Raw genomic sequence first — 72,089 nt, forward strand, 5'->3', positions numbered from 1 at the left:
GGCCATTCGGCCCATCGTGCCTGTGCTGGCTCTTTGAAAGAGCCTATCCAATTAGTCCTACTCCCCTCTGCCCTTTCCCCATAACCCTGCAATCTTCTTCCCTTCAAGTATTTATCCAATTCCCTTTTTGAAAGTTATTATTGAATCTGCTTCCACCGCCCTTTCAGGCAGCGCGTTCCAGATCGTCACAGCTCGACTACTCCCACTGAAAATCCACTCATTTTACTTTCTAGAAATCCTTGATGATGCACACATTACCCTGAATTCTGGATCATTCTTCCTTTCTAACTGTTAAAGGTAATTTCCCAAATGGGCTGTTGAGCAGCCCGTGAAGCAGGGTGGCATTAGCTGCCTAAGTGTTCCAGTCTCGGGGGAACACTAAACTTCCCTTAGGATACTGCCTATCATTGAAACACATACGCAGGCATGTCACATACAGAAAAGATAAGGATTCTTTCCTGTTGAACAGGGGCATTCCAAGCTTTTAAATCTGGGCTCAAGGACGGGAACACCCAATCTCACAGTCCAAAAACATGTTCCCTTTAATTCTCATAGATCTCAAGTTGCTAATGCTAATAGGACCAATCCTAAATGATTTATATGCCAATAAGGCAAAAACACTAAGAACAGCCTCTCTCCCCGGTAAACGACCTGTTCCCGGGCCCCTCTCCCCCGGTAAACGGCCTGTTCCCGGGCTCCTCTCCCCTGGTAAACGGCCTGTTCCCGGGCCCCTCCCCCCTGGTAAACGGCCTGTTCCCGGGCCCCTCTCCCCTGGTAAATGGTCTGTTCCCGGGCCCCTCTCCCCTCGTAAACGGCCTGTTCCCGGGCCCCTCTCCCCTGGTAAACGACCTGTTCCCGGGCCCCTCTCCCCTGGTAAACGGCCTGTTCCCGGGCCCCTCCCCCCTGGTAAACGGCCTGTTCCCGGGCCCCTCTCCCCTGGTAAATGGTCTGTTCCCGGGCCCCTCTCCCCTCGTAAACGGCCTGTTCCCGGGCCCCTCTCCCCTGGTAAACGACCTGTTCCCGGGCCCCTCTCCCCTGGTAAACGACCTGTTCCCGGGCCCCTCTCCCCTGGTAAACGGCCTGTTCCCGGGCCCCTCTCCCCTGGTAAACGGCCTGTTCCCGGGCCCCTCTCCCCTGGTAAACGGCCTGTTCCCGGGCCCCTCTCCCCTGGTAAACGGCCTGTTCCCGGGCCCCTCTCCCCTCGTAAATGACCTGTTCCCGGGCCCGTCTCCCCTCGTAAATGACCTGTTCCCGGGCCCCTCTCCCCTGGTAAACAACCTGTTCCCGGGCCCCTCTCCCCTGGTAAACGGCCTGTTCCCGGGCCCCTCTCCCCTGGTAAACGACCTGTTCCCGGGCCCCTCTCCCCTGGTAAACGGCCTGTTCCCGGGCCCCTCTCCCCTGGTAAACGGCCTGTTCCCGGGCCCCTCTCCCCTGGTAAACGACCTGTTCCCGGGCCCCTCCCCCCTGGTAAACGGCCTGTTCCCGGGCCCCTCTCCCCTGGTAAACGGCCTGTTCCCGGGCCCGTCTCCCCTCATAAATGACCTGTTCCCGGGCCCGTCTCCCCTCGTAAATGACCTGTTCCCGGGCCCCTCTCCCCTGGTAAACGGCCTGTTCCCGGGCCCCTCTCCCCTGGTAAACAACCTGTTCCCGGGCCCCTCTCCCCTGGTAAACGACCTGTTCCCGGGCCCCTCTCCCCTGGTAAACAACCTGTTCCCGGGCCCCTCTCCCCTGGTAAACAACCTGTTCCCGGGCCCCTCTCCCCTGGTAAACGGCCTGTTCCCGGGCCCCTCTCCCCTGGTAATCGACCTGTTCCCGGGCCCCTCTCCCCTGGTAAACGGCCTGTTCCCGGGCCCCTCTCCCCTGGTAAACGACCTGTTCCCGGGCCCCTCTCCCCTGGTAAACGGCCTGTTCCCGGGCCCCTCTCCCCTGGTAATCGACCTGTTCCCGGGCCCCTCTCCCCTGGTAATCGACCCGTTCCCGGGCCCCTCTCCCCTGGTAAACGGCCTGTTCCCGGGCCCCTCTCCCCTGGTAAACGGCCTGTTCCCGGGCCCCTCTCCCCTGGTAAACGGCCTGTTCCCGGGCCCCTCTCCCCTGGTAAACGGCCTGTTCCCGGGCCCCTCTCCCCTGGTAAATGGCCTGTTCCCGGGCCCCTCTCCCCTGGTAAACGACCTGTTCCCGGGCCCCTCTCCCCTGGTAAACGACCTGTTCCCGGGCCCCTCTCCCCTGGTAAACGGCCTGTTCCCGGGCCCCTCTCCCCTGGTAAACAACCTGTTCCCGGGCCCCTCTCCCCTGGTAAACAACCTGTTCCCGGGCCCCTCTCCCCTGGTAAACAACCTGTTCCCGGGCCCCTCTCCCCTGGTAAACGGCCTGTTCCCGGGCCCCTCTCCCCTGGTAATCGACCTGTTCCCGGGCCCCTCTCCCCTGGTAAACGACCTGTTCCCGGGCCCCTCTCCCCTGGTAAACGACCTGTTCCCGGGCCCCTCTCCCCTGGTAAACGACCTGTTCCCGGGCCCCTCTCCCCTGGTAAACGACCTGTTCCCGGGCCCCTCTCCCCTGGTAAACGGCCTGTTCCCGGGCCCCTCTCCCCTGGTAAACGGCCTGTTCCCGGGCCCCTCTCCCCTGGTAAACAACCTGTTCCCGGGCCCCTCTCCCCTGGTAAACGACCTGTTCCCGGGCCCCTCTCCCCTGGTAAACAACCTGTTCCCGGGCCCCTCTCCCCTGGTAAACAACCTGTTCCCGGGCCCCTCTCCCCTGGTAAACGGCCTGTTCCCGGGCCCCTCTCCCCTGGTAATCGACCTGTTCCCGGGCCCCTCTCCCCTGGTAAACGGCCTGTTCCCGGGCCCCTCTCCCCTGGTAAACGACCTGTTCCCGGGCCCCTCTCCCCTGGTAAACGGCCTGTTCCCGGGCCCCTCTCCCCTGGTAATCGACCTGTTCCCGGGCCCCTCTCCCCTGGTAATCGACCCGTTCCCGGGCCCCTCTCCCCTGGTAAACGGCCTGTTCCCGGGCCCCTCTCCCCTGGTAAACGGCCTGTTCCCGGGCCCCTCTCCCCTGGTAAACGGCCTGTTCCCGGGCCCCTCTCCCCTGGTAAACGGCCTGTTCCCGGGCCCCTCTCCCCTGGTAAATGGCCTGTTCCCGGGCCCCTCTCCCCTGGTAAACGACCTGTTCCCGGGCCCCTCTCCCCTGGTAAACGACCTGTTCCCGGGCCCCTCTCCCCTGGTAAACAGCCTGTTCCCGGGCCCCTCTCCCCTGGTAAACAACCTGTTCCCGGGCCCCTCTCCCCTGGTAAACAACCTGTTCCCGGGCCCCTCTCCCCTGGTAAACAACCTGTTCCCGGGCCCCTCTCCCCTGGTAAACGGCCTGTTCCCGGGCCCCTCTCCCCTGGTAATCGACCTGTTCCCGGGCCCCTCTCCCCTGGTAAACGACCTGTTCCCGGGCCCCTCTCCCCTGGTAAACGACCTGTTCCCGGGCCCCTCTCCCCTGGTAAACGACCTGTTCCCGGGCCCCTCTCCCCTGGTAAACGACCTGTTCCCGGGCCCCTCTCCCCTGGTAAACGACCTGTTCCCGGGCCCCTCTCCCCTGGTAAACGGCCTGTTCCCGGGCCCCTCTCCCCTGGTAAACGGCCTGTTCCCGGGCCCCTCTCCCCTGGTAAACGACCTGTTCCCGGGCCCCTCTCCCCTGGTAAACGGCCTGTTCCCGGGCCCCTCTCCCCTGGTAAACGGCCTGTTCCCGGGCCCCTCTCCCCTGGTAAATGGCCTGTTCCCGGGCCCCTCTCCCCTGGTAAACGACCTGTTCTCGGGCCCCTCTCCCCTGGTAAACGACCTGTTCCCGGGCCCCTCTCCCCTGGTAAACGGCCTGTTCCCGGGCCCCTCTCCCCTGGTAAACAACCTGTTCCCGGGCCCCTCTCCCCTGGTAAACAACCTGTTCCCGGGCCCCTCTCCCCTGGTAAACAACCTGTTCCCGGGCCCCTCTCCCCTGGTAAACGGCCTGTTCCCGGGCCCCTCTCCCCTGGTAATCGACCTGTTCCCGGGCCCCTCTCCCCTGGTAAACGACCTGTTCCCGGGCCCCTCTCCCCTGGTAAACGACCTGTTCCCGGGCCCCTCTGCCCTGGTAAACGACCTGTTCCCGGGCCCCTCTCCCCTGGTAAACGACCTGTTCCCGGGCCCCTCTCCCCTGGTAAACGACCTGTTCCCGGGCCCCTCTCCCCTGGTAAACGGCCTGTTCCTGGGCCCCTCCCCCCTGGTAAACGACCTGTTCCCGGGCCCCTCTCCCCTGGTAAACGGCCTGTTCCCGGGCCCCTCTCCCCTGGTAAACGACCTGTTCCCGGGCCCCTCTCCCCTGGTAAACGGCCTGTTCCTGGGCCCCTCTCCCCTGGTAAACGGCCTGTTCCCGGGGCCCCTCTCCCCTGGTAAACGGCCTGTTCCCGGGCCCCTCTCCCCTGGTAAACGACCTGTTCCCGGGCCCCTCTCCCCTGGTAAACGGCCTGTTCCCGGGCCCCTCTCCCCTGGTAAATGGCCTGTTCCCGGGCCCCTCTCCCCTGGTAAACGGCCTGTTCCCGGGCCCCTCTCCCCTGGTAAACGACCTGTTCCCGGGCCCCTCCCCCCTGGTAAACGACCTGTTCCCGGGCCCCTCTCCCCTGGTAAACGGCCTGTTCCCGGGCCCCTCTCCCCTGGTAAACGGCCTGTTCCCGGGCCCCTCTCCCCTGGTAAACGACCTGTTCCCGGGCCCCTCTCCCCTGGTAAACGACCTGTTCCCGGGCCCCTCTCCCCAAAGTGCTGCCCTTCACACTGATTTTTCTTCACCCATTGAGGGGTGTGGTCAGACTCCACTTGGTGTTTCCTCACACGCTGTGCTCGGGATTGGGGAACTCAAAGACTTGCATTTAAATAGCGCCCTTCACAACCTCAGGACGTCCCAAAGCGCATTACAGCCAATGAAGTACTTTTTGAAGTGTAGTCACTGTTGTAATGTAGGAAAACCGGCAGCCAATTTTCGCACAGCAAGATCCCACAAAAAACAACAAAATAATTAAAAGATAATCTGTTTTAGTGATGTTGATTATGGGATAAATATTGGCCAGGACACCGGGGAGAACTCCCCTACTCTTCTTCAAATAATGTCATGGGATCTTTTAAATCAGCCCGAGAGGGAAGATGGGGCCCCAGTTTGACGTCTCATCTGTAAGACAGCACCTCTGACAATGCAGTGCTCCCTCGGTACTGCACTGGGAGTGTCAGCCTGGATTATGTGCTCAAGTCTCTGGAGTGGGGTTTGAACCCATGACCTTCTAGAATGAGAGGCAAGAGTGTGCTATTCTCACCTCTCATTCAGAGAAGCCGATACTCTCTGGAGTTTGGAAGAATGAGAGGTGATCTCATTGAAACATGTAAGATTCTGCGAGGGCTTGACAGGGTAGATGCTGAGAGGCTGTTTGCCTTGACTGGAGAGTCTAGGACTAGGGGGCAGAGTCTCAGGATAAGGGGTCGGCCATTTAGGACTGAGATGAGGAGAAATTTCTTCACTCAGAGGATTGTGAATCTTTGGACTTCAGTGAATCTGTGGATGTTCAGTCGTTGGGTATATTCAAGGCTTAAATTTGATAGATTGTTGGACTCTAGGGGAATCAAGGGATATGAGGATCGGGCGGGAAAGTGGAGCTGAGGTTGAAGATCAGCCATGATCTTACTGGATGGTAGAGCAGGCTCGAGGGGCCGGATGGCCTACTCCTGCTCCTATTTCTTATGTTCTTATGTTCTACCCTCTGAGCCATGGCTGACACCTAAAACATGGGTAAGATGGGTATAGAGGGATATGGGCCAAGTGCAGGCAATTGGGACTAGCTTAGTGGTATAAACTGGGCGACATGGACATGTTGGGCCGAAGGGCCTGTTTCCATGTTGTAAACTTCTATGACTCTATGACTCTGCACCTTGGCTGTTTGAGACCGTCTCTGTCACGGCTTGTAGATGAATACTGGAGGGAAAGTGATGCCTGTAGAACTGCATCCCAGTACGGAGAGTCAAGGAGGAAAGGAGGGGAGAAAACTGTAGAGAGAAAATCACCAATCATAGCATTCTCAACAGGAATCAGTGCAAGAAAACTCCTACAAATAGTCACACTGCCAATCATTTAATATTGAGGAAGGAATGCTGGACAGGACACCAGGAGATCAGATGAGGTGTTAAACCCAGGCCCTATATTGTTGCTTCAGAGGGATGTTAAAGATCCCTTGACACTATTTGAAGAGGAGCAGGGGGATCGCCTGGTATCATGACCAACATTCCTTCCTCAATCATCACCGTCAAAGGAAATGTTCAAATGGTGCCTCATTTCAGTGCTGTATGTGGAATCTTGCTGTTCACAAAACGACTGCTGCGCTTGCCCACATAACAAACAGCGATGGCCCGTCAAAGTAATCCATTGTATGCAAGGCGGGAGACGGGCAGCAGAGTTTTGGATGAGCTCAGGTTTACGGAGGGTGGAAGATGGGAGGCCGGCCAGGAGTCGAGTCTGGGGGTAACGAAAAGGACGGACGAGGGTTTCAGCGACACAGTTCACAGCCCAAAAAGGTGCTTTCAAACCAAAGTGAACAGCTCAGCAAATGAAGAGTTAAATTTTGCACAGAGGGCCAACAGCAGGAACTATCTGCTTGTGTCGGTCCTTCCTGTGGATGCAGTTTACGTTCACTCTCACTCTCTTGGCCCCAATGGGCCTTTCAATCCGCAAGGCCACTTCCTCATGCATCAGATTTTCTATTGTTCTGTTAAGTGCCATCAGCTAAACGGTGTATCGCATCGCGATCTGGACGTCCAATGCGGTCACATGCTCATAAACGTAGCGGCTGTTGCTATGGGACATTACTCTAGAAACTGCTACTCTCATCAGTACCTCAGCACTATCTTACGGAGAATTAAAAATGTACAATTAGGTCAAACGATGAAGGAACGAGCAAGATAAAAAGAGTAGACTTTTATTTGGCGTTGATCGAGAGTAGTCTACACAGGAACGGGCGTGGGCCACGCAGCTCCTCGAGCCTGTTCCACCATGAAATTAGATCATAACTGAACTGCACCTCAACTCCATATACCTGCCTACGCTCCACCCTCAGCTAAGAAAAATCTAGCAATCTCAGTCTTGAAAATTTCAGTTGACTGACAGCATCCACAGTCCTTTGGGGGAAAAGAGAGTCCCAGATTTCCACTACCCTTTTGTGTGAAAAAGGTGCTTCCTGATTTCACTCCTAAATGGCCTGGCTCTAATTTTAAGATTGTGCCCCCTCGTTCTGGACTCCCCCATCAGAGGAAATAGTTTCTCTCTCTCTCTCTATCTAGCCTGGGCGGAGTTTGTGATTTTGCGTGACTGCATTTTGAGCTGGAGCGCGGGATGGGTATCGATGGGGTGGGTTGTTGGTGGAGTACGGTGGGGGCTGGGATCAGAGCACAGCACAGCGGAGGGCTAGAGAGAGGGGCACAGCAGTTTTAAAACTAAAATCACTGGACGTTGAAAGAAACAGGGGCTTACCTGTTTAATAGTGCCGGGGATGTGGGGAACTGTGACGCCGGCTGTTCGGAGAGAACCTTTTCCCCCTGACTCTGATTGGTCATTTGTCATCCAATCAGAAGGCTGTATCTAGGAGAAAAAAAATTTTGGTCGTCCAATCAGAAAATCTGGATACAACACAGCGGACACTACATTCACCCAATCAGAATGGACAAAAGTGACACTTGGCTATAATCTTATGTGCAATTCATATAGATGACGAATCATAAATTATTTTCTTACCATTTGGAGCCCCCTCAGTAGGAACATAGGAACAGGAGGAGGCCATTCAGCCCCTCGAGCCTGTTCCGCTACTCAATGAGATCATGGCTGATCTGTATCCTAACTCCATCCACCCGCCTTGGCTCCATATCCCTTAATACCCTCGGCTAGCAAAAATCTATCGATCTCAGATTTAAAATTATTAATCGAGCTGGCATCGACAGCTTTTTTGTGGGAGGGAGTTCCACACTTCTACCACCCTTTGCGTGAAGAAGTGTTTCTTAACTTCTCTCCTGATTTTAAGGTCGTAGACTGTCCCACCAGTGGAAAAAGTTCCTTTCAAAATCCTATAAGCCTCAATCCAATCATCCCTTAACCTACCAGTTTTTTAAAAAAAAGTTGAAAACCAAACAAGGACAGAAATAAGGCAAAGTTTGCCTCATACTTTGAGTTCATTACATCGCAACAATGACCACACTTCAAATCCTTGCATAACATGAAAACACAGCTGCCTTGGTGCAGGCAGATTTAGTATGCGACCGCAAGGTGTACACTCCATATTCCAGTGGATCAGCAACTTTATTTTTGCTAAAGTACAAGTTACAAAACCACATATTTCCGATCCAGTGTTTCCCATTCTCTTCAATACCTGGCCTGGAAAACTTTGTATCTCTGTTAGTTCTCCCCGGTGTCCTGGCCAATATTTATCCCTCAACCAACATCACTGGAAAACAGATTATCTGGTCATTATCTCAATGCTGCTCGTGGGATCTTGCTGTGCGCAAATTGTCCCCTGCATTTCTTACATTACAACAGTGACCACACTTCAAAGGTACTTCACTGGCTGTGATGCACTTTGGGGCGTTCTGAGGCCGTGAAGGGCGCTATATAAATGCAAGTTCTTTCTTCTCTCTTATGTCTGTTTGCATTGATGAAAATTGATCGAAAACCTTAATAGGTCAGGCCTCTGTACCAGAGAAAGAAAGTGGGGAGAAAATGACTTCTATTTTACAAATCCTACTTGAGGTGTTTGGTTTTCATTTCAGGATGGTCAAAAAACTGTCCAATCCTACACAGGTAGCAACCGTACTCCACACACTTTTTCTGACTGCGAAGTTAGGCTGCGGGCCTTCTCATAGGCCTCTAGAAATACCGGCCTGGAATTGGCCTCGAGAAAGTGATAAAACTAAGTGTTAGAATTGGGCGCAGATCTCTTCGGTTAGGGAAGGGATTAAAATCAGCCTGTTCCTGATCACTATATAGATGTGGATAAGGTCAGGCTCAGCTATAAAGTCCTCCCGAGTTGAATACCCTCGCGATATTCAGCATCAGGGCTCACACATTGTGAATGGCTGCTTGGGCAAGATGGTGGAGGTGCCTCAGTAAAAGGAGTTGATGCTTTCAGCAGAGAAGAGCAGGGGAAGAGAAACATTGAAAATTCCTCTCTCCTTTCCGACCTGGATTGACTCTTCGTCTGAAGAGATTGACTTCTTGGAGCACCCTCTGGTAGCTCACCCAAGTGACCAATCATCATGCAAACCTAGAGAGTGAGCGTTGGTGAGTTAATCAACTGCTGGGGGGAGTGGTCAAGGGAAATGATGTATGCCCAATTCGATCCTCACCTGACATCAATACATGTGTGCTGCCTAGCTGAGCAATGGGGGCGGGGAGGTGGGGTAGACATCAATGAAGTGTAATGCAAACCTACAAGATTCTGGAAACTGCCAGTTTCAAGACATGACGTACAGCATTGAGGAGAGGTTCCCGACTTCCAATGTCTTGGCCAATTCCATGTACCACAGCTGGAACCTTTGGTTTTCTACACTTTAATGGAGGGAATAGCAAGCCTAGCAAACAGCAGCCAGTCATAGTCAGCCCCCTCATGTAGCAGGTGTACTTTTTGTTACTGAATTGTGTCTAGGTCCTTGGCCAGTTCAATGATCCTCACTGTTCTTGCTCATCATGTTTGTGCCGTGTTTATGGAATCCAGGTTTAAGGATTGAAGAGATGAACAATGAAGAGTCACCTCCAAAACAAGAGACATGCACAAGGGACCCTACTGAGGTATGGAAGATACTTAACAGCATAGAAGAGTAAAACCCAGAACAGTAGTTTCAGATATACAAGGGCAGCAGGACGAGGGCACAGGTTCAGGGCTGTGAAGGACAAATTTAGGACTGACGTCAGGAAATATTTCTTTACACAGAGGATGATCAACAGCTGGAAAGAGCTGCCAGGAACAGCAGTTAAGACCAGGGCACCGGGCTCATTTCAGAAACAGCTGAATGTTGTAACGGGGAGATGGTAGGGTTGGTATTCTGCAAGGATGGGACTGAATGAGTCAGCAGGCCGTCTTCACCTAAGCCTCTTATGATCTTGTAATCACCTCTTCATTGCAAAACTGTCCCATTTATGCTACAGAGATACAAAAACCACACTTGCCTCCTCTTCAATCAAACTTCATCTATATAAGCATTTCTTGTACCAGCTCCCTCAATAGCTCATTTAGTAAACGCATTGCTCAATGTAGAATAGAGCCGCCAAACCAGGCAGGCCCAACGTTTAACCCCTGGTCTAGATCCTAGTCCAATTCAACTGTTCCGGATCTTGGATTCCATTTGCTGCCTAGTGGCCTGTGAATTTAAATCCATTACTCGAAGGGAAGTGCATTAATAAGCATGACTTCACCCAGGCTCCATCAGGAATGCCCTTCAGTTTTCTTGCACATCTGTTACGAGTTGGCTACTGGTAATTGCATTTTGCCTCCAGTCTTGATATCTCATTTTAGGTTAAACGTTTCAGGCAATTATGTTTTTTATCCCCCCCCATTACAGTAATTAAATAAATGTAGCATCCCCACCCCCAGTGAAAAGCCAGGGAGATATCTCACAAATAAACCGGAGCTTTGAATGACGACAAGAAGTTAAATCATACCACAGACTGGGAGGCCCGATTTGGTGTTTCACAGCAAAACCCGTCACAATGAAAATCAGTCAGTCCTGAAGACCTGCTTTGCCTTTTTGTCATTCAGCCAGGAAGTTAGCGCAGAAAGCAAAGAAACAGTGTCACTTTTAATAATCTCCACTGCGACATTGGTGGAAAACAGGAAGAGTGTGGGACCAAACACCCTTCTGAGGGACCTTTGTGTAAGGTCTCTAGTAGGGATGTGCTTTTAATGCTGACATATTACATAGAATTTACAGCACAGAAATAGGCCATTTGGCCCAACGGGTCCATTCTGGTGTTTATGCTCCACACGAGCCTCCTCCCACCCCTCTTCATCGCACCCTATCAGCATAGTCTTCTCCCTCACGTGTTTATGCACCTTCCATTTAATTGGATCATTATTAATAAAAGAAACAACACAGAGGCTATAAATTGTGGAAATGGGATATTTTATTTCATGCTTTCTGTGCCCACTGTACAACTTCTTATCTGTTTGAGCAAAGCAAGTTGATTACTAATGTAGCAGCTTGGCAGAGTGGAACAATCCCAGAACCTCCTCACAGCAACAATATACTTAACATTACATCCGGGGTAGCTGCTAAAAGTAACATACACATCCATTTACCATGGTCTCTCGTCCTTCAAGGGACTATCTAGTTGACCAACTCATCAGGTATGCCAAGAAAGGGCAGCTTCTTAATAAAATGGGAACGTCATATTCTACTGAAAGTTCTAGGAATGCCAGACCCTAACTTCCAGCATCATAAATCAATCGGCTTATTCTGAAACCAAATTAGTGTAGAAAAGTCTCAGCAACCCTGAAACCACCCCCGCACACAATGGTCCCAGTAACACAAACCCCTTTTGTGTCACTGAAATTGCAGTTTGAATTTTTCTTTTTATTATTTGTTCATGGGATGTGGGCGTCGCTGGCGAGGCCGGCATTTATTGCCCATCCCTAATTGCCCTCGAGAAGATGGTGGTGAGCCGCCTTCTTGAACCGCTGCAGTCCGTGTGGTGAAGGTTCTCCCACAGTGCTGTTAGGAAGGGAGTTCCAGGATTTTGACCCAGTGACGATGAAGGAATGGCGATATATTTCCAAGTCGGGATGGTGTGTGACTTGGAGGGGAACGTGCAGGTGGTGTTGTTCCCATGTGTCATGGTCTGCCACTAAACGACTTTTATATTCCAGAGCCACTTCAGGTAGAAATGACTCTGGGACTTGGTGCAGTGCCAAGTGTTGTGAACTCAACCCAAGTCCACATTGTGGGACGACGACGACCACAACTTGAATTTACATAGCGCCTTTAATGTAATAAAAACATCCCAAGGCGCTTCACAGGAGCGTTATCAGACAAAATTTGACACCGAGCCACATAAGGAGATATTAGGACAGATAATCAAAAGCTTGGTCAAAGAGGTAGGTTCTAAGGAGCGTCTCAAAGGAGGAGATGTAGTGAGGCGGAGAGGTTTAGGAAGGGAATTCCAGAACTTGGGGCCCAGGCAGCTGAAGGCACAGCTGCCAACGGTGGAGCAATCAGGGGAGGCAAAAATTGGAGGAACGCAGAGATCTCGGAAGGTTGTAGTGCAGAGATAGCGAGAGGGCGAGGCCATGGAGAAATTTGAACACGAGGATGAGGACATTAAATTCGTGGCAGATTGCAAAGCAACAACACACAGCTACACATCCGCAGCCTTTTGAAAGTCACAACTCCTTCCCTGACGACCAACCACGGGCAGAAAGAAATGGTAGTCGGTGCCGCATTGGTGTTTGCCAACAGTGGGCATGTCTGCCTTTGGAAGCTCCAGGGGAAGAAAATACCTCGTGGCGAGTCAATAAAACTCAGGTATCAACAGCACCACCTCAATAATATTACAGAGCAGGGTTGGGGCTAATGTGAATGGCAGTGTAGTAATGTACATTGGCAGAACACATCCATTCGATCTATACCAAAATTATACAGGATCAGTGGTCCTGCAATGAAAATAAGTAAAGAGAGAAGGAAATGGAGGACAGCACTTTAAATACAGCAGTGTCACTACAGTGCAGTAAAATGAGGAGGAAAATTATCATTGATTAAATTATTGTATTTTCATTACTTACTTAAAATTAGTACAAAATTTCTTGTGACTTAAATGTAAAATGAGATAAATTCGAGATACCCAGACAAAACTGAAATTAAATTATTTCAAAGGTTTCAACACTGGTCGGGTCTCCCACAGCTTTTGGAGCAGATAAATCAAACAGACAAAATAAAGTTTTAATCAAGCCCCTGTTTAGTTATTTATCAACATTCCTTCTGGCCCCATGAACTGTATGAGAAATTAAAGAACAACTGAGATATTTTTCCAAATGTAAAAAAAAAATCCGGAAAAGATGAGAATGAAAACATCGAAAGTAAAACTCAGCTTTTTAATTAATTTTTTCCCCCCCCCACCAAGATTAAGATATGACTACGTTTTGGAAACAAAGGACTGGACTAAAGTAAAATAAAGAAGGAATTGCATTTATATAGTGCCTTTCACCACCTCAGGACCTCCCAAAGAGCTTCATAGTCAATGAAGTACTTTTTTTGAAGTGTAGTCACTGTTTTAATGAAGGGATGCACGGCAGCCAATTTGCCCACAGCAAGGTCCCACAAACAGCAATGAAATAAATGACAAGATCATCTGTTTTAGTGATGTTGGTTGAGGGATAAATATTGACCAGGACACTGAAAGAACTCCCCTGCCTTTCTTCTAAAAAGTGCCACGGGATGCTTTATGTCCACCTGAGGGCAGACGGGGCCTCGGTTTAACGTCTCATCCGAAAGACGGCAACTCCGACAGCGCAGCGCGCCCTCAGTACTGCACTGGGAGCGTCAGCCTGGATTATGTGTTCAAGTCTCCGAGGTGGGACTTGTGCCCAAAACGTTCTGACTCAGAGCTGACAGTGCTACCACTGAGCCAAGGCTGATAATTAGGACTTAATGATAGGATTATAAATAAGGTTAAACCTCATAGAAACCCATATAGCACCTTTAAAGTAGAAAAACGTTCCAAGGTGCTGCAGAGAAGCGTAATCAGACAAACAATAAGAATGATCTTAAAGAGAGAGAGGGTGGTGGGAAGGTGTAGGGTATTCCAGAGTGTGGCTGGTGGGACAGCCACTAATAGTGGGGCAAAGGGAAGGGGGCTGTAGGGTTGGAGGAGGTTACAGAGATAGAGAGGGGTGAAACCATGAACTGGTTTAAACATGAAGAAGATGAGAATTTTAAATGTTGGGGCCAATGCAGATCAGCAAGAACTATTTGTGATATTAGCACCTGGTCAAATAATGTGATAAGTAACAACAACAACTTGCATTTATATAGCGCCTTTAATATAGTAAAACATCCTACGGCGCATCACAGGAGCAATTATCAAAGAAAATCTGACACCGAGCCACATAAGGAGATATTAGGACAGGTGACCAAAACTTTGGTCAAAGAGGACTGCCTTCCTCAGCCATGAAACATTGGCACTTATCAGAAAGCCATGAGATAATAATTCATCAGGTCGGCAATACCCTTCACACAAGCCAGAGGGGGGGATGGGACTCACTACATGGGATGGCAGTGCTGTTCGTCAGTATTGTTTTCAACTGGAAATAATTTTAATATTTGTTTTATCCTCATCTCTGATTGAGATTTTAATCAGAGGGTTTAAAGGAGTTTCTTAAAAGAGAGAGAGGTAGAGAGGCGGAGAGGTTTAGGGGGGGAATTCCAGAGCTTAGGGCCTCGACGGATGAAGGCACGGCCGCCAACGGTGGAGCGATTAAAATCAGGGATGTGCAAGAGTCTAGAATAGTAGGGGCGCAGAGATCTCAGAGGGTCGCAGGGCTGGAGGAGGTTGCAGAGATAGGGAGGGGGGCGAGGCCATGGAGGGATTTGAAAACAAGGAGGAGAATTTTAAAATCAAGGGGTTCCTGGACCGAGCACCAATGAGGTCAGCGAGAGCAGGGGTGATGGGTGAACGAGACTCGGTAAGTGTTAAGATAAGGGCAGCAGAATTAACGGACATTCTGGTTAACTCCTCTGTTAAAATCGTGGCCAGAGGAACATCGTAAGACACATCCATGAACATCACCAATAGTAACATCTAGGCTTAAAAGCTAAGGTCCAGAGATGAGGATAAAACAAATATTAAAATTATTTCTAGTTGTAAAACAACACTGACGAACAGCAGTGCCATCCCATGGAGTGAGTCCCATCCCCCGCTCTGGCATGTGTGAAGGGTATTGCCGACCTGATGAATTATTATCTCATGTATCATGGCTTTCTGATGAGTACCAATGTTTCATGGCTGAGGAAGGCAGTCTTCTTGAAAATACGGAAACCCTGCTTTGGCACATTTGGAGTTTAAGACCAGCCAGTGAAGGACTGCAATGGGACATTTGCGACCAGCTTGCATAATATTAAAGCAGTGGCTTAGAATCACCTAAAGAAAAAACTTGCATTTGTATAGCACCTTTCAAAAGATTCCTTGAAGAACTTTGCAGCCGATGATGTACTTTTGAAGTGTAGTCATTGCTGTTCTGTAGGAAAACAAGCAACCAATTTGTGCACAGGAATGTCCCACAAACATGAATGATTAGTCAATCGGTTTTTGATTGAGGGACAAATGTTGGCCAGGACACAGGGAGAACTCCCGTCCTCTTCTGATAGTGCCATGGTATTTGGATGAAACATTAAACTGAGGTCCCGTCTGCCTGAGAGAGCAGACGGGGCCTCGGTATATCATCTCATCCAAAAGTGCAGCATCTCCGACAGTGCAGCATTCCCTCAGTGCTGCACCCGAGCGTCAGCCTAGATTATGTGCTCAGGTCTCTGAGGCAGATCTTGAACCCACAATCTTCTGATCCAAAAGGCGAGAGTGAGCCAAGCTCGACACTTATGATTACACAGCCCAAGGACAGGTGGTGTTGGTGAACTGGTATATTGTGCACAAGAGTGGCACATTGTGGGTTAGTCCCAGAAACTCCCTGCACAACAAATTTCTGATCTCAGCCAGATTGTTTGCCCCAAGGTTTAACACAGAGTAAGTGGTCCCCTGGTGGATGAGAGGGTTGATCCAGTCAACAGCTGAGGTACAACAGACCAGGAACGTGCCAAGTTTGATACCCGGTCTAGGCAACGTTAGCTTACTTCCAAAAAACATCTGTGGTGTTCTCATTTTTCTTTGGATGTATGTGACGCTGTATCGAAGGCCGGATGTATTGGCCATCCCTAGTTGCCCTGGCGACTTAAGAGGCAACCAAGTAGTGTGTAGGTCATATGTGGGCCAGAGCAGTTAGGGGTGATAGGTTCACTTCCCTATGAGAACATTAATGAACCAGTTGGGTTTTTAATATCAATCAGCAGCTTTCATGTTGCTAATCTACAAACTACCAGATTTCTTAGAATCAGTTTCACAACTTGCTATTAGTCAGACTTAGAACTCACAACCCCTGGGTTGCTAGCTCAATACCATAACCATTACACTACTGACATAATTCAGCTTAGCACCCCTTACAAGGAGGGCTAGAGAGACTTAAAAATCAGCGAGGGGTCCTGTCATCCAGTGATCTCAGGGAGGGAGAGCGCGCGGGCGGGCGAGGGAGAGCGCGCGGGCGGGCGAGGGAGAGCGCGCGGGCGGGCGAGGGAGAGCGCGCGGGCGGGCGAGGGAGAGCGCGCGGGCGGGCGAGGGAGAGCGCGCGGGCGGGCGAGGGAGAGCGCGCGGGCGGGCGAGGGAGAGCGCGCGGGCGGGCGAGGGAGAGCGCGCGGGCGGGCGAGGGAGAGCGCGCGGGCGGGCGAGGGAGAGCGCGCGGGCGGGCGAGGGAGAGCGCGCGGGCGGGCGAGGGAGAGCGCGCGGGCGGGCGAGGGAGAGCGCGCGGGCGGGCGAGGGAGAGCGCGCGGGCGGGCGAGGGAGAGCGCGCGGGCGGGCGAGGGAGAGCGCGCGGGCGGGCGAGGGAGAGCGCGCGGGCGGGCGAGGGAGAGCGCGCGGGCGGGCGAGGGAGAGCGCGCGGGCGGGCGAGGGAGAGCGCGCGGGCGGGCGAGGGAGAGCGCGCGGGCGGGCGAGGGAGAGCGCGCGGGCGGGCGAGGGAGAGCGCGCGGGCGGGCGAGGGAGAGCGCGCGGGCGGGCGAGGGAGAGCGCGCGGGCGGGCGAGGGAGAGCGCGCGGGCGGGCGAGGGAGAGCGCGCGGGCGGGCGAGGGAGAGCGCGCGGGCGGGCGAGGGAGAGCGCGCGGGCGGGCGAGGGAGAGCGCGCGGGCGGGCGAGGGAGAGCGCGCGGGCGGGCGAGGGAGCGCGCGCGGGCGGGCGAGGGAGCGCGCGCGGGCGGGCGAGGGAGCGCGCGCGGGCGGGCGAGGGAGCGCGCGCGGGCGGGCGAGGGAGCGCGCGCGGGCGGGCGAGGGAGCGCGCGCGGGCGGGCGAGGGAGAGCGCGCGGGCGGGCGAGAGCGTGTGAGTGAGAGAGCAAGAGACCGAAAGTGACAACTAGTGTGAGAGCAAGAGCGAGTGAGAGTGAGTACGTGAATCTAGCGAGGACAGGATAAGGGTTGGGTTTGATGCCCTTCACTGTTGAATAGTTTGTGGGGACAATCCAGGCTCACACATGATGCGTGGCCACGGTGGTGAGGTCACAGACGGTGGCCCTGTGAAATCACACCCCAGTGGGAGTCCGTGCCGTCGGTAAGAGGGTAGAATGTTGAAACAAAGGAAGAAAACGCTCAAAAATATTTTCCCATGTTCCCGAGTGTCTGGACCCATCAGCACCATATTTAAGGCAGGTTGCACTTGTCCTGCTTTTAGCGTTGCCTCTTTGAAGATGGGTCAGTATCGCCTCATGGAGAGATTTTGCCCCCAAATTTATTGAAGACATCTTGTTCTCCTTTCCCTTCTGCAGGACGCTGCTCTTCCCCTTGTGCGCATTTCTCTGGCTGCAAGTTCTCTAGCAGCTCCTAGCTGTTAAACAGGTCAGGGACTGTAAAAGAGCAGCAGAACTGAGAGCCCAAAGCTCAGTGATGCGAAACAGGCACTGACCCCAAAAGGTCAGGCAGTGAATCAGACAGGAAGGGCTGACATTCCATGCCAGTGTTTCGGCTGCACACCTCTGAATGGCAAACTCAACTGCACCAGTGCAAATCAGCCAGCTGAATAGGAGAGGGAAGCTAAGAACACACCGGCTACCTCAAACCCTCGCTGGCTGACACTGTTGGGCAGTACTCCAGCTTAAAGGGACAGTCCCGGCTCCCCCGCTGCCTCAGCGCGTTTGATTTCCAGCGAGCAGCTGAGCCAGGGAAGACTCCCTGGTCTGTCCCCAGCTGAAGTTAGCCGATTGCAGCTGGGTGGCAGCGTGGGGCCCACAATTGGCCTCAGTGCCCCAGGTTTCGAGGGAACATCAGCCTGGAAACGGGCAGACCTGGCTGTGATACACTTGGTAGTCGAATAGCCAACACGCATCAACAAGGCTCATTGATTAAAAAAGTGGCCATTTTTAACAAGGTACCAGGGGATAGGTACCTTTGCAACTGAATCCCAGAAAGGAGTCAATGCTTTCAGCATGTCCCAAAGTGCTTTACAGCCAATTAAGTACTTTTGAAGTTTTGAAGATGACGACGAACAACTCGCTAAGCCCATCCCCACGCCTCCACTACTCGCCTTCAAACAGCCACCCAACCTCAAACAGACCATCGTTCGCAGCAAATTACCCAGCTTTCAGGAGAACAGCGTCCACAACACCACACAACCCTGCAACGGCAACCTCTGCAAGACATGCCAGATCATCGACACAGATACCACCATCACACGAGAGGACACCACCCACCAGGTACATGGTTCATACTCCTGTGACTCGGCCAACGTTGTCTACCTCATACGTTGCAGGAAAGGATGCCCCGGAGCATGGTACATTGGCGAGACCATGCAGACACTGCGACAACGGATGAACGGACACCGCGCAACAATCGCCAGACAGGAGGGTTCCCTCCCAGTCGGGGAACACTTCAGCAGTCAAGGACATTCAGCCACTGATCTTCGGGTAAGCGTTCTCCAAGGCGGCCTTCGAGACACACGACAACGCAAAATCGTTGAGCAGAAATTGATAGCCAAGTTCCGCACCCATGAGGACGGCCTCAACCGGGATCTTGGGTTCATGTCACGCTACACGTAACCCCACCAGCGAAAAAAAGTTATCTGTTTTTAATACAACGGGTCATTCTCTGTCTTTCTCTTCCTTTCGGATGTTTCTCTCTCTCTCTCTTTTGTTCTGGCCGTTTGTGTATTCGGTGGTCCTGTAGGTAACATCTCTCTGTCTGAACACTTTGATTGCCTTGACAACGGGCGGTTGGAAAGATTATCTGTAATCACCAGGTATTGTTCTCTGACTATAAATGCGGTAACCTTCCATGGAATCCCACACTCACCTGACGAAGGAGAAAGCCTCCGAAAGCTTGTGATTTTCAAATAAAACAGTTGGACTATAACCTGGTGTTGTAAGATTCCTTACATTTTGAAGTGTAGTCACTGTTGTAATGTAGGAAACATGGCAACCAATTGCACACAGCAAGGTCACACAAACAGCAATGTGATGATGACCAGATCATCTGTTTCTTTTTAGTGATGTTGGTTGAGGGATAAATATTGGCCCAGGACACCAGGGAGAACTCATGTGTTTATCTTCAAATGGTGCCATGGGATCTTTTGCATCCACTTGAGAGGGCAGACAAGGCCTCGGTTTAATATCTCATCTGAAAGACGGCACCTCCGACAGTGCGGCACTCCCTCAGTACTGCATTGGAAGTAGCAGCCCAGATTTTGTACTCGAACCCACAACCTTCTGACTCAGAGGCAATAGGGCTACCCACTGAGCCACAGCTCGAGACAAAAAGGGACTGATCGAGGATAAGTCATTACAATCATTGACTCTACTACAAACATCGCTGTAGGTATATTTTTTTTAAAAAAACAAACTCAAAACACAGGGTCACACAAGATAGCTGGTCTTCTCACATGGGCTGCCACCTTCTCCCCATGTCTGAGAGCAAGCGAGGGAGAGCGCAAGAGAGGGAGAGCGATTGAATGAGAGAGGGAGATCAAGAGAGCGAGAGATCGAGCGAGTGTGAGAGAGAGAGAGAGAGAGAGCAAGATACAACTCTCACCTGGGAGAATGTCCAATAACAAGATGGCTGACTCCATCAGGATCTGCACTGCGTTTTTTTTTAAAAAAAACTAACTTAGAAATATCTTTATCACAAACATTTAAGTATAACAAAATTCTGAAGAAAGAACTTGCATTTATAAAATATCTTTTCAGAATGTCCCAAAGTACCTCACGTGCAACTTTGAATTGCAGTAACTGTTGTTACATAGGCAAACATGGCAGCCATTTTGCTCACCACAATGTCCCACAAACAGCAACAAGATGAATGACCATTTAATCTTTTTGTTGGTGGTGTTGGCTGAGGGAGGAATGTTGGTCAGGACACTGAGATAACCCCTTGTTCAGACACTACCATAGGGCCTTCAACACAGAATAAGGCACATACTCAATTTATCACCTCATCTGAATGACTGCACCCCTGACAATGCAGCACTCCCTCAGCACTGCTGTGGGGTTGGCAGCTTAATTTCTCATGGTCAAGTTCCAAGTCAGCTTGGTTCAATCTTACTCCGGACTGGATCCTCGTGACCTCCCGACTCCAGGAGGTGAGAGAGCTGCCATGCTGACATTGCAGGAGATTACACTGGCACGTTCCTTTAACAAGTGCATAAGATCAAAACATGGACTTAAATCAGTTCCCATTCATTCGAACCTGATTCCTAAACCCCTAATCAATGAGGAGTGAGCCTTTGGCTCGGTGGTTAGCATTCCCATCTTCTGAGTCAAGAGGTGACTAGTTCAAACCCCACTCCAGACTGCAGCTTGCCAGCCAGCCGGGTACTCACGCCCAGTATGGGTGGCCCCTCCCTCATCGATGGGTTATGGGATCCCTAAGACTGTATAGGGCTAATCACCCAATCATGTGGTACAACCTAGTTATGGAAATCATCAGTGGGAAAGCTGATAGCAGCAACATGTCCTCTAAACAGTATGTACCCTCCAAACAAAAAATCAATAACATGAAGGTATCAAGCTTTGAACCTCTAGAGAACGTACAGCACAGAGAACCCACAGTAGGTTTGTTTGCATTGCTCAGCACACTGACTGTTACAGAGCAACATTAGACTTCCAGATTGCACAAATTCCTTTGCTGGCCAGCTAAAGATTACCGATCAGGATCACACCCTGCAGAATTGCACCAACCAAACAATGCAGCAGAGAAAGAGGGGACAGCAAGTCCAGGTACGTTTGGCATTACTCACAGGTGGAATTTGGAAAGAACCAGCGGGAGACGTAGGGCCGAAATTCTCAGTCACAAGAGCCTGGGGCATGGTTTTTTTAAAAATATATTCCTAACAGTGCAGTTAGAGTTTCTCCAGTTGCAAGTAAAATTCAAATTTTCCATCTCGAGTTCTTCTGATGGTTCAGTTGCTAAGTTTGTAAATAAATAAAAAAGGTAGATTTGTATTTAAATAGCATCTTATCCCAGAAAGAAAGAACTTGCATTTATATAGTGCCTTTCACGATCTCAAGACCGCCAAAGGCGCTTTACAGCCAATGAAGTACTTTTTAAGTACTGTTGTAATGTAGGAAACGCGGTAGCCAATTTGCGCACAGCAAGATCCCACAAACAGCAATGTGATAATGACCAGATAATCTGTTTTAGGTGTTGATGGAGGGATAAATATTGGCCCCAGGACACCGGGGAGAATTCCCCTGCTCTTCTTCAAAATAGTGCCATGGGATCTTTTACAACCACCTGGGAGGGCAGACAGGGCCTCGGTTTAACGTCTCATCTGAAAGACGGCACCTCCGACAGTGCAGCACTCCCTCAGTACTGCATTGGAGTGTCAACCTTGGATTTTTGTGCTCAAGTTTCTGAAGTGGGATTCGAACCCAACCTTTCGGCTCAGCAGCGAGAGTGCTACCGATACCAAATCCGCTTTGTTGTTCCCCATACACACACGATCGCCCACATCTGGGTTTGCTTTTCTGTTTATTTTTGTGTGCTTTAACCACAAGTCTAAAACTCAGTAGAGAAAAAAATAGCTTTTAATGGGCTCTGGGAATGTTGGATATAAATCAACACCCTACTTTGAACAAGATCAAAGTGAGTCCGGCCGATTCTTTACACACCCAATAGCAGGATGGTGAATGTGTGAAAAAGGGTGGGCAGAATATCAGTTGTGTTTTAGGATTTCAATCTTCAAGATGTAAACGGAGTCTCGGTCACGATGGCAGATGTTCCATTACTTAACGATCGCCAGGAGCATCATCTAACCCATCAACACAGGAGGCTCGCCAAACCCAACAAAAACAATGGGACACACAACACAATGATCGCATTAGACATTCGTTAACCCTTGCACTCCCGCTGCCCTACAACAACAACTTGCCTCCTTATAGCGCCTTGAACGTAGTGAAACGTCCCAAGGCGCTTCACAGGAGTGTAATCAGGCAAAAAAATAAATTGACAACCAGCCAAAGAAAAAGACGTTAGGACAAGTGACCAAAAGCTCGGTCAAAGAGGTGGGCTTTAAGGAGCATCTTAAAAGGAAGAGAGAGAGAGATGGAGGGGTTTAGGGAGGGAATTCCATAGCTTAGGGCACGGTTTGGCTGAAGGCACAGTCGCCAATAGACCTTGTAGGTTAATGGGGTGCATTCTATGTAAATCAGTCCCTCCTTCAAACACTTTCCCAACACAGCACAAGCTTGGATTTAAAGCACATGGTCCATGGCTCCTTCTCAGATACTCTGGATACTAGAATTAATTTGGGGCAGGCAGAGGACTCCCGCTCCTGACCACTGTCCCCCGACTACTGTTGACATTGGGTAAGGATGATATCAGACATGACAGTGATGCCCTCCAGAGTCAAATAGCTTGTCAATCCTCAGTTAGACTTGTAGGCCTATTGCTGGGATAAGGGAACCAGATTTAGTCTAAACATTCTCCTGGAATCTGAATTAAAACAAGACCAGTATAAACGCAGCTAATTGCTTTGCGGACTAGGTAGAATCAATGGCACTTTACCCCAGAATGGGGGCGGGACAGACCTGGGTGAAATAAATTTAAGAACTGCAAAACATAATTTGTGGACGTGTAACACAAAAAAAAAACGAGCAACTGTAGATAACTCTCACCATTCCAGTGCTTTGAAACCTTAAGAGGGATACTAACCTTTAAGTGCTAATTGATCAGGTTACCAGTTATGCCTTTAATGCACAACTGTCAAGTCCCATCAAAAAAGAGCAAAGGCCTTGAAATGACGATGGGATAATGGAGCAAGAATGTGTCACGCACTCCTATGAAATGCTCCACCATTTTAAAGGAAGCGCTCGCCCAGTCATTTCAAAATGGGTTAACCCTTCCATGAAAATAGCAGAGGGAAGAGTTTTCCACCATTATGTTAGGCACTTGTACATCTGGAGGCCAGAGTGTAATTTTGAGGCTCAATTCTTCCAGCGGCAGTTTGGCACTCGTGGTGGCTCCCTCATCGCCGCGTCAGAAGGTTGTGGGTTCAAGCCGCACTCTAAACTGGAGCACACTATCTTGGCAGACATTTCAGTGCAGTACTGAGGGATAGCTACACTGTCGAGAACTGCCACTTTCCATATAAAACATTAAACTAAGTCTACCTGCTCGGATTGACATTAAAAACTGTTTTAAGGCGTTCTGAGGACATGAAAGGCACCAAATTAAGGCAAGTTCTTTCTTTAATTCTTTTTGGAACAGCCTTAATAGCTGACGGACACAGCACTGTAAATAACCAGAGGAGAAAGGCAGCTTCTTTAGAACTAAATAAATCAGGAGGGGCGGTATTTGTATGTAGCAGGCTGTGAGCAGACGCCAGCTGTGTTTATTCAGAAAGCTATCTTTAATCCTATAGCTTCTTGTCATTATCTCTGACTAGAGTCCATTATCTTTAACTGGAGTCCATCTTCCTCTAGGTGACATGTTAAATGTAATTCAACACCAGGGTTTTTATACTGATCAGAAGACTTTTGTCAGGCCCTTATCTAACTACAATTACCACATGACCTATTAATAATCCCCTCCAAATGGAAGTCCAATTTGACTCCCAAGAATGGCTACCAGATATAAGATTCCCGGCTTCTCGCAGGATTGGACCTGAACAGAATTAGTCCATTAGCCCTTCCCCTTGACTTATCTCTTGGGTGTTTCAATCAGGATCAGCGTCCCCAGGCGAGGGAGGAGAAAGGAAACAGCCAGCATTTCCGTTTCTGATGGCTCTTCCAAGTTCACTGGAAAGTGCGAGTGCCTGCGCGTCAGGAAAGGAAAGGAGTGGACTTGGCTGCGATGCCCTCCGTGGTCAAATAGTGGGCTCAGAAAAGGAACAATGACCACTTGGGTGAGGTCAGCGCCTCCAGGAAAGGAGGTTGGGGTGAGGGGGGGGGGGGGTGGGGGGAGGGGGGATTTAAACCCTCGCCTGTGAAGCCATTCACAGGCACAGAGGCCGTACCAGAAAGGTCATGTTTGCACCTAAATGGACGAGTTATTAAATGTACCGCACAGGCCAGGCGGGTCCTACGTTTGACCCCCTGTTCTCTCTGGCTTCGCTGATCTTAGCCAGGGTGTGATAGGCATACCACAGTTGGCAGAAGGGGCCAATGCAACTGGCATCTGCGACCATGGGAATATTGAAATCTCATCTAGGATTTCCACTCCTGACTGCTACCCGTTAAACTCCTCCTGCAAGGTGGTTGTGCGTTGGTAGCGAGTGAGGGCAAGATTGGGCTTTTCTGCAACGCCCCCCCCCCACCACGGTCAAATAGCCAGCTGCCCCATACCGCCCAGGCTCACGTATGACGAATAGACGCTTGGATGAGGTCCTGGAAGTTAAGGACTGTAACCCAGCAAAGGTCAACGGGAGGGCAGCAGGGGAGGAAATTGAGGAGGGGTAGCAGAGTCAGCTAATGCTCCAATCAGGTTTTCAGCACTGAAACAGCCCGAATAAAGTCACAAATGACATCCTTGGTGACTGTGGTGAACTATCCCTCCTCATCCTTTCTGCAGCCTTTGACATGGTTGACCTCACCATCCTCCTCCAACGCCTCTCCTTCGTTGTCCAGCTCAGTAGGACTACCCTCGCCTGGTTTCACTCTTTCCTATCCAATCGTAGCCAGGTCATCTCCAGCAATGGATTCTCTTCCCGCCCCCCACACTGTTATCTCTGGAGACCCCCACGGATATCTATCCCTGGCCCCCTCCTCCTTCTCATCTACATGCTACCCCTTGGCGACATCATCTACAGACATGGGGGCAGGTTCCATGTGTTTGCTGATGACGCCCAGCTCAATCTTCACCACCTCGCTCGATCCATTCCCTGCCTCTGTTATCTCTGCTTGTCTGGCATTCAGTCCTGGATGAACTGCAATTTCTTCCAGTTAAACATTAGGAAGACTGAAGCCATGGTCTACAAGGTCCGTACCCTCGCCACCAATTCCATCCTCGTCCCCGGCCGTCGTCTCAGGCTGAACCAGACTGTCCGCAAACTCAGTGTCCTATTTGATCCTGAGTTGAGCTTTCGACCTCGTACCCTCTTCGTCACAAAGACCACCTACTTCCACCTCCATAACATCGCCCGTCTCCGCCCCTGCCTCAGCCCATCTGCAGCTGAAACCACGATCCATGTCTATCATCTGCAAACTCAATTATTCCAATGGCCTCTTATCCTCCATAAATTTCAGTTCATCCAAAACTCTGCTACTTATATCCTATCCCACGCTAAGTCCCACTCACCCATGTCTTCACTGACTTACATTGGCTCCCAGCACTTTCAATTTAAAATTCTCATCCTCGTGTTGAAATCACTTCATGGCCTTGCCCCGCCCTATCTCCGTGACCTCCTCCATCCCTACAAGAACTCCAAGCTCTTTTGACTCTTGCGCATCTCCCACTTCCTTCGTTCCACCATTGGCGGTCGTTCCTTCATCCGTCAACGCTCTGGAATTCCCTCCCTAAACCTCTCTGTCTCCTCCTTTAAGGCTCTCCTTAAAACCCACCTCTTGGATCAGGCTTTCAGTCACCCCTCCGAATACCTCCTTCTTTGCCTTGCTGTGCTGTGGGCTCACGTCCATTAGAATGGTGCTGAATGTTCAGATTGCTATGCTTGCAGTCAGGACAAGGACAAAGATTCAAAGCCGGGTCCTGGAGCTATTCTAACCCAATGCACCTCTAGACCCCAGTCCCCGTTGATTGTAACTCTGTATTTGCCATAACAACGGTAACTGCACTTCAGAGAATAATTGATTGTCTAAAGCACTTTTGAGATACTTCAATGTAAAAAAAGAGGCTATATCAATGCATTGCATTGGGATTACCCTGTATTTAGTAGTAGGAACTCTTGCTTAAAAATTAAAAAGGTAGGAAGCAGCTACTGAGCATTAAAAGAAGAAATAATATAAGTGGGAGTATAGACAAGAATGAAAAGCCCAAGTAAATTGCAGGGTGGAATATCACTTCGTAGCTTCATCTGAAGTTCTTCGGTCCACTATTTTAGCAGAGGGGTTAACCTGTTTAAAATAAAGGGATTAACTCCTCCGCGTAGGGTATTTCAGCCACACGTGCTATTCACTTGCACGTTATATCCCACCACGTAATTTCAGAGCTAATTTTTTTTAAAATATGAAACAGTCATGTTTTCAAAGAACAAATATTGATTTCTTCCTTCTAGGTTCCAACTTCAGGTACTTAAGGCATTGCTCTCTTCGCAAATATTCATCCTTTCTTAACGACACAGCAGACAGTTTTAACTTAAAGCATACAGCACGTTGCAGAACTCCTGTCAATGCCCCTTCCTCTGCAGGTATCTTAAAGTGTCATGCAAGACATTTCCATGGAGACAGCACCTCTTCAATGTTTAATGATATTCAACTGCATGTAAAGTAATGAAAGCAACACTAGAAATAGATGCTTTCCTATTTAGGTCAATCGGCTTAATTAGGTGTTCTTTCTATAAATATCAGTGATAGGGTGATTGTAAACTCAATCTCTGAAGTAAAATATATCAGATGGCCATTACTAATGAAAGGAAGCCTTGGGCTTCTGTTGATGGCAGCTCATGACTGAGATCATTAAAAAAAGTTGGAGGGAGTTTTATTGTTCCAGATGCACAAAGAGTGCCCCATCACTTTACTAGAAGTTTCCGTAGTATAGACCGTATCGTTTACGACCCCTGAATGTAAGATGGCTTTCTCAATACATTTGGCATTTGAGAAAACTGTAAGCATGGTGGATCTCTGCTCACCACCACCTGGCCAATTGGTCTGTCTTTGGTTGAGATCGCGATGTTGGCCGGGATACAGGGAAAACTCCCTGTTGTCCTGTTTGTTTTTCCAAAAGCGGGATCTTTAACATCCACCTGAACCACTGAGGCTCAACATTTCACCAGAAGGAAGGCACCACCAGCAATGCAGGGGTTTGGACCCACAAACTGCTGCCCCGGGGGGGGGGGGGGGGAAAGAGTACTACTAACCGAGCCAAATGTGCACATCAGTAACTTTAGCACCCGAGACAGGTCTTAAGTAATTTTCTTTGGGTTGGAATTCAGCAGTTTTGAAATGTACGGCTTCAAAACAGAAGGAAACATGTTAAAACAGAACACGTAGGAAAACAGATGTCTGCAGCAAGTTACAAGAGCAATAATTCAAGTGCACAGTGTGGGTAATGTTTACAAAGTTCAATAAAGCCACTGCACTAGATTCAATTACTCATTGCAGACATGTTATTCATTACACTATATAATCTAACCAATCATGCTCCCTATGATTCAGCAAAGTGTAATGGTAGGTATGTGAACATTTAGTATGTTGTCCAGTTGAACTGAGAAAAAACACCCCAACAATGCAATTATAGACTCTGGACTTCCAAACTTCAATTAGGCCTGCAGAGTGAAGTGCTGATGGCTACAGTTGGGAACATGGGAGCAGGAGGAGGCCATTCAGCCCCTCGAGCCTGTTCCAACGTCCAATTAGATCATGGTTGATCTGTATCTTAACTCCATCTACCCGTCTAGGTTCCGTAATCCTTAATACCTTTGCCTAACAAAAATCTGTCAATCTCAGTTTTGAAATTTTCAATAGATTTTTGGGGGAGAGAGTTCCAGATTTCCACTCCCCTTTGTGTGAAGAAGTGCTTCCTGACATCACCCCTGAACGGCCCAGCTCTAATTTTAAGGTTATGCCCTTGTTCTGGATTCCCCCACCAGAGGGAATAGTTTCTCTCTATCTATTCCTTTAATCATCTTAAACACCTCAATTAGATCACCCCTTAATCTTCCAGACTCAAGGGAATGCAACCTGTCCTCGTAATTTAACCCTTTTAGCCCCAGTATCATTTTATTATAGTGGGACCACTCTTGAGATGGTGGCTCAAGAGCATCAAGGAAGAAATTCCCCTAATGAGTCAAAGAGTGTATCTGCTGAGAAGCTAAGCAATATGGAACAGGAGGGCCCCAGGTCCAATCCCAAGCGTGTTGAGTTAGCTGACCTCAGCCATGACAGCAGTAGAATTGCCCCTGTGTCAGGGAGGGGAGAATTGGCCAGGAGTTCCTTGCCCTGATCCAGAAACACCTGCTGAAGAGTGCACGTGTGGACGGTAATCGAGTACAGAGAGTCAAAAGGAAGACTTGCAATGATATAGGAGCTTTCATGACATCAGGACGACCCAAAGCACTTTACAGCCAATTAAGTCAGTCTTGTAATGTAGGAAACGTGGCAGCCAATTTGCGCACAGGAAGTTCCCACAAACAGCAATTAAATAAATGACCAGGTAATCTTTTTTTTTAAGGTGTTGTTTGAAGGATAAATATTGACCGAGACACTGAGGAGAACTCCCCTACTCTTCTTTGAATAGTACCTTGGGACCATTTCTGTCCACCTGAAAGAGCAGATGGCACCTCCAACAGGGCAGCAGTCCCTCAGAACTGCTCTGGAGTGATAGCCTAGATTTTGTGCTCAAGTCTCTGGAGTGGGACTTGAGCCCGCAACCTTCTGACTTAGAGGCCAGAGCGCTACCCACTGAGACACAGCTGACAGGAGCAAGCTTGGCTTTAAGGCAACCCCCAGTTGAATACTCCCCATCAAAGCACTCACACGAACAACCATCAGTTGGGAGACATACTGAAAGGCAAACTAGGAAGGAGTGAAGAGAGGACAGGAGAGAATTAGCATGAGAAAAGAAAAGGAGCACTCTCCCAGAAATCACACAAGCCGCATGTTGTACTGCCACAAGTGCTGGTTTTCCTGTAGCGCACTTACAGCAATAAGCTAAATAAGCGTATGGCAAAGGTAATTTTTAAAAGGTATTATTACAATAAAAGGAAAGAAAGATTTGCGTTTATATAACGCATTTCACACCCTCAGGACCTCCCAAGACACTTTACAGCCAATGAAGTATTTTAGAAATGTAGTCACTGTTTTAATGTAGGAAACACAACAGCCAATTTGCGCACAGCAAATCTGTTTTTCAGTGATGTTGGTTGAGGGAGAAATATTGGCCAGGACACCGGGAAGAGCTAATAGAGATAGAAAGTATTGTAGGACAGATACCCGAAGAGAATAGAAGCACTGGATCTGAATTATATAGTATTGTAACTCGTACTTTGGCAAAAATAGTTTTGCTGATCCACTGGAATATGGAGTATACACTCTGCAGTCCCATACTGAACCTGCCTGCACCAAGGCAGCTGTGTTTTCATGTTACACAAGGCTTTGTTGCTGGTATAAACGACCTTTCTCCTGGCTGATCAGTGCAGTTTGCAGATAGACCCTGACTAATGTTCACATTGCCACATGCCCAATCCACATGAGCAGCTGTCAGCGGATTGAATCAAAGGGATTGAACAAACCAGTTGTTGGTTTGATCACCTGAACTGATAGAGAGGCGAGCACACCAGGCCAAAACGCACAACGCACCAAATGCCACCAAAGGATGTCACACAAGCCTAGTGGCAGAGTTGGATTCACCCGCCTGGGGGGGCGGGGAGGTGACATTGAAAACAGTCTTCTGGCCAGTCATTTCTTGTAACACATCCTGCACATCCCCCACTCTCGCAAATCAAGTTCCCCAACATGAATATGGGGAGATGGGGCGTTACTATCTCGAGGTTTGGCCGACTTGGCAGCAAGAGCTGGGAACTGGGGGAATGACGACTTACCTAGTCCGTAGGCTGAGCTGGGAATTGCACAGACTTGCTGGAGGCCAAAGGTGGGTGACCGGGGTATCTTGGCGAGAAACGGAAGAGGTCCTCCAAAGTCTCGTTGGCCGACCTCAAACTGATTGCAGGTGAGGAATCCCCCTGAACCCCACCCCCCTCAACCCATTCAATGCTACTCCACTGTCTAAACAAACTGAGCCACCATGCAAGCTTTATACTGCTTTTCAATCCATAATAGTGGCCATAGAGAGAAAAATGAAGGGCAAGGGCAGGAAGAGCCATATGAAAGGTGAACACCTTTGTAGTCATCGTGCTAATAAACACTTTCTACATTTTAGGAAACCAGATCAGCCACAGTGCCATTATTTATTAAAGCACTCCCCCCATTGGAACACCTTGAATTTTATGGAAGAGAGGACAGACAGACAGACGGAAGGAAGGAAGGAAAGATGGGCAGGTGGATTGGACTTGGCTGTGTTGCCCTCCATGGCGGACTAGCCGCTTTTGATGTTCACTCTCCAGCCTGACACGTATAGCAAGCCCACTTGAGTGAGGTGCCTGTCGAATCATAGCCCAGTGAGAGTCGGCGCTTTCTGGAGAGGTGGGGGGGGGGGGGTGGGGGGGAAGAGGGATAAAATCTGAAGAGGAAAAATAACAGGTTCTTGCCGTCGCCTCTAATGGACACAACACAATGTAGCATTTATCACTGATGAAGCAGACTGCTTCGAGTCGTCTTTTTTTGTGTTGAACTGGAAGATGACTGCATGAGGATTTCATTAAAAACAGCTGGTGGAATGTTCACAATCCTCACCACACTGCTGAAGCCATATACTTTATTGGATCTAACAGATGTTTGGCCTTCACATTTTAGTGTGATAATACCGCGGTAAACAAGGGAGCTTTGAAACGAAACTAAATGCAACAGCAACATAATTCCCATTGCGATTAAAGTAAATGTACTTAACGGGATATCTTACTGTGGGCCATCCTGGTGGAGATGTGTTTAACGCTGATGTTTTTGCCGTGATTACAGTGGTCTGGTTGATGCCACCTTCTCCCACTGTTCTATATCCCTATTTATTGACCATGTCCAATTCCTTACAGAAGACAGAAAACTCCATCCTTTTCAAGACCCTCGGAAAATGGCAGGGCATCTGACACAACTTTTCATACCCCAGGCAGCATTTAAAACTGCCTCCCATCTGGGAGGATCGCAGATTGCCCACAGAGGATTGCGGGATTCTGCATATATTTGGGGGGCTATTTTTAAATACCTCGGAAAAAAATCTCACTTTAGGATGTAATTCGAATTAGACTAAGTTCTATTCCATGCGATTGTATTCAGAAATTGGACACTCGAGATTCCAGAAATGTTTTGTTTCCCTACATAACTGTGACATCACTTCAAAATAATTCACTGTATGTGAAGCATGAGTCATTTCTCAGAGATAAGGCACTTTCTCAATATGACTTCCGTCCATCTGTCCATTTTTTCTTCCTTCCTTCTTTGTCTGTCCATCTTTCCTTTATTGGTGAGTCCAGGCAGGGGATGTCAGCTGGATATTTGACTGCGGAAGATGAGTCCTCTCCTGACAGCCTCAGGGGCCACTGGGTAATGATGGTCCAGTACAGCAGTTCTCACTCGGGTCAATGATGGTCCAATACACCATACAAGTCTATCTTTTCCCTATGGGAGACCTAATATGGCATATCTTAGCAAGGCTGCTTTCTACTGTACCAAATTGGATGCTTTCTGTGAGGGACACACTGAACGACTGTTTCCTTTTGTAAGGGGAGGAGTGCAGAAATAGAATTTCTCCTTTCCACCCCAGAGCACTGTTCCTTTTCACTACCAGTGATTTATAATACATCCTTAGTGCTCTTGTACTGAGAAAACATGGGGAAAAGGGAGACAGGTAAAAGAGACTTGCATTTATGTAGCATCTTACTATGTCTCTTAAACATCTCAAAACACTTCACACACATTGAATTACTCTGGAGCGCAGTTACCGTTATGTAGGCAGATGCAGCGGTCATTTTATGACACAGCAAGATCCCATAAAGAGCACTGGGATGGATTACCAATTAATCTGTTTTTGCTGGTATTGGTTGAGGGAGGAATGTCAGCCATGACACCATAAGGACTCCCTGTTCTTCTTCAAATTGTGCCATGGCATATTTAAAGTCCACCCGAACAGACAGACTGGACTTCAGTTTAACATCTCTGACGTCTCAGCACTCCCTCGGTATTGCACTGGAGTTAAAGAAAAAATACTTGCATTTATATAGAGTTTTGCACAACCCCAGGATGTCACAAAGCGCTTACAGCCAATTAAGTACTTTTGAAGTGTAGTCACTGTTGTAGTGTAGGAAACGTGGCAAGCAATTTGCGCACAGCAAGATCCCACAAACAGTAATGTGATAATGACCAGATCATCTGTTTTCTTTTTGTAATGTTTGATTGAGGGATAAATATTGGCCAGGACACCAGCCCTGTTCTTCTTTGAAATAGTGCCATGGGATCTTTTACATCAACTTGAGAGAGCAGACAGGACCTCAGTTCAACATCCCATCTGAGATGAGAGACGGCACCTCCAACAGTGCAGCACTCCCTCAGAACTGCACTAGCACATCAACCTGGAGTTTGTACTCAAGTCTCGGGAGTGGGACTCAAACCCAGAGCTACCCACTGAGCCATGGCCACAGTTACGAGAGGACGTCAGTTTTCTTTCTGTGAGAAACAATCCTTGAACCCCTCCACCGAGCTGCAATGGAAAATTGGGAGTTTATTTTTCGTTTTGACTCGCTAGTTGTGTATACAAGGGCTACATTCCTCTACATGCCACTCGTCAATCGAAAGAAGGAATTAATCTCAAGCAATTTGTTATTTTAATAAAATTAGAACCTTCAAAACCACCAGTTTAGTGGCAACTATGACAGCCAGTACAACCCAACCCCCTGCTACTCAATCACAACAACGAGCTCCAATATTACAGTAGTTTATTATTGATGCAGACACACCCCTCCCCCCATCTCGGGGAGGCTGCGTTCTGTTTATTGCTAAAGGGGGAAGGGGACTCAATTAACAGAATGTATACTTTAATAATCAAATTCTTTTCTGTAAGTCTGGGTACACACGCAAGCAAACTTTACACTGGATTTTTAATCGAACAAGCTCGGAACGGATTCTATTTTATCTTTTCCCTCACGGGCCAGCTGTGCCATACACTATGAAACACAAGGCCTCAGACACCTAAGGGTACTTCAGATACCATGAATAATTTAGCTGTAAATAGCACAGGACCATGAGGTACAGGGAATTTCTTTCACGTCCAACGCAAAACAAAAAAAAATTACCTCAAAAGTTCCATAATTAGTGAGCGTCGACCAAATTAGAAATGACAGCTCTGAAGGTTCAAATCAAAATTTTGAAAAGGGGGCTATTTGTTAAAATATGCACATGGCCTTTCCCCTGATTGGGGCTCCTGGTCATTAGGAAATAATGTTTTTACAGCTTTAATAGCTGTTTACCAGACTCCAAATGCTAATTAAAGGCCTTGTGTGACAGCTCAATAAAATGTCAAGCATCTCACAGTCCTCATGCGTTAGCGCGGGTGGTATTGCTTCTGTATTTCAGAAAAGTGGGGGATGGGGACTTGTTTTTTTTCCCCCTTTGGAGACTTTATAACCAGAGAGCAGAGGCACCGTATGAAACCACAAGGTCCAATAAAATCACTTCCTTCTGTTACGCCTTACTAACGATTTGTAATGAGGCGCTCTGCCTTCCGTTCATTTGCGACCTCCTGCCATTTCCTACCCCAGTATGAATTTTTCGATGAAATTATTATAGGGCATCAGTAAAACGTTTCTGAGTCAGATGGTTGTGGGTTCAAGCCCCACACCTGGACTTGGGCACATAATCTAACCCGGCAGTCCAACGCAGTACTGAGTACTAAGTTATTGGAAGTGCTGTCCTTCAGATGACAAGTTCAGCCAAGCCCCTACCTGCCTCTGGCAGTGGTTAAAATATCCCATGGCACTGGTAGATGGAGTTAAGATACAGATCAGCCATGATCGAATTGAATGGTGGAAGAGGCTCGAGGGGCCGAATGGCCTACTCCTGTTCCTACGTAAAATCAAGTTCTGCTCATGATGTCCCAGGCCAACATCCCTCCCTGCACCACCACTGCCAGAAAAGCAAATTAACAGGTTCCTCACCTTATTGCTGATTGTGAAACATGTTGGGTCACAGCAATGTGGAATCTGCCCAGGTATTTTTTTTTAATATTCGCTCATGGGATGTGGGCGTCGCTGGCGAGGCCGGCATTTATTGCCCACCTCTGATTGCCCTCGAGAAGGTGGTGGTGAGCCGCCTTCTTGAACCGCTGCAGTCCGTGTGGCGAAGGTTCTCCCACAGTGCTGCTGGGTAGGGAGATCCAGGATTTTGACCCTGTTAAGACCCTGTTAAGGTTAAGAATGCGCAGCAGATTTTGAAACACCTGCAGCAATGAAGAAGCAACCGCAAAGCCACAATGACTGGGGAAGCTCCATACATGGTGGGGGGGTTTCCAGAACACAGAGGGGCATAACCTTAAAATTAGAGCTAGGCCGTTCAGGGGTGATGTCAGGAAACACTTCTTCACACAAAGGGGAGTGGAAATCTGGAACTCTCTCCCCCAAAAAGCTGCTGAGGTTGGGGGTTAATTGAAAAGTTTAAAACTAGAGATTGATAGATTTGTGTTAGGCAAGAGTATTAAGGGTTACGGAACCAAAACAGGAAAATGGAGTTAATACACAGATCTAATTGAATGGTGGAACAGGCTCGAGGGGCTGAATTGCCTACTCCTGTCCTATGTTCCTATACACATCAGCGATATAAAAGCCACGTGGATGCCTTTAAGGGGAAGTTAGATAAGTACATGAGGGAGAGATGAATCAAAAGATATGCTGATAGGGTCAAATGAAGAGGGTGGGAGCAGGCTCATGTGGAGCATAAACACCAACACAGACCAGTTGGGCCGAATGGCCTGTTTCTGTGCTGTAAATTCTATATAATTCTATGCAATTCCAGTCCGCTAAGTGACACATCTACCAGCGGGGAAGCAATAGTGCTGCTTCATTTCATTAGACCGCCACCGTCAAACCCTGGACTGGGGCCCATTACTGTCTTATTGCTGCTCTAGTATCTACAAATGAACAGATTTTGCAGGGTTGAGCTTAAACCTTCAAAAAGTGAGACAGCTCAAGGGTTGCGAAAGTGACTGTTCAGTTTTCCTGGCCAATGTTTACCCCTCAAACAACATCTAAAAACAGATTATCTGTTCAGTATCGCATTGCAGTTCGTGGGAGCTTGCTGTGCACAAATTGGCTGCCGCATATCCTTCATTACAATGATGACCACACTTCAAAAAGTACTTCATTGGCGGTAAAGCGCATTGGGATGTCCTGAGGTTGTGAAAGGTGCTCTATAAATGCAAGCCCTTTTTTTTGTTGCATCTGATTCGTTACATATAATTACACTGCGTACGAACAGGCCATTCAGCCCAACTGGTCTATGCCGGCATTTATGATCCACACGCGCCTCCTCCCACCCCTCTTCGTCAAACCTTATCAGCATATCCTTCTATTCCTTTCCCCCTCATCTGCTTATCTAGCTTCCTCTTAAATGCATCTATGCTATTTGCTTCAACTACTCCACATAGTAGCGAGTTCCACATTCTGACCACTCTCCGGGCAAAGAAGTTTCTCCTGAATTCCCTCCTGGATTTATTGGCGACTATCTTATATATATGGCCCCTAGTTTCGGTCTCCCCCACAAGTGGAAACTAGTGGATTGCATGGCAAGAACAAGGAGCCACAGCCAGCTTGAAACAATGGAAGAAGAAAGAGCTGGGCCACGTGCCAGGGCACCCTCGATTTTTTTGACTGATGAAAAGGCATGGTCTTCGCAATGTAGCAATTGGCAAACCTCTTGCTTTTGGAGGGAGGAGAGGCAGAAAGCCACAGGTGATTGGCCAGGCACCGGTGACTAGGGTTGCCCACCTTCTGATACCTCACCAAGTGGCCATTCTCCATGTGTGAGGGCACACGGCGATTTACTCAACAATGGAGTCAAAGCCGAGTCCAATCCTGCCCTCACCCAGCATCCATACACGCTCACTTTCCAACAAGAATGACTGGGCAATAATAACAACAACAACTTGCATTTATATGGCGCCTTTAATGTAAAACATCCGAAGGCGCTTCACAGGAGTGAATATTGTCACCGAGCCACATTAGGAGATATTAGGACAGGTGACCAATAGCTTGGTCAAAGAGGTAGGTTTTAAGGAGCGTCTTAAAGGAGGAGAGAGAGAGGCAGAGAGGTTTAGGGAGCGAATTCCAGAGCTTAGGGCCCAGGCAGCTGAAGGCACGGCTGCCAACGGTGGAGCGATGAAAATCAGGGACGCGCAAGAGGCCAGGTTGAAGGAGCGCAGAGATCTCGGAGGGTTGTAGGGCTGGAGGTGGTCACAGAGATAGGGAGGGGAGAGGCCACGGAGGGATTTGAAAACAAGGATCAGAATTTTACAATCGAGGTGTTGCTGGACTGGGAGCCAATGTAGGTCAGCGAGCACAGGGGTGATGGGTGAACGGGACTTGGTGTGAGTTAGGAGACGGGCAGCAGAGTTTTGGATGAGCTCAAGTTTATGGAGGGTGGAAGATGGGAAGCCGGCCAGGAGTGCATTGGAATAGTCGAGTCTGGAGGTAACAAGGTTAATCAAATATTTGTGTTTATGTCGTGCAGTAACGTCTCAAAGCCATCACTCTCGATGCTATGTGACCAGCGGTAATTTAGGGAGGTACAACAACCGTCCGCCTCCCTCTCCAGTGCTTTCAGCAGGCAATATGGCAAGTTTAAATGCTGTGGGGTGTGAATGTGATTGGCAGGTTGCATCTCGTTTGAGGCCTGCACACAGCCCACCTCACCAGAGGCTGCAATGTTTTGACTCTTGAAGTGGTGTCCGATGTACATCTTAGAAGTGTACGTCAATCTGCGGTTTCAAATAGCCAAGCCCTTGTAAATTCGAGCGGTGATTCTCAATCAGGGGGAAGTCACAGGCTCTTAAGTGTCCACTGGATCACTGCCAGCTCAGGGTGTTTGGCATCAAGCCAGCAACTGGAGAGCAAAAGGCAAAGAACCAGAGAATTCTCTGTCAGTGTAAGTTTCCAGCTAACAAGGGCCAACAGCGCACACCCAAACAATAGTTCTGAGGGGAGGTATTCAGTGGGAGGTCTATTTGAAAACAAATCGTCCCAAGGGGACAGAAGTGCACGTCATCTGTCAGAGCAGCGTGCTGCCTTAGAGACCAGTGTAGCACTGGGGTGTTAGGTAGATCGGTTTTCAATTGACCATAGAGAAACATTTCCAGGTCCAGTTAAGTCAAAAACACTGCAGAGTTAGGCACAGAATCCTGGATTTTACAGTTGGAGGCCATTTGGCCCATCGCACCTGTATCAGCTCTCTGAAGGAACCATTCCATTAGTCCCATTCCGACCCCACATCCTTTCAATTTTTTCTTTTACGGATATTTATCCACTTCCCTTTTAAAAACGACTTCTGGATTCTGCTTCCACCACTGATTCTGGTAGGACATCCCATGTCACATCAACCCACTACACATCAAAAACTCCCCTAACCTCTCCCTTTTTTCTGAGGGTCTTGAATTTATCTCCTCTCGTTACCAACTCACTGAACAGTGGAAATAATCTTTCTTCATGTGCCTCATCAAGACCCTTCATAAATTAACAAAACAGGAAGAACAACAACAACAATTTGCATTTATATAGCGCCTTTAACAGAGGAAAACGCCCCTAGGCGCTTCACAGAGGCGTAAGGAAAATGGACACCGAGCCCATCTCAGGACCCTACCTAAGATGGCGGAGGCCGAAGTGGCAGTGTAAACCGGGGGGGGGGAGGGGGGGGCTGGGGGGTTAATTTCCGGACCCCTCTTTACACGGGGCGGAGGGAGTTAAAATCGGCCCTCGTACGAACACGGGAGAGGTGCTGGGTGCTGAGTCTCTTTTTGTCTCTCTCGCTGGATTCAAAGAGGTCAAAATACCCATGGGATAATTTTACAAATTGGCACCGATAGTGTGGAGCTTTACCCAATGGGGACATAATCTGGAATTGGGCACACACGTCCCAAGATTTTCTGTCCATTACGAACGGAAAAGCATGGTGATTGGATGCCCGGATTCCTGGTGTGTGCTCCTCATGGGGTAAACTCTATACCAGGTGCACAGAGTCCCCACCCTCACTTCAAATCTTTAATCCCCCACCTCGCCAATCCTCTCCAACTCCACGTCCAAGCAAAGCCTCTGCCTCTCTTTGGATTCTGATCTACTGTGCGTTACCCCCCACATCAGTGGAGTCTTTAGTCATCACACTCCCACACTCTGCCTCAACCCACCCCTTGCTACCTCTGTCTCCACCTCCAACGGTCTACTCAATACTTTCCACCAATGTGCTCTTGGCCACCTCCCCTAATTATCTCCCATTCCCTGCCCTGGTCTCCCTATCCCCGTGTAAAGTGCCGTGGGAAAGTTTTACTCCATGGAAGTTCCCACGGCCGTCCAGGTGGTTGTTGTTGCTGTAAGAATGCAGTATAGCTATTCACGTTCTTGCTTTCTTGATGAACTCAATCATTTAGCAAATTCGAAGAAAGAAAGACAGACTTGCATTTATATAGCACCTTTCATGACCTCAGGACATCCCAAAACGCTTTACAGCCAATGAAGTACTTTTTGAAGTGTAGTCACTGTTGTAATGCAGGAAACTTGGCAACCAATGTTGCGCACAGCAAGATCCCACAAACAGCAATGTGACGATGACCAGATAATCTGTTTTAATGATGTTGGTTGAGCCATTAATATGGACCAGAACACCAGGGAGAACTATTTTGCTCCTCTTCGAAATAGTGCCACGAGATCTTTTACATCCACCTGAGAGGGCGGATGGGGCCTCGGTCTCATCTGGAAGACGGGTACTTCAGAAAGTTAAAACTTTGTACCAGTGCACATTACGTTAAATGCTATCGTGAGAACACATTACACTTCCCAAGGAAGGTTCTCATCCCTTTTCCTGCCACGGCTACTCATTGAATTGTGTGTATCGCTCCCTGACAGCCTTTTACACAAAGCAGGTATCTGCCAGCCTATTCTTGCGACTTATCTGATTTGTTTATTAAAACATCATTTATCTTCCTCCCGCTCTCGATAACTAGAGACAGTTGAACTCCCTGATCAGAGAACTGTGGGAGTTTCTGTACTGTCAGGAGAGTTCTGATGGATTTATGAGGCGGCCTGGGTTCAGGGGAAAGTGAATGAGGCCTTTTCCGCTAGGCCCCGGCGCTAACAAGTCCCCCCCACTGCCTGATGTCAGCATCTAGCTGCAGCTCTTTTGTTGGGCTGCTTGTTCAACAATTATTTACTCTTGTGCTGGCTACACAGTTAGGGTCAAAATTCAAAAGACAGGCATCAATGGCGAGCCGAAGGCTTTCAAAAATGGAGGACAAACAGGCTGGCACAGTATGGGGCACAGACAGAGACTCCCATCAGATAGAAAAGGGAAAAAGAAAAGATATCGCAATGACTTTAAACAATTCTACTCACTGCTTTGACAAAAATGGGGATGGTTAAGAAGAGGGATGATATTCTAAAGTCAAATTAATATACATTTTAGAGTTAAACCCCTGCTTAAAAAAGTTACATCTAATGAAATTATTTCCTTTTTTAAAAATTCCCTTTCCAATTTTGTCCCCTCCACTCCAGATGCTGCTGCCTTGTATGGAGCTCGATTCTATAGCTCGTGTGGAGCGTGGACCAGATGGGCCGAACAGCCTGTTTCTGTGCTGTACGTTCTATGTAACTGTCCGCTATCTTGCCCAAGTAGCCATTCTTCATGGGTGAACTCAGACAGCGGGCAATTTGCAGGCTATTCGGTCAAGCGGGGCATCACAGCCAAACCCAATCCCGATATTAGCCGAGGTCCACACAAGTCAGTCAAGAGCAGGGAAATCTTGAATTTACTTTCAATAATTCCACTTCAGAACTCAATGCGGGAGACAACAGCAAGCAACCTTTCTCCTCCCCTGCCTGAAACCCCTGTAGCTCCTCTACTGCCATTCAGCCGAGATCATCTATCGCAGCACAGACCAGGGATCAAACCTGGGGACAACCTCCTGCCTTTTGATGGAGAGGTAAGTGACATTTATAATAATTATTCTTTTTTTTTAAAAAAAACTTTCTTGTGGGACGTTACCAGTCAACTCCCTCCCAACAGTGAGATTCCCCTTTAATTAAAGGGGAAGTGCGCGGGCCCTGGGACAGCTCATATTTTAATCATTTTAGCGGGCAGGATCTGATTTATAACTCTTTAGCCAGACAGGCAGCGGCCGCTCAGCCGTTCTCGAATCATCCGTGCCATGTTTCTCTCGAGATCTAATTCACTAAACAGCAGGAATTTTAGGTCAGGCAAGTCGTGCATCAAAGGAAAGAAAAAAGACGTGCGACGGCCAGAGTGTTCTTTGCTCGGGGTTTGGTCCTCTGCCATCGGAGCTCGGGGCACCCACTTTAACCGTTCGATTTACTAACCGACGGTGAAAAATAAGACCGTAAAGTCAAACCAAAGTGAAGCTGCAACTCACTGAAATATTGGCCAAAAATAAAAACTGGAGAGGAGAAGTACAGTATCAGAGCTGACGGGGCATTGAGAGCCCGGAGGCTGGATTTAGTCAACGGCCTCATAGACCAGAAGGTAAGGTGAGGACTTTTCTTCATTCTTCGGGATGTGGGCGTCGCTAGCAAGGCCGGCATTTATTGCCCACCCCCAGATTCCTTTGAGAAGGTGGTGGTGAGCCGCCTTCTTGAACCGCTGCAGTCCGTGTGGTGAAGGTTCTCCCACAGCGCTGTTAAGTAGGGATTCCCAGGATTATGACCCAGCGACGATGAAGGAACCGTGATATATTTCCAAGTCGGGATGGTGTGTGACTTGGAGGTGGTGGTGTTCCCATGCTCCCGCTGCCCTTGTCCTTCTAGGTGGTAGAGATCGCGGGTTTGGGAGGTGCTGTCGAAGAAGCCTTGGCGAGTTGCTGCAGTGCATCCTGTGGATAGTACACACTGCAGCTGTGCAGAAAGTGGCTGCTGCACCTCAGCCTTGGCTCAGTGGGTAACACACTTGTCTCAGTCAGAAGGTGGTGGGTTCAAGCCCCACTCCAGACCTTGAGCACTAACACAGATAATCTGTGCATTTATCTCATTGCTGTTTGTGGGATCTTGCTATATGAAAATTGGTTGCTGTGTTTCCTACATTACAACAGTGACTACACTTCAAAAGTGTTTCATTGGCTGTTAAGTGCTTTGGGACATGCTGAGGTCATGAAAGGCACTATATAAACGCAAGTCTGTCTTAATCCAATGACCACAATGTATTTAACAGCAGCAATCGCTAGTGAACGATAATGGGGCGGGGGGAGCGGGGACTTCCCGCGGTCACTATACGTAGCAACTTTGTAAACATGTTCATTTCGAACACGATTATGATTTTGTTAGAAATACGGACTAGTGGAAATCTTTGTGCGTTTGTTTAAACTGCAGAAATTACAATCGAGACTGTCCTTACACGAGTGCTGAATACACTGACACTAACCTCTCCATTCTGGTGTTAATCTGGGTCACGGATTAACACCTGCTTTAAGATAGCACAGAGAGGAAACTCACAAGGCATATTAAGTATTCGGACAAGAATAGTGCCAAGTAGAACCTTTGCACTACAGTGACCCGAGGCAGTCAACCCATACGGATGGAAGCCGTGCCGATTTTTCCCCTTCACAGGCACTGAACCCATTGTATGGCCCCCCCAATTTAAATCAGTTAACGCGAGTTCAAATCCCACCTTGGTAGCTAGAGTCTGAATTCAGTATTTTTTTTTTTAAATTTGGAAATAAAAAGCCAGCATCAGTAAGAGTGACCGTGAAGCTGTCGGATTATCGCAAAAAACCCAACTGGTTCACTAATGTCCAGTAAGAGGAAAGAAACCGGGGTCTGGCCTATGTGTGACTCCAGTCCCAGACCAATGTAGTTGACTCAAACTGCCTTCTGAAGTGGCCTAGCAAGCCGCTCAGTCACATCGCCACTTTCTCAGGGCAACTACTGCCGGCCTTGCCAGTGACGCCCACATCCCAAGAATGAACAAAAAAAAACCCAGCAGGAACTGGCCATCGAATGCGGCACCTGCCAGGGCTGCACCATTCAGTTCCGTGCTGGGCGGCGCATTCCCTAATTAAACCACAGGGACGCAGGCCTTTACACAACCGTACACGGAGAACGCCCAGCCGCGCAGAAGGAAATCATTCCTAACTGCACCTCAGTGCGTGAAGTAACTGAAAAATCACTCGAGTGTCTGGAAATATGTGTTCATAAAATGTGGCCACCAGCTCGGAGTCGGGAGAGGGAGGGGCGAGAGTAACTGGATACTGTAAGTAACTTCAGAGTGACTGATTTCCCAATCAATGTGTCCGCTAAGTGCAGTTTACTATTTTTGAATGGAGAAATTTAATATCGTTGTTTGGCCTGTGAATTAAACTGCCGTGGCTAACTTCACTACACAAGGAAACTCAATAGCCCAATTAGACTTCTAAAAAGGAGAGCAGAGAAGAAAAAGATGAAGGCCTGAGAGTAAAATGGAAACGAGTCAGGACGGCATGAGGAGCATGGCTAGCAATCCGTTTCATTATTGAAAGAGGATTTCGGCATCAAAGCAAAGAGTGGTACAATGCCCTTCCCCCATTCACTCGAGTTAGGAACTGCACCAACCAGTGTGGAACACACACACTCACTCACACACACACTCACACACACACTCACACACACACTCACACACACACTCACACACACTCACACACACACACTCACACACACACACTCACACACACACACTCACACACACACACTCACACACACTCACACACACTCACACACACTCACTCACACACACACCCCTCAATTACCCATCTACGGTGATCTCAGTTAACGGCACAGTCACGATGGGCTGCATGCCCATCTTCTGTGCAGGAATGTCGATCGGTCAATATAGTTTGGAGGTTCTACAACTGACCTCTGTGGCCATGGGGAGTGGAAAGGCCGGTGGGGGGGAATGGGGAGAGGACAAAGATATCAACAAAAGTTTGCAGTTGTTATCACGATCCAGAGATTTCGCCTAGAAGGTGCGTTGGCCTGGAGGTCAGGGGTCAACGCGATCATCTCTCGCCTGTGATGCACTCTATGGACTGTTGGCACTCCATATGAAGAATGGTCACTTAGATAAAGACAGTGGAGAGCGACCAGCCACAGTGAAACTATAACCCCGACAGGAATCAACACCTTTGGAGGTGGTGAGGGGAGAATGTTTTACGAATAACAAACTGGCTCACTACAAACAAAAAAAAACATTAAGATGGTGTCAGCTGTCGCTCAGTAGATGGAACCCTCACCTCGAGTCAGAAGGTTGTGGGTTCAAGTCCCACTCCAGGGACTTGAGCACAAAATCTAGGCTGACAGTCCCAGTGCCGTACCGAGGGAGTGCTGCACTGTCGGAGGGGCCGTCTTTCGGATGAGGCGTTAAACGTCTGCCCTCTCGGGTGGATGTAAAAGAGGCCACGGTACCTTTTCAAAGGAGAACAGGGGAGTCCTGGCAAATATTTATCCCCTCAACCAGCACCTGAGAAACAGATGATCTGGTCATTTATCTCACTGCTGTTGGTGGGAGCTTGCTGTGCGCAAATTGGTTGCCACGTTTACCACATCACAACAGCGACTACACTCCAAAAGTACTTCACTGGCTGTAAAGCGCTTTGGGACGACCTGTGGTTGTGAAAGGTGCCAGATAAATACAAGTCTTTCTTTCTTTAAAGCGCTTTAGGGGATCCTGCGGTCGTGAAAGGCACTATGTAAATGCGAGTTCCTTCTTTCAGCCAGGAGCCCGCTCTTCGATGGGGAACCTGCAGCACCAGAAAGGCTCGCGCTGACAGATGTTGGCTAATTCAATTAAAAGCTAAGCAACACTAAAGCACCTGCATATCCGCACAATCCAGTTAATGCTCTCGCCTTTGACAGGCTGAGTATTGTTGGCACGAGGTGGTTATAAATCTTTGATATGCGTCCAAAACACAGGAGCTGTGCTAGAGGCGCGACTCCACGAGCTGTTCTTTGAAAGCACTTCTTGGCTTCCTGCCAAACATCACAGTTTCAATTTTCATACTAACAGATGGCAGCTATTACCAACCCTAGTTTGTGGTACAGTTACACTAATAACCTCTCCACTTTGTCAAAAAAAATACTTCTTGCTATCTCTCATTGCTCTCCTCTTCTTTCTCTCCCTCCCCCCAAAGGCGCTTCCCCCCAAAGTCCCAATTTAAAACTATAAAGTGCACATCTTAAATGCCCTTCATTTCAGAACAGCAACAGCCTCTGGGACTCTTAACGCTGAAGATTCTGGGCTTTCACATTCTTCTTATTCAGCTACACAAATTATTTTAAATGACACCACGCCCTCTCCCCCACCTTCCTGCCCTCTCCCCATTGAGAAAGTCAGGTGAGGAGCCAAGCCTCATGTTGTAGGTCACCACATTTTGAAAATGAAGAGGTAGGGGGGGGGGGGTGAGCTGCCAGGAAGCTTGGCTTTTAAAGTCTCGTCATTGAGACAGGAAGGGAAGGAGTCCCACAGTCTAGAAGTCAGAGATAGAATGACCTGAGTAGGAGACACACTGAATCTTGATTTCAACACAGTAAAGATCGGGGAGGGAGGAAAAGTGTGTAGGCCAAGGAATTCGCAGCTTACAAGGAACATACCACACGGACAGCAGCGGTTCAAGAAGGCAGCTCACCACCACCTTCACAAGGGCAATTAATGCCGGCCTTGCCAGCGACGCCCACATCCCATGATCGAATAAATGAGAGGAAGGTTCAGAGGAGCATTCATTATCATAATATCAATGCTACAGAGAGAGACAAGAACAATGGAGTGGTGGGGGTGGGAGAGAGAAAGAGAAAAGGAAAGGAGAGAGAGAGAGAGAGAAAGAGAAAAAGATAAAGAGAGAGGTGAGATGGAGCAGCACAAGATGTACATCTCCTCACTGAAGCAGCCATCCGACATCTTGGGGCTCGGATTTTCAACTTGCCGCCCTGGTATAAAACTGGCCTTGTGGGTCGACTGCGCGCTTTAGAAACCACCCGATTTACATTTCCATCTAAATCAATGGCAAGCAAAATCGGACGTTTTCTCCAAAGGGCAGCCAATCTGCAAGGCCAGTTTTACTTCTGGCCGGCAAGCTGAAAACCCACCTCCTCGTTTCCTTTTGATACTTCATTTTAATATTCAAGCGAGCAGCTCTTAGTTCCGTTAGGTGCATTCAAAATAATCGCACCGCTCGCCCTCCCAGCACATCCAATTGCCACATTCAGGTGTCTTGTGTTATGTCAATTTGCACTGGTCCGGTTTGCCCTTCCTGGCGAGCAGAAGCCAACGGCGGCCCCCGAGCTGGGATCAAATAATTCTCACAGACGAGAAACTACACCTGGGACCTTATGGTCTGTAAGCTTAGTGTTACAGACGACCTCTACCAACAATGCCATCAAAGGGAGCTCAGCTTATTTTTTTTTAATTCATTCTCGGCACGTGGGCATCGTTGGCAAGGCCGGCACTCATTGTCCATCCCTAGCTGCCCCAATCACGTGGCTTGCTCGGCCACTTCATAGGACAGTTAAGAGTCAACCACGTTGGTGAGCGACAGGAGTCACATGAACCCAAACAGGGTAAGGACAGCAGATTTCATTCCCTGAATGACATTAGTTGGGTTTTTACGACAATCCGACAGCTTCACGGCCACTTTTACTGATACCAGTTCTTTTATTTTCAGATTTAAAAAAAAACTGAATTCAAATTCTCAAACTGCTGCGATGGGATTTGAACTCACGTTCACCTGGATTATTAATCCAGGTCCTCTAGGTTACTAGCCCAGTAACATAACCACTACACTACCATATCCAAACAATTTGTTGCTAATAGAAAGAATTTTACACCAAGACTCTGGCTACTGGTCTGATGCTGCACTTACACAATCTGACTCCATTTCTTAGCTTTACTATTTGGGTTTATGCAGTTGAAGTGCAGATCACTGTACAACTACTGGATCACAAGGCTAACCCTGGAGAGTATCCTCCAATCACCAGGATGGTTTCAATTTAGATCTCTTCAGCTTCCCAAATTTCCTAGCGAGCTCATTCCCAATTTAGTTCCTAGTTCATAAGATCACAAGAAACAGGAGGAGTGGGCCATACGGCCCCTCGAGCCTGCTCCGCCATTCAATATTTCATGGCTGATCTTCCACCTCAACTCCACTTTCCCGCCCTATCCCCTTATCCCAGTTACTTTAAGAGCCAAGAGCCTTGATGAGGATGCTGTACCTCGGAGTCAACCTCCTTATGTACACAAGTGAGCTTTCTCCAAACAGGACTAATGAAAATTAGTTATCTGCCGTCCATGTGATACAGAAACAAATAGCCGCTACAATGATTAACGACCGATATGCAAGGTGGGTCTCGGGCAGCCCCATCCACATGTTCAAACTTCACCGAAATAGGCCAGTTCTTCAGATCATAGCTCCATACGGTTTTCCTGCGTTTTACAACAGGGAAAATCCCAACTGACCCAACGTTTTCACAGAAAGTTTCTAAAGGGACAAAAGCAAGTCCACTTAGTCATCCCTGAAGTCATTTTTAAGCTATGTCTCCAATTTCAATCTTCAAAGACCATTCATAAGGTTGCTAGTCATTGCAACAGATCGGCGTTAAAAGTGAAACAGGCTATATTTGGCCACACAAAACATTGCCTGCACAAGTTCCCAACAGCTTTCTGGCTGCGTTTAATGAATAACTCAATTTAAAACTGAAAGGACGCCCTGTCTAGGATACTGAGTGAAGGGTATGGCTGTGGAACGAGTGGGAACAGCTCACCAGAAGACTTCCCTCCCACGGTTTTATTCAGAAGCACAGGCGTCGGATGTGTTACGGGGCAGAACAGAGGGCAAATTCAGAGATCCTGTGCTCCCAACACGGAGCCTCACCAGGCGGGAGTGCGAGTCAGAGACGGAGCACCCTGTCCTCCGACCTGCAATCCTGTTAAGCAAGGGCTGGGAGCACAGGAGTAGCTGAACAAACCCGCTGATCCTCATTTCTCATCAAACCAGCATATACTGGACTCTGCGATCAACAAAATGGGCACGGAACTCCATGATAAAATAATCGTACATGGACTCTGCATGGAGCGGCCTTTTCTCACTTTGGGTCTTATGAACGTTATAGAATCATAGAATGATAGGCCCTTCAGCCCATCATGCCTGTGCCTTCTCTCTGAAAGAGCTATCCAATTAGTCTCACTCTTCTGCCTTTTCCCCATTGCCCTGCAACTTTTTTCCCTTCAAGTATTTATCCAATTCCCTTTTGAAAGTTATTATTGACTCTGCTTCCACCATTCTTTCAGGCAGTGTATTCCAGATCATAACAACCCACAACGTAAAAATATTTCTCCTCATCTCAAAATATTTCTCCTCATCTCACCTCTTGTTCTTTTGTCAATTATCTTAAATTACCTTCCTCAAGTTTTATGAATAATTTGGAATGGAACTGCTTTGGCACCAGTTTGGATTCATTAACGTAGACTTTAAAGTGAGCCAAGCTGTACTGGTTTTGATTACTAAGCCTAGATGATGGCACTGGATTCTGGTACCGGCAAAACTTGTATGTAGTTGAAATCTGGAACTCTCCCGCTCAAAAGGCTGTTGAGGCTGGGAGTCAATTGAAAATGTCAAAACTGAGATTGATAGATTTTTGTTAGGCAAGAGTATTAAGGGTCACAGAACCAAGGCGGGTAGATGGAGTTAAGATACAGATCAGCCATGATCGAATTGAATGGCGTAAGAATTGAATGGAGTTTTTTGAAGCTGTAACTAGTAGAATAGATAAGGGGGAACCAGTGGATGTGGTGTATTTGGATTTTCAGAAGGCTTTCGATAAGGTCCCATGCAGGAGGTTGGTGAACAAAGTTAGAGCACATGGATTTGGGGGTAATATACTGGCATGGATTGAGGATTGGTTAACAGACAGAAAACAGAGAGTAGGAATAAACGGGTCTTTTTCAGGTTGGCAGACTGTGACTAGTGGGGTACCGCAGGGATCAGTGCTTGGGCCCCAGCTATTTACAATCTATATCAATGATTTGGATGAGGGGACCAAATGTAATACTTCCAAGTTTGCTGATGACACAAAACTAGGTGGGATCGTGAGTTGTGAGGAGGATGCAAAGAGGCTTCAAGGGGATATAGACAGGTTAAGTGAGTGGGCAAGAACATGGCAGGTGGAATATAATGTGGAAAAATGTGAAGTTACCCATTTTGGTTGGAAAAACAGAAATGCAGAATATTTTTTAAATGGTAAGAGATTGGGGAATGTTTATGTCCTTGTACATGAGTCACTGAAAGCTAACATGCAGGTGCAGCAAGCAATTAGGAAGGCAGATGGTATGTTGGTCTTTATTACAAGAGGATTTGAGTACAGGAGTAAAGATGTCTTACTGCAATTATATAGGGCCTTGTTGAGACCGCACCTGGATTATTGTGTACAATTTTGGTCTCCTTACCCAAGAAAGGATATACTTGCCATAGAGGGAGTGCAACGAAGGTTCACCAGACTGATTCCTGGGATGGCGGGATTGTCGTATGAGGAGAGATTGAGTAGACTAGGCCTGTTTAGAAGATCACATTGAAACATACAAAATTCTTACAGGACTCGACAGGGTAGATGCAGGGAGGATGTTTCCCCTGGCTGGGGAATCTAGAACCAGGGGTCGGCCATTTAGGACTGAGATGAGGAGAAATTTCTTCACTCCGAGGGTGGCGAATCTTTGGAATTCTCTACCCCAGAGGGCTGTGGAGGCTCAGTCATTGAGTACATTCAAAACAGAGACCGATAGATTTTTAAGATATTAAAAGCATCAAGGGATGGTGCAGGAAAATGGCGTTGAGGTAGAAGATCAGCCATCATCGTGTTGAATGGCGGAGCAGGCTCGAGGGGCCAGATGGCCTACTCCTACTCCTATTGCTTATGTTCTTAAGATGTTCAAGGGGCTGAATGGCCCACTCCTGATCCTATGTTCCTTCCTAAACCATGTTGCAGATTGAGTGAACAGTCCTCATTTGCATTGGGCAACAACAGGGCTGTATTAAATATCTAGATTGCATACAGTGTGCTCGTGGTTACATGGAGATTATTTAACAGAATATTTTAATTGAATAAACAACAACAAAACTGATGCTTCTGTACACCAACAAGAAGTGGGAAGAACGGTATATTGGAGAGGGAGCCACAAAGCCAACAGCCATTTATACTAGCACGTGTCTACTGTCTGGATATGGCCGAGAATGGGATTGTCCCTCAGAGGTTAATCCATTCATCCCAGTACGGATTGAGAACTCGTATCTCATGCGATGTATACTGGGAGATAAATGTCAGGTTGTGCAAGGTCAGTTTGCCACTATAGATGAACTGGAGCTCCAGACAGGACTCCCCTTACAAAACAAAATGGAATACTTTCTCACCAAGCTCAGCGCATACTGAAGTGACACAATGACGACATGCGAGTGTTTAACTCTGCCCATTCTATGGGCAATAACTTCCATTCGTAGAATAAAAATGTCTTACCTGTTTGAACTGTTCTTCGTAACCCCAATCGTGGTGGCTCGGGGGCGATTTAGAATGTGCTTGATTTGGTGAAATGGGCTGACTGCTTCCCTGCTGCTGGGATTGTCCGCTGATAGATGGATGGTGGGCAGGTGGAGGCCTTTGAGTAGGCAGTGCAGCAGCAGCTTGTTTCCTGAGATACTCTACGTCTTCTTCTTCATCTTCCTCGCCATCATCATCATCATCGTCATCAAGATCTCCTCTCGCCATTTCTTCATCCTCCAGATCACTGGCGGGCTCCTCTCCTTCAAAGGCGTCATCTTCGGGTTCAGAGTCCATGCTGCTCTTATCAGATACCCGAGGGATGGTGGGTCCGGCAGCCAATGGTCTAGCCAGTGCGGTGACCAGTGACCCTGGTGAAGATCTGGAGGAGGCTGCAGCCAGTGCAGCCTGTTGGGCAGCGAGCTGCTGGGCATAAAAGATGTGAGCATCTCGGATCTCCTGGTCCTTCCTCTCCCTGCCCTCCATCTCCAATCGGGCTTGTTGCTGCCTTTGTAAATGTTCCATCACAGCTTCCAGCTTCATCCCTTGATGATGAAACTGAGGGTTTCCAGTCAGAACCAGGTTTAATCCTTCTCCAGTTGTCAAGCCAGGCTGTCAAAACAAAAAGGGGCAAATTAAACACTGTTTTGGGGTTATTAACAAACAGACGGGAACAACTGCCCCTCCCCCCATAACCATCACTCCCAATGGCCCCACCCCCCACCAATCATCACTCACAATCGGCTCTCCCCCTCCCAACCGCCCCTCCCCCTCTCCAACTGCCACTCCCAACCGCCCCTCCCCCTCTCCAACTGCCACTCCCAACCGCCCCTCCCCAACTGCCACTCCCAACCGCCCCTCCCCCTCTCCAACTGCCACTCCCAATTGCCCCTCCCAACCGCCACTCTCCCCCAGCAACCGTCACTCCCAACCACCTCTCCCGCCCACCAAAAGGGATGTCATATAAATGTGCTAATTGACCATTGATATCCACTTGTAAAGAATCTTACAACACCAGGTTATAGTCCAACAATTTTATTTGAAAATCACAAGCTTTCGGAGATTATCTCCTTCGTCACGCTCACCTGACGAAGGAGATAATCTCCGAAAGCTTGTGATTTTCAAATAAAACAGGTGGACTATAACCTGGTGTTGGAAGATTCTTTACAATTGTCAACCCCAGTCCATCACCGGCATCTCCACATCATTGATATCCACAACAGCAATTTCTAGGCCACACGGCCAGATATCAAACTATATCATGTCGATGCCGCATCGCCAACGGATTCTGCGCTGATCATGTTGATTGAGGGAGAAATGTTGCCCAGAACAGCAGAAGAACTCTTTTGAATAGTTTTACTATGTTGAAGGCGCTATATAAATGCAAGTTGTTGTTGTAGTACTTCGGATCTTAAACAGAATCTTGATTTAACATCTCACTGAAGGATGACACCTCCCTCAGTTCTACATTGGGGTGTCAGCCTAGACAACGAGGCGTGAACCACCCGACACAAGAAATGAGTGCAGTACCAACTGACACATGCCGAAACTTACATTTAGGAATACAGGAACAGAAGTAGGCCATTCGGCCCCTCGAGTCTGTTCTGCCATTCAATTAGATCATGGTTGATCTGTATCTTAACTCCATCTACCGGCCTTCGTTCCGTAACCCTTAGTACCCTTTGCCTAACCAAAATCTCTCAATCTCGGTTTTGAAATTTTCAACTGACCCCCAGCCTCAGCAGCTTTTTTGGGGGCGAAGAGTTCCAGATTCCCACCGCCCTTTGTGTGAAGAAGTGCTTCCTGACATTACCCCTGAACGGCCTGGCTCTAATTTTAAGGTTATTCCCCCCTTGTTCTGGACTCCCCCCACCAGAGGAAATAGTTTCTCTCTATCTACCCTATCACATCTTAAACACCTCAATTAGATCACACTTTAATCTTCTTTACTCATTTGGTTTTCAAAAGCCTGTAAATTGCAGTTGAAAAGAAAGACTGAAGAAGATAGGAATTCTGCAGCTTTCAGATTCTGCCCTCACTGTTTTCAGTGTCAATCATAGGGAACCAAATTTAGATTCCCTTCTTAGAATACAAAACCTTGCTTACAATATCTAAAATCACATGGCCGTAGTATATTACCACAAGCATCCTATGCTGGAGTAGGGATAGAAAGTATTACCTTGTCTCGTAATAAGTCAGGAATCCTCGAACATAGTACAAAGCCTAACTGTTCTGATCTTATATAACTTCTACCCATTAAAGTCCACAGATAACTGACCATGCAGTCCCTTTAAGAACCCATATGGTGACACTTTGAAACTCAACAGAAAGCTGGCTGCCGCCTGAGATGCCTACTCTGTGTCAAATTAATCGCCTTTATGGAATTTTATATTCGAGCTGTAAGGAGAGGGCTCCTTCTTTATATTAACTTTTAGCAATGGGAGCCATGAGCAGGCTTCAGTGACTTAATCGGTGAGCTCAACACTTGTAAAAATGAGATTTCCCAAGGTGGTGTCACTCTCACCTCTGAGTCAGAAGGTCATGGGTTCAAGTCCCACTCCAGAGGACTTGAGCACAAAAATCTAGGCCGACTCTCCCGGTGCAATACTGAGGGAGAGCCGCACTGTCGGAGGTGCCGTCTTTCAGATGAGACATTAAACCGGCGCTGCGTCTGTCCTCTCAGGCGGACATAAAAGATCCCATGGCCCTATTTCGAAGAGGAGTTCTCTCTGGTATCCTGTCCAATATTTATTTCTCAACCAACGCCGAAAGCAGATGAGCTGGTCATTCATTTCATTGCTATTTGTGGGATCTTGCTGTGCGCAAATTGCGTGCCGCGTTTCCTACATTACAACAACACTTCAAAAATATTTCATTGGCTGTCAAGCACCTTGGGACGTCCTGGGGTTGTGAAAGGCGCTATATAAATGCAAGTCCTTCTTTCTTTTTGTTTGCAACTGTGGGCGACGATGATCTTGAAAGACGGAATTGTTTACAATCGCGGGGCAAGGCAACGGGGTCGGGAGGTTGAACCACAAGACCCACGATGAACAGAAAATTGGCTCAGCGAGGTCCACTCATTGTGGTGTTTCAGGGCGAATCACGGCCTTCAGTGGTACTGTTCTTGAGAAGGGATTTTCACCACAGAACCCAATTATGAAAAACATGATTCACTGAAGAGTCCCTCTCTCATTCTCTGTTGGTTGTAGGTGCTGGTCACATGGGGCGGGGGACAGATTGGGGTGGGATTCCTGAGCAGCTGAATTCACCAGCAAGAACGGTTCATTTTTGTTTTCTCTTTTGACGATATTTTCTCCCCTCCTTAGTCCCCCAGATAGTCAGCGGTCTTAGCTGCCCGGCCCGCGGGGCCATTATTCAGGTGCAAGCCTCAATCGCAAGGCCTGTCAGCCTATCGGACCACGGAGAACATCACAGCCAAGCCTGATCCTGTCCTCGTCTGAAGTCCACAAAAAGCAGGAGGAGCGGCCGTGCAGCAATGGGGAATGGGAACCCTGGCAGATGTTTCCCTTCTCGAACCCTGTGGCCAGCTGTGGCCTCCCCACCACTCTCCTGGCTGAGATCAGTAAACCCAGCACACAGAGAGCGGGTCGAAGCTGGGGGCTTCCCGATAGGCATGGCTCAGATATGGAAACTTCACCTCAGAATTGTAGGGATTGGCTGTCCTACCGTGTACATCACATTGCGCTCCACATTGCCGGGCACACCACCTCCTGCCAGCCAGCTTCCAGACTGTGCATTTTCTAAGGAAGGTTCATACACTAAACACCAGCAGTTAAATAAATGCAGCCAACCAGCATCTATCTGCATTCTAAGAGCTAAGCCAGTGCCAAACTATGCTGAGATTGTAGCACACATGGTTGCAATGTTACAGGATAACATATATGCAATAGTTCAACAGACCATCACTTCCTGCTTACTGACTTATTTCAATACTGTATTTATGAGGCAGTTTAGAGTATCAGGAGAGCAGCATTCAAACGGAAAAGAGAAAAGCAAGGCTTGCATTTATATAGCAGCCTTCACAACCTCAGGACGCCCAAAGCACTTTACAGCCAATGAAGTACTTTTTGAAGTGTTATCATTCTTGTAATGTAGGAAACACGGCAGCCAATGTGTGCACAGCAAGATCCCACAAATGAAACAGATAATCTGTTTTAGGTGTTGGTTGAGGAATACATATTGACCAGGACACGGGGGAGAACTCTCCTGCTCTTCTTCAAATAGTGGCCACAGGATCTTTTATGTCCACCCGAGGGGGCAGACGGGTCCTCGGTTTAACGTCTCATCCGAAAGACGACACCTCCGACAGCGCAACACTCCCTCAGCACTGCGCTGGGGGCGTCAGCCTAGATTTTGTGCTCAAGTCTCTGGAGTGGGACCACGAACCCACAGCCTTCTGACTCAGAGGCGAGAGTGAAACATTGGAGGGGGACCTGCTCTCTGTGCTGCTTCCAATGCTAGCTTTCCATTTCTGGCACTGCCAGAGGTACAAGTTCCACCTCGTCTGCGGGAGAACAGCGTGTCTGCGCCGCTCAAAGCAAAGTTAAAACCACCGTAAGCCTTCTTGGTGAATTCCCATTCCATTTTTGCTTTCCTGCTGTAACACAGCAAAGTATAGGAGAAGGGATGGGGTGGGATTTTATTAACAATTTTACTCGCAGTTCAAAAACCACACATCATGCTTTTATCAAAATTAGAATGTGTGGTCATTATCCTCTAAAGTTTTTTGCTTTTGTGGGCCACTTAGGTACATGCCCTGAACCCTGGGTGACAGAAGTCACCGCAAAAATACTTAACTGGCTGTAAAGCGTTTTGGAAGGTCCTGAGATTGTGAAAGGCACTATATAAATGCAAGCCTTTCTTTTACTAACAGTCTCGAGTGTTCTGATTCAGGCTTTAATCTATCAAGGAGGAGCTAAAAAAACAGCCGTTTCCAAACCTCCAACGGCACAGAATTCAAAACAGGGTAAACCAATGAGCAAGAAATACAAGTGAAAATAGAACTCGAGTTGCCTGGGCTGAGTGGGCTGGGATCGTCCTGTTTGAACTCCATGGACCCTAACAGACCAATCTCACACAACTGACAGACCTCTCTATTTTTAACATTTCCAAGGCTGCAACTTGACTTTTTGCTAACCTTGGACATTAGCATAAAATCATAGAGAGCACAGGAGGAGGCAATTCAGCCCATTTACACCCTGTGTTATGCTTGCTTCTCAACTGTTCTGATCTCCTCTAATCCCATTCCCCCACCCTGTTCCCATATCATATCCTTTTATATTCTTACATATAGTTTGTTATCCATTAACAGTATAATGCGACTAGTTATTAGTATGGTATATTGATGTAATCAATTGTAGAATATCTACCTGTAACTAAAGATGTGTTTTTTAAAATAAGTTTTTAAGTCAGTAGAAAATGTCCAGCCAAGGAAAGCGATTTTTAGCTTTCATAGAAAATTGGAGAGATCCAATCCTGGAAACTCATTGAAAAAGTAAATTATCTAATTCATCCACTGTAAACCAATGATCCTGATCACACAGAATAGAAACTTCCTTAGAATTTTATAAGCAAGACCCCAGTTTTGCATTTTCATGGGAAGAGACTCATGCAAGCACCAAAACATGGGATTGGCAGAAACGACTAAAGTTAATTGATTCATTTTTGCAGGTTACGTGATGCTCTGACGATGGTCCATAATCGTCACCTTTCCTGGGGGAGTGGTGCGAAGTGCCAAATATAAAATGACAGCCACAGCAGTGGGGTATTTATAGGCGGGCTCACGTGTACAAGTTACATACACTGTGCTGTAAAGCAGTGGCATATTGAGAGATTAAGAGGAAAAAAACAATGAAAGATAATATATTTAAATAGGGCCCGACCACATCTCTCAGACTCCTCGCAATGTTTCACAGACAATGAATGAAGATGAAGGCACACCTTCGGAATCAAGATACTGCCTTACAGCAAATTGCTGAATCTGCGCCACTCAGTAAAATCGAGCTGGCTCCATGCAAAAATCCCAGGGCAAATCTCATAAATTTCCACCCTTGCCACGTGTTTCCAGCTCAAGCACCACCAAGTTTGCATTTAAAAAAAAAATCCCAGAGGCAGTTAAAATGTTGGTTTCTGAGCAATAACAGAAGTTAAAATGTTATGGACACACGCGCGATTAACGTTATGCGCCCTTATTGGGGTTTCATTCTTTCGGTGATGGGGGTGTCAGACCACCAAAATGACATGATGAACGGAAAGGCATCATGTGATTTGTAGGGTAGTTTTATTTTGATGTGTACATATTACATATTACATGTGCATTTATAGCCACAGAAACATAACTGAACTATAAAACATCAAATACCATCAACAAGTTTAACTTTTTACTTTTAATGTTTTATTATATGAATATATATAGGTAAATAAATAGAAAGAGATAGTTCTTTCAAATCGACCTTTGGTTATATAAGTAAATTAACACGTTTCAGAAATTCTATTCTGGCCATTTAATGTTAAATGGAGGATTTTTAATGGAGGGGGTTTTGATTCATATAGAAATCGCCAAGTGTAAAGGGAAAGGGGCTCGCCGCTGGGATTTAAATTCGAGGTCGGGGGAGGGGGGATGATTTCGACCGAGAAGGACTTTGATAACCCGGCAATTCCGCGATCAGGAGTAGGTTCACTGCGGGCAGCGGCCGCGTCAGTTTCAGCGGAGAAAGCGACACGAAACTGAATCGACTCCGGGATTGTTAATTCTCACAGCTCGTCAATTTCAGCTCAGCTCCGGCTGAGAAATTCGGCCCCAATCCCGCAGGTTCTGCGCGGAACGACAAAGTCTCGGAGGTCGGCTGAAGCAAGATTGTCACTTTCCACGGTTTAAAGAAAAGTTCGAGAGAGAGAGACACAGAGACAGAAAGAGATAGAGACAGAGACACAGAGAGAAAGAGACAGACAGAGAGAGAAAGAGACAGACAGAGAGAGAAAGAGACAGACAGAGAGAGAAAGAGACAGACAGAGAGAGAAAGAGACAGACAGAGAGAGAAAGAGAGAGACAGAGACAGAGAGAGACAGACAGACAGAGAGAGAGAGACAGACAGAGAGAGAGAGACAGAGAGACAGAAAGAGAGAGAGAAAGAGTCAGAGAGACAGAGACAGAGACAGACAGCGAGAAAGAGACAGACAGAGAGAAAGAGACAGACAGAGAGAAAGAGACAGACAGAGAGAGACAGAAAGAGAGACACAGAGAGAAAGAAAGAGAGAGACAGAGACAGAAAGAGACAGAGAGAGAGAAAGAGACAGAGTCAGAGAGAGAGAGAAAGAGACAGAGAGAGAGAAAAAGAGAGACAGAGAGAGAGAGAGACATAGAGAGAGAAAGAGATAGATAGATAGAGAGAGAGAGAGACATAGAGAGAGAGAGAAAGAGATAGAGAGAGAGAGACAGAGAGAGCAAATGCAAATCTGTAAAACACAACTCCCCTCTGATCCATTATAGGATCCAATACTCCAGCGAACAATCCCGTTTGATCGAACAAAATTCTTAAAATTTTCATGGGAAGGTTTGGTTCAAAGAAAACATTTATTATTTTAAACACCCCCCACCCCCCCAAACACAATCAGTCACTGTACTTGAACGGTATGCAATGGACAAGGGAGCGGTCAGTAAGCAAGAAAAAGATCACCTCTTTTTACATTTCTGATCACAATTGTTAAGCAATGAAATCCTTTCCTTCGAACCCAGACTCCCAACCGAACTAAAAGCACATGCAAAAAAAAAACCCCCCCCCCCGGTCTAGCTCATCGCCTCTACACAGAAAAAAACCGCAGCCTTTCCCACGCACAGCAAGCTGACATACCCCCAACCCTCCGACTTGCTTTCCCCCCCCCCCCACCTCTCTTGTAAATCGAAGCATACTTCTCTGCTCAAACTTTTTTTTCTAAAAGCTGCCTCTTGCAATCCGCACTTGTCCCGGTGGACTCGGTCAGTGCACCGCCGCTGCCCGCGGTGACTCCCATTTGCCTCTCTGTGTCTCTGCTTCACTTTACACTATATTCATACAGAGAGATTATCTCCCGACCAATCCCCCTTACCATCGGCGTCTTACTGCTGTTCACATTGCCTGTGTTGTCCACCATGGCGAGTCACAGATAAGATGCATGTACAAAAAAAAAACAAAAAAAAAAAATAAGCGCGGATTCCAGCTAAAAAGCAAAAAAAAAAAACAAAAGGATTATATTTAAAAAATCACCAGCCCTTGCCCCTAATTGCTTGCATTTTCTCTAAACACTATTAAATATCAATCCCAGCATGCAACAAGTATGAACACTCGCGCCTGCGTGCATCTGGGTCACTATTTGAGAACCTAATACATGCAAATATATGGACATGTCTATTTGAATGTAATTAAATGGTGCTGTCCGGTTTCAGAAGGAACGAGGGGGGGCGAAGTGTGATGTGTGTGTGTGTATAGCTGGCTGCACGATCAGCCTTCACCCAATCTTCTTGCCACATTTGCACTTTGGGTGCAGTGAGACCCTGGAAATTAATCTGAATGTAAAGGGGCTTCTCTGTGCTGGAGCAGAGTTTGCAGTGGGGATGGCGGTGATATTATAGGCGAGTGTTGTTGATCTCCATACAGGAGAAGGAAGGCAAATATTAAACTTCAGCCTTTTGTCTCTCAAAGTTGTGTGGCTGTATCATTTTTTTTTATTATAAGGAGATGGACACCCTCCCTCCCTCCCTTCGTGGAAAAGATATCAGTTTCTCTCCCCACAGATGCTGCTGAATGTTTCCAGATTTGTGTGTGTGTGTGTGTGTGTTTATCTCCCTGCTCACCTACACCTTCTGTACCACACCTCACACACCGCAGGCCCATGTGATCGTTCATTCAACCATGTGAAATGCAGGGTGTCAAACTATTAATAATAAACAGAAAATGCTGGAAATACTCAGCAAGTCAGGCAGCATCTGGAGAAAGAAACATTTTCACAGACGCTGCCTGACTCGCTGAGTGTTTCCAGCATTTTCTGTTTTTTTTATATTTCAGATTTCCAGCCTCTGCAGTATTTTGCTTTCTGGGCTAAAAGGGTCGTATCATTTCCTCGAGGTTAAACACACGAATTGTGCATTGAACGGATTAAAGCCACTTGCTGAAACAAATCACTTGCCCTATTAATTGGACTGTGATTTCATCTACAAGCCCAGGGTACCCTGTCATATTGAAATGTTCGTAGACTATAATAGTGGCTGTGGAGGGATTCCCGTGAGAATTGTTTATTATACCATCTGAGCCCGAAGCTTTGCCGCTCTGGTTCCAATTGCAGGATTCTGCATTTTGTTCTGATTATACCGGCAGAGTTGGTTACTTTCGCCGAAAGAATATCTTTTGGGGAGTTGTCAGCCCTTCTCCCTGTATCAGAATAACCGACTGAAACTATCTTTGTGTTGGGGTTGGCAGTGTAACCAAGCACAAGTCTGGGCAGGCAGCAAGGTGAAACTAATTGGATAGCTCTTTCAAAGAGCCGGCAGGCACAGGTAAGATGGGCCGAGTGGCCACTTTCTGTGCTGTATCATTCTACCAGCAACAAATCTACAAGATTCGCCCAGAGAGAGCCTGCTGGGTTTTTTTTTCACCAGTTCACCGGTCCTTCAGATGCTGACTCGCCCTCTCTACGTTATCTGCTATAATTCCAAATTTCCAGCATTCATAGATTTTTCTTTTCATCTGTGCGTAAAACATGATTCAGAGACTGTGGTGATGCCACAAGCACAAAGGTCCCAGTTCAAAGGGCTTCAGTGGATCACACGATGCAGAACTGGGTTAATGGCTTTAGTCCTTGGGCAGTAAGGGGGGGTGGTTATTACCAGACGGGCTCAGCGCATAAGCTTTTATTGTTCTTTTACGTTAGAGAAATGCAGCCAGACCAGCAGGGAGACCAGCAGGCAGACCATTAGCCAGTACAGCAGGCAGACCATTAGCCAGACCAGCAGGGAGACCATTAGCCAGACCAGCAGGCAGACCATTAGCCAGACCAGCAGGCAGACCATTAGCCAGACCAGCAGGCAGACCATTAGCCAGACCAGCAGGCAGACCAGTAGGCAGAACAACAGCCAGACCACTAGATAGACCAGCAGCCACGCAACGACCTTGCAGACCCATGAAAACGTCTGCCATCAGGTTAAAGCCTCCCGTATGTTTGCACTCGAGGATCACCCAGCTCACTCTCAGACACAGGTGCCGAACGTCAAATGGGAAAAGGGGGTGGGGGGGTAGGAGGTGGAGCACCCGGGTTACTCTTCTGAGAAGATTCAAAGAGCCCCAGTACAGTAAACGCTCCTTTAATGTTGTTTCGTTAATAAAAACGATTAGATTAAAAGACCCTTTCACTTACCTCTGAGCTGCCTCCATCTGGAGGTGCCTTATGATATTACACTGTTATGCAAACACATGGTTTTTTATAGGATCCTGTAACAATTCTTCTACTTTTAGAAACAAGTTCTGTCAGATATTTAGTTTAGTAAAGATGTTGTCTCGACCGTTCCTTCAAATTGGAGAAATTTTAAAATCAACAGTTACAAAGGGTTTTTCTCACACCGTTAACTGATGTGTTTTTGCTGGGATTTTCTGATGCAGATATATTTCCGCAAATTGCTTTTGTGAATCTGATGGGGGTCAATTAAATCACACCGCTGGGATTAAAGTGATCAGTGAGTTTCTACAGTGAGCGGCAGAACCACATAGACCAGGAAGATGCCAGGTTTGATCTCTGGTTTCTGGGTCATACAGCCGAGCCCAGCACACTTACAGACGCCGGAGACCAAACGGGGAAAAAGGGGAAAGGAGGATGCGGACAGTGTTCCCAGTCTGGGAGTTAGCCGCTCTCTTATGGAGCAGTGGGTAAGGGAGCTATAATTAACCTCATTGTCCATTATGATCAAGCAGGACCCCAGCAAATGTTGCTTCTCCCAAAGTAAACTTTCTGGGTCCACTAAGGCTGCAGGCTGGAATAGGACTAGTAGGAACAGGGGGAGGCCATTCAGCCCCTCGAGCCTGCACTGACATTTAATTACATCATGGCTGATCTGCATCTCAACTCCAATTACCCACCTTTGCTGATATCCCTGGGTCCCTGTAACCAAATAAAATCTATCGATCTCAACCGTGAAAGCTCCAATTGTTCCCCCGGATCCGCAGCCTTTTGAGGGGGCTCCAGATTTTTACTATCCTTTGTGTGAAAAATTGCTTCCTGATTTCGCCCCTGCACGCCTAGTTTTAATTTTAAGGTTATGCCCCCTTGTTCTTGATTCCCCCGCCAGAGGAAATAGTTTCTCCGTGTCGACCCTATTAAACCATTTTAATCACCTCAATCAGATCACCACTCAATCGTCTATACTCCAGGGAGCAGAAGGTAAGTTTATGAAACCTGCCCTCATAATTTAACCCTCTAAGCCGCAGTATTACTCTGACTCGGAATGGCCTGGTTAAAGTCAGGCCATCCCAGCCACCAGCCTTGTCAAATCTGACTTTGGGTTGTCGTCGGCTGTGTGAGACTCTACCTGCACCTCCCCACCCCTCGCATCAAGAGTCAGCAGCACTAGCGTGGGTTTTGCACAATCCCAAAGCAGGTTAAGTTAGGAAGGGGAGAGTCAGCCAGGATTCCTGCTCCAGATTGGTATCCAGTGATCGGGATGTCAGGTGCAGATAGAGTCAGGCTCAGCCGTGATGCCCCTGCGGTCGAATAGACTCAATGACAAGGCTCCTAGATAAAGAATGGCCGCAGGCAAAGCAGCGGAGGGCGGCCATGGAGCAAAGAGATGGGAGAGGGGAGGGTGGAGGAGAGGTGAAGAGAGGGAGAGGGGAGCAGAGTAGAGGAGAGGGCGGGGAGAGGAGGGATGAGGCAAGGTGTGGAGGGGAGGAGAGAAGAGAGAAGAGGGGAGGAGAGAAGGGGAGATAGGAGCAAGGATGAGAGGAGGAGAATAGAGGGAGAAGAGTGGAAAGGAAAGAAGAGGGTGGGAGAGAAAGAGAGGAGGTGGGGGAGAGGGAGAGGAGAGGCGAGGTAAGGTGTGGAGGAGAGGAGAGGGGAAAACATACAAAATATTTTTGTCTAAGGTACATATTTATAGTACATATTTGTTTTATGCCTAGCATTAGTTTAACATTCAGAAAAATTGCACTGAACACTGGCATCCGTGTTTTGCTGTTTAGCAACGACTGATGTCCACAGCTTGAACTGTAACCGTACAATGACGATAAAACACATTCGAAGCAGTGCAACTTTACCTTAATTTGTTTTCTGACACAAGAGTATGTTTAGTTCTCAAGAGCAAACAGGGATGGGCAATAAATGCTGGCCTTGCTAGTGACGCCCACATCCTGAGATTGCATTCAAAAAATTGTTTCAAATGGAATGACCTCAGATAGCGGAGCTTAAACCATGTTGAATTAATGCAGATGCCTCACTGCACCGTTCAATGCGTTTATGGACGTGAACATCGAAAATAAATAGAGAATAAACTGCATAGTAACAGGAACAATCTTTACTTCATAAAGTCACCCGTTCAGGTTTTTCTTATACAAATAATTATATGTTATAGATTTCATTACTGCTGATCTGGGCTGACACACCAATGTGTCATTGAGGGAGTGCTGCAGTGTCAGAGGTGCCATCTTTTGGATGAGAAATTAAACTGAGGCCCAATCTACCAGTTCAGTCGGATGTTAAAGACCCCATCACATGATTGAAGAGTAGAAAGTTCTCCCGCTGTCTTGGCTTATCATTTCTCCCTCAACCAATACCTCCAAAAGCAAATTAACTGGCCATTCATTTGATTGCTGTTTGTGGAATCTTGCTGTGCACAAAATGGTTGTTATGTTTGCCGAGGTCAGAAAAGTTAATGCACTTCAGAGTAATTAATTGTGCATGAAGTGCTTTGGGGTGTTTCTGAGAGACACAAGAAAGTCAAAGTACGACAATAAGTTGCATTTATATAGTGCCTTTAACACAGCAAAACATCCCAAGGTGTTTCACAGGTCAAAGAAGTAGGTTTTAAAGGAGAACAGAGAGATGGAGAGGCGGAGAGGTTTAGGGAGGGAATTCCAGAGCTTAGGGCCTAGACGGCTGAAGGCACGGCCACCAATGGAGGGGGGAAGGAAATCGGGGATGCACAAGAGGCCAGAATTGGAGGAGCCCAGAGATCTCGGAGGGTTGTAGGGGCTGGGGGAGGTTACAGAGATAGCGGGGGGAGATGGGGGGGGGAAGGGCCATGGAGGGATTTGAAAACAAGGATGAGAATTTTAAAATCGAGGCGTGGCCAGACTGGGAGCCAATGTAGGTCAGCGAGCACAGGGGGTGATGGGTGAACGGGACTTGGTGCGAGGTTCAATTGTAAATCTGTAAGAGTGAAATTAACAATGCATTATATTAAATCAGCTTATCTCAACTACGTTTCTCATATAGTATCGCACTAATTCATAAAAAGTCAGCATTGTACATCCAAGTAGGCAAGGCCAGGACGACCACCTTGTCTGGAGCTCGAGAAGCTAATTGTCCTTCTCTTGCACCATCCTGTGTTTGATCCCTGTAATTACCACATCTGGGCACAGCTCTGGGACCCCCAGGCCTTGAAATGAAGCTGGTTTGGCCACGGGCACTTAACGAATCCGTGTGGACTTCCTTCGCCCTCTGTTTCAATGGAGGTGTTAACCGGTTTATCTTAAATTGGCCAAATCTGAGTTAAAAGTAGCAGGCAAAAGAATTTCGTTCAGTGCCATAACCGAATATCGCACGGAGGCACTTCATGTGTTGCGTCAATAAAATTGGCCCTTCCCACTAAAGCCTGACCTGCAAAATGCAAGAGACAGACATTCCCTCTTGTATGTGTTTGCCACTACAGCCACAAACATTGGACGGATAAATCACATTTGCGGAGAAAGCCAGGTGCCTCTTTGGTGCTTCCATTTTTTTTTCAAAAGACTTCTCATTAAAGTTATTATTTCCCAGGGCTGTGATGTGTTAGATCCCACCCAGGGTGCAGGTGTCACGACCTTGCATGATTGCATTGCCTGTGTAGTGTCAGCAGAGAGCCACAATCTCTACCAGCTATTCCCAGCACCCAGGAGCTTTTTGTGCAAGAGAGAAAATGACGCAGCAGCTAAAGTACCACAGTACAGCATCCCTACGGTGCCTACGGTAGCAGAGCAGAACATTGTGACAATCGCTAACGGCCACCACTCCTCTAAGAACAGTAGAGGATGTTTTGATGGAGCCTTCCACATCTTCAGGACATACGTCGTAGCCAATGAAATACTTCTGAAGTGCGGCCACTGTTGTGATGTGGGCAATACGGCAGCCATTTTGCGCACAGCAAGTATCTACAGAGCAGTCCATGGTTCTGTCATCATTTCTCATTAAGATTGGTTTCTTGTCTCACCCTCTCCCCCGCCTGCTAAGAAAGATTTATGGTTTCGTCCCCACATTCTTGCCCTCCGATTGAGATTTATCTCCAACCAGCCCATTGAGATGTGTATCTGGCCTAGCCCCCTTCTTCCCCCCAGCTGAGAGAGTTTGTGCCTCTTAAGTCCTTAGATTTTTACCATTGCCACCACCAGAGTTTTCAAGACCTGTTGCCCCCTCTGCTGCTCACTTTGCCCTCTGCCCCCTATTGATGGGATGGTTTGGTCTTTCCTACACTCCGTCACCACTGAGAGAGTTTAATGGCTTTGCCTCCCCGCCCTCACCCCACCCTGGCTGTGTCGTCTGCCAGCCCATAATTGGCAGCCTCCTCCCACTTACCAAATTGGGATTACCAGCTTTCAGAAAAAAAACTCGCCAATGTGATTGTTCACTTTCCTGTTGCCGATCGATTCTTCATTGGTGCTCACTGACTGATTCAGACTGCTTTCAAATCCTTCGTCTTTACTCAACTGGATATTTGGTGAATTAATAGATAAATCTGCATTTCAGCAATCACCATTTTTTGTCCCTGCAGACATGTGACACCTTGAGATGTGACAGCCTGAGGTGTGATGGCCTGAGATGTGACGGCCTGAGGTGTGACGGCCTGAGATGTGACACCTTGAGATGTGACGGCCTGAGGTGTGACGGCCTGAGGTGTGACAGCCTGAGGTGTGACACTTTCAGGAGTGATACATTAGAAAGCTAGATGCAACAAATGCAAGACTTTTACTTATATGAATGATATACTGGGGGGAATCTGAACCCCTGCCCCAACCTGGTGGAGACCGGGTGGGGGAGGGGGTTGGTTAATATTAGGTCAGCAACTTACCCCCACCCATAAGGATCCTGCTGCCTTTTCCGTGGAATTGGATTTTAACCCGCTGTTTTCAGCAGAGGTAAATGTAAACAATCTTACAACACAAGTTATAGTCCAACAATTTTATTTGAAAATCACAAGCTTTCGGAGGCTTCCTCCTTCGTCAGGTGAATGTCAGGAAATCCTTGAACGTTTTGCATTTATAGTCAGAGAACAATACCTGGTGATTACAGATAATCTTTCCAACTGCCCGTTGTCAAGGCAATAAAGTGTTCAGACAGAGAGGTGTTACCTACAGGACCACCGAATATACAAACGGCCAGAACACAAAACAGAGAGAGAGAGGGAGAAACATCTGAAAGGAAGAGAAAGACAGAAAATGACCCGTTGAATTAAAAACAGATAACTTTTGTTCGCTGGTGGGGTTACGTGTAGCGTGACATGAACCCAAGATCCCGGTTGAGGCCGTCCTCATGGGTGCGGAACTTGGCTATCAATTTCTGCTCGACGATTTTGCGTTGTCGTGTGTCTCGAAGGCCGCCTTGGAGTACGCTTACCCGAAGATAGAGGGGCCTTGCTTTAAATATGCAGATCGGGCCTCAATGATGTCATCGGGGCCCGACTGCTATTTTTACCCGACGCCTGAGATGGGGAGCAATGGCCTCTTCACCCCTCCCACCTCCCCACCGATCCCGCTCCACGATAAAATCGCCCCCACTGTGCGCTGTATACTTGTAATGCAAACAGACAGCAGATCCCAGTCTCCACACCGCAGCGCAGTCCTCTTTGAGGGATTAATGGGCTGGCTTATCTGTTGCTTTGCACTTGTCAAATCCCATTACGTTTGAAAATGCAAAGAACATGAGCTGCAAACTGATTCATCGGGACAGGCCAATTTCTTTGGACTGTTCAGTGTGTCAGCGCGGCCAAACTGTTCTGCAACAAACAGTAAAACCCATTACAAAGAGTCAAATGTGAGCTGTTTATTTAATGAGGGGATGTTGTTGCCGTGGCGACAAACTTTTCTCAAAAGAGTCCAATAAAATGGAGGCAGAGTTGGGAGAGAAACGTCAGAACCTCGCTCCACACCGCCCCCTACTGGACAGAGTGTGAACCTCGCTCCACACCGCCCCCTACTGGACAGAGCCTGAACCTCGCTCCACACCGCCCCCTACTGGACAGAGTGTGAACCTCGCTCCACACCGCCCCCTACTGGACAGAGTGTGAACCTCGCTCCACACCGCCCCCTACTGGACAGAGTCTGAACCTCGCTCCACACCGCCCCCTACTGGACAGAGTGTGAACCTCGCTCCACACCGCCCCCTACTGGACAGAGTCTGAACCTCGCTCCACACCGCCCCCTACTGGACAGAGTGTGAACCTCGCTCCACACCGCCCCCTACTGGACAGAGTGTGAACCTCGCTCCACACCGCCCCCTACTGGACAGAGTCTGAACCTCGCTCCACACCGCCCCCTACTGGACAGAGTGTGAACCTCGCTCCACACCGCCCCCTACTGGACAGACCCTGAACCTCGCTCCACACCGCCCCCTACTGGACAGACCCTGAACCTCGCTCCACACCGCCCCCTACTGGACAGAGTGTGAACCTCGCTCCACACCGCCCCCTACTGGACAGAGTGTGAACCTCGCTCCACACCGCCCCCTACTGGACAGACCCTGAACCTCGCTCCACACCGCCCCCTACTGGACAGAGTGTGAACCTCGCTCCACACCGCCCCCTACTGGACAGAGTGTGAACCTCGCTCCACACCGCCCCCTACTGGACAGAGTCTGAACCTCGCTCCACACCGCCCCCTACTGGACAGAGTCTGAACCTCGCTCCACACCGCCCCCTACTGGACAGAGTGTGAACCTCGCTCCACACCGCCCCCTACTGGACAGAGTGTGAACCTCGCTCCACACCGTCCCCGACTGGACAGAGTGTGAACCTCGCTCCACACCGCCACCTACTGGACAGACCCTGAACCTCGCTCCACACCGCCCCCTACTGGACAGAGTGTGAACCTCGCTCCACACCGCCCCCTACTGGACAGACCCTGAACCTCGCTCCACACCGCCACCTACTGGACAGACCCTGAACCTCGCTCCACACCGCCCCCTACTGGACAGAGTGTGAACCTCGCTCCACACCGCCCCCTACTGGACAGAGTGTGAACCTCGCTCCACACCGCCCCCTACTGGACAGAGTCTGAACATCGCTCCACACCGCCCCCTACTGGACAGAGTGTGAACCTCGCTCCACACCGCCCCCTACTGGACAGAGTGTGAACCTCGCTCCACACCGCCCCCTACTGGACAGAGTCAGAACCTCGCTCCACACCGCCCCTACTGGACAGAGTGTGAACCTCGCTCCACACCGCCCCCTACTGGACAGACCCCGAACCTCGCTCCACACCGCCACCTACTGGACAGAGTGTGAACCTCGCTCCACACCGCCACCTACTGGACAGACCCTGAACCTCGCTCCACACCGCCACCTACTGGACAGACCCTGAACCTCGCTCCACACCGCCACCTACTGGACAGACCCTGAACCTCGCTCCACACCGCCACCTACTGGACAGAGCCTGAACCTCGCTCCACACCGCCACCTACTGGACAGAGTGTGAACCTCGCTCCACACCGCCACCTACTGGACAGAGTGTGAACCTCGCTCCACACCGCCACCTACTGGACAGACCCTGAACCTCGCTCCACACCGCCACCTACTGGACAGAGTGTGAACCTCGCTCCACACCGCCCCCTACTGGACAGACCCTGAACCTCGCTCCATACCGCCACCTACTGGACAGGCCCTGAACCTCGCTCCACACCGCCCCCTACTGGACAGAGTCTGAACCTCGCTCCACACCGCCCCCTACTGGACAGAGTCTGAACCTCGCTCCACACCGCCCCCTACTGGACAGAGTGTGAACCTCGCTCCACACCGCCACCTACTGGACAGGCCCTGAACCTCGCTCCACACCGCCCCCTACTGGACAGAGTGTGAACCTCGCTCCACACCGCCCCCTACTGGACAGGCCCTGAACCTCGCTCCACACCGCCCCCTACTGGACAGGCCCTGAACCTCGCTCCACACCGCCCCCTACTGGACAGGCCCTGAACCTCGCTCCACACCGCCCCCTACTGGACAGGCCCTGAACCTCGCTCCACACCGCCCCCTACTGGACAGGCCCTGAACCTCGCTCCACACCGCCCCCTACTGGACAGAGTCTGAACCTCGCTCCACACCGCCCCCTACTGGACAGAGTCTGAACCTCGCTCCACACCGCCCCCTACTGGACAGAGTCTGAACCTCGCTCCACACCGCCCCCTACTGGACAGAGTCTGAACCTCGCTCCACACCGCCCCCTACTGGACAGAGTCTGAACCTCGCTCCACACCGCCCCCTACTGGACAGAGTCTGAACCTCGCTCCACACCGCCCCCTACTGGACAGAGTGTGAACCTCGCTCCACACCGCCCCCGACTGGACAGAGCCTGAACCTCGCTCCACACCGCCCCCTACTGGACAGAGTGTGAACCTCGCTCCACACCGCCACCTACTGGACAGACCCCGAACCTCGCTCCACACCGCCACCTACTGGACAGAGTGTGAACCTCGCTCCACACCGCCACCTACTGGACAGACCCTGAACCTCGCTCCACACCGCCACCTACTGGACAGACCCTGAACCTCGCTCCACACCGCCACCTACTGGACAGACCCTGAACCTCGCTCCACACCGCCACCTACTGGACAGACCCCGAACCTCGCTCCACACCGCCACCTACTGGACAGAGTGTGAACCTCGCTCCACACCGCCCCCTACTGGACAGAGTGTGAACCTCGCTCCACACCGCCACCTACTGGACAGACCCTGAACCTCGCTCCACACCGCCACCTACTGGACAGAGTGTGAACCTCGCTCCACACCGCCACCTACTGGACAGACCCTGAACCTCGCTCCACACCGCCACCTACTGGACAGACCCTGAACCTCGCTCCACACCGCCACCTACTGGACAGAGTGTGAACCTCGCTCCACACCGCCACCTACTGGACAGACCCTGAACCTCGCTCCACACCGCCACCTACTGGACAGACCCTGAACCTCGCTCCACACCGCCACCTACTGGACAGACCCCGAACCTCGCTCCACACCGCCACCTACTGGACAGAGTGTGAACCTCGCTCCACACCGCCCCCTACTGGACAGAGTGTGAACCTCGCTCCACACCGCCACCTACTGGACAGACCCTGAACCTCGCTCCACACCGCCACCTACTGGACAGACCCTGAACCTCGCTCCATACCGCCACCTACTGGACAGGCCCTGAACCTCGCTCCACACCGCCCCCTACTGGACAGAGTCTGAACCTCGCTCCACACCGCCCCCTACTGGACAGAGTCTGAACCTCGCTCCACACCGCCCCCTACTGGACAGAGTCTGAACCTCGCTCCACACCGCCCCCTACTGGACAGACCCCGAACCTCGCTCCACACCGCCCCCTACTGGACAGACCCTGAACCTCGCTCCACACCTCCCCCTACTGGACAGAGTGTGAACCTCGCTCCACACCGCCCCCGACTGGACAGAGCCTGAACCTCGCTCCACACCGCCCCCTACTGGACAGAGTGTGAACCTCGCTCCACACCGCCACCTACTGGACAGACCCTGAACCTCGCTCCACACCGCCACCTACTGGACAGACCCTGAACCTCGCTCCATACCGCCACCTACTGGACAGACCCTGAACCTCGCTCCACACCGCCACCTACTGGACAGACCCCGAACCTCGCTCCACACCGCCACCTACTGGACAGAGTGTGAACCTCGCTCCACACCGCCACCTACTGGACAGACCCTGAACCTCGCTCCACACCGCCACCTACTGGACAGACCCTGAACCTCGCTCCACACCGCCACCTACTGGACAGACCCCGAACCTCGCTCCACACCGCCACCTACTGGACAGAGTGTGAACCTCGCTCCACACCGCCCCCTACTGGACAGACCCCGAACCTCGCTCCACACCGCCCCCTACTGGACAGACCCCGAACCTCGCTCCACACTGCCCCCTACTGGACAGAGCCTGAACCTCGCTCCACACCGCCCCCTACTGGACAGATTGTGAACCTCGCTCCACACCGCCCCCTACTGGACAGTGTCTGAACCTCGCTCCACACCGCCACCTATTGGACCGACCTTGAACCTCGCTCCACACCGCCCCCTACTGGACAGTGTCTGAACCTCGCTCCACACCGCCACCTACTGGACAGACCCTGAACCTCGCTCCACACCGCCACCTACTGGACAGACCCTGAACCTCACTCCACACCGCCACCTACTGGACAGAGCCTGAACCTCGCTCCACACCGCCACCTAGTGGACAGACCCTGAACCTCGCTCCACACCGCCACCGACTGGACAGACCCTGAACCTGGCTCCACACTGCCACCTACTGGACAGACCCTGAACCTCGCTCCACACCGCCACCTACTGGACAGAGCCTGAACCTCACTCCACACCGCCACCTACTGGACAGAGCCTGAACCTCGCTCCACACCGCCACCTACTGGACAGAGCCTGAACCTCGCTCCACACCGCCACCTACTGGACAGAGCCTGAACCTCGCTCCACACCGCCACCTACTGGACAGAGCCTGAACCTCGCTCCACACCGCCACCTACTGGACAGAGCCTGAACCTCGCTCCACATCGCCACCTACTGGACAGACCCCGAACCTCGCTCCACACTGCCACCTACTGGACAGACCCAGAACCTCGCTCCACACCGCCACCTACTGAACAGACCCTGAACCTCGCTCCACACCGCCACCTACTGGACAGACCCTGAACCTCGCTCCACACCGCCACCTACTGGACAGACCCTGAACCTCGCTCCACACCGCCCCCTACTGGACAGTGTCTGAACCTCGCTCCACACCGCCACCTACTGGACAGACCCTGAACCTCGCTCCACACCGCCACCTACTGGACAGACCCTGAACCTCACTCCACACCGCCCCCTACTGGACAGAGCCTGAACCTCGCTCCACACCGCCCCCTACTGGACAGAGTCTGAACCTCGCTCCACACCGCCACCTAGTGGACAGACCCTGAAACTCGCTCCACACCGCCACCTACTGGACAGAGTCTGAACCTCGCTCCACACCGCCACCGACTGGACAGACCCTGAACCTCGCTCCACACCGCCACCTACTGGACAGACCCTGAACCTCGCTCCACACCGCCACCTACTGGACAGACCCTGAACCTCGCTCCACATCGCCCCCTACTGGACAGTGTCTGAACCTCGCTCCACACCGCCACCTACTGGACAGACCCTGAACCTCGCTCCACACCGCCACCTACTGGACAGACCCTGAACCTCGCTCCACACCGCCACCTACTGGACAGAGCCTGAACCTCGCTCCACACCGCCCCCTACTGGACAGAGTCTGAACCTCGCTCCACACCGCCACCTAGTGGACAGACCCTGAACCTCGCTCCACACCGCCACCTACTGGACAGACCCTGAACCTCGCTCCACACCGCCCCCTACTGGACAGAGTCTGAACCTCGCTCCACACCGCCACCGACTGGACAGACCCTGAACCTCGCTCCACACTGCCACCTACTGGACAGACCCTGAACCTCGCTCCACACCGCCACCTACTGGACAGAGCCTGAACCTCGCTCCACACCGCCACCTACTGGACAGAGCCTGAACCTCGCTCCACACCGCCACCTACTGGACAGAGCCTGAACCTCGCTCCACACCGCCACCTACTGGACAGACCCTGAACCTTGCTCCACATCGCCACCTACTGGACAGAGTCTGAACCTCACTCCACACCGCCACCTACTGGACAGACCCTGAACCTTGCTCCACACCGCCACCTACTGGACAGAGCCTGAACCTCGCTCCACACCGCCACCTACTGGACAGAGCCTGAACCTCGCTCCACACCGCCACCGACTGGACAGACCCTGAACCTGGCTC

At 49.1% G+C, this 72,089-nt stretch overlaps 1 protein-coding gene across 1 annotated transcript; it reads right to left on the reverse strand.

The window, feature by feature from the left end:
- Positions 1 to 25,046: 25,046 nt before the first annotated feature.
- On the reverse strand, positions 25,047 to 57,964 carry LOC137304597 (AT-rich interactive domain-containing protein 3A-like). Its single transcript, XM_067973239.1, has 5 exons — positions 57,720 to 57,964; positions 49,769 to 50,401; positions 47,662 to 47,791; positions 27,296 to 27,388; positions 25,047 to 25,198 (listed from the first exon to the last, which is right to left on the reverse strand). The coding sequence occupies exons 2-5, from the start codon at positions 50,330 to 50,332 to the stop codon at positions 25,047 to 25,049; spliced, it is 939 nt and encodes a 312-aa protein (XP_067829340.1). The 5' UTR covers positions 50,333 to 50,401; positions 57,720 to 57,964.
- Positions 57,965 to 72,089: the final 14,125 nt, after the last annotated feature.

This window comes from Heptranchias perlo, chromosome 38 (assembly GCF_035084215.1).
Source record: "Heptranchias perlo isolate sHepPer1 chromosome 38, sHepPer1.hap1, whole genome shotgun sequence".
NCBI lineage: Eukaryota > Metazoa > Chordata > Chondrichthyes > Hexanchiformes > Hexanchidae > Heptranchias > Heptranchias perlo.

Excerpts from the sequence above, each read along its gene's own strand:
- LOC137304597 (XM_067973239.1), bottom strand. The coding sequence starts at position 50,332 with ATGAAGCTGGAAGCTGTGATGGAACATTTACAAAGGCAGCAACAAGCC. Across the intron at positions 47,792-49,768 it reads ACGAAGAACAGTTCAAACAG|AATCCAGTGCCATCATCTAG; the intron begins GTAAGACATTTT and ends TGCCGGTACCAG. Across the intron at positions 25,199-27,295 it reads TGATGTGCACATTTGGCTCG|AAATTGCAGTTCATCCAGGA; the intron begins GTTAGTAGTACT and ends TTTAACTGGAAG.